The sequence below is a fragment of the Scyliorhinus canicula genome, chromosome 6 (assembly GCF_902713615.1).
Source record: "Scyliorhinus canicula chromosome 6, sScyCan1.1, whole genome shotgun sequence".
NCBI classification, from domain to species: Eukaryota; Metazoa; Chordata; class Chondrichthyes; order Carcharhiniformes; family Scyliorhinidae; genus Scyliorhinus; species Scyliorhinus canicula.
This window is the reverse complement of record NC_052151.1, coordinates 74694662-74766750: the sequence shown is the minus strand read 5'-3', so window position 1 is coordinate 74766750 and position 72089 is coordinate 74694662. Positions and strand designations below refer to the sequence as shown.

At 42.5% G+C, this 72089-nt stretch overlaps 2 protein-coding genes across 3 annotated transcripts in view; one reads left to right on the top strand and one right to left on the bottom strand.

Moving 5' to 3' along the window:
• Nucleotides 1-14378, top strand: part of tstd3 (thiosulfate sulfurtransferase like domain containing 3) — a 15723-nt gene extending 1345 nt beyond the window's left edge. Inside the window, exons 2-4 of the mRNA XM_038799535.1 lie at nucleotides 8862-9038; nucleotides 11341-11500; nucleotides 13614-14378. Of these exons, the coding sequence (XP_038655463.1) occupies nucleotides 8862-9038; nucleotides 11341-11500; nucleotides 13614-13680 (404 nt within the window). The 3' untranslated portion in view covers nucleotides 13681-14378. The remainder of the gene's footprint in view (nucleotides 1-8861; nucleotides 9039-11340; nucleotides 11501-13613) is intronic.
• Nucleotides 14379-17028: 2650 nt separating this feature from the next.
• ccnc (cyclin C) lies at nucleotides 17029-71794 on the bottom strand. 2 transcript variants are annotated; one of them, XM_038799533.1, is made up of 12 exons: nucleotides 71525-71794; nucleotides 61511-61617; nucleotides 60599-60683; nucleotides 57991-58060; nucleotides 46889-46940; nucleotides 40117-40172; nucleotides 29547-29582; nucleotides 27924-28015; nucleotides 24636-24703; nucleotides 22467-22546; nucleotides 18468-18586; nucleotides 17029-18021 (listed from the first exon to the last, which is right to left on the bottom strand). In XM_038799533.1, the coding sequence occupies exons 1-12, from the start codon at nucleotides 71554-71556 to the stop codon at nucleotides 17967-17969; spliced, it is 852 nt and encodes a 283-aa protein (XP_038655461.1). In that variant the 5' UTR covers nucleotides 71557-71794; the 3' UTR covers nucleotides 17029-17966. The 2 variants fall into 2 exon arrangements, with proteins under 2 accessions (XP_038655461.1, XP_038655462.1); XM_038799534.1 differs by having other exon boundaries at nucleotides 71567-71794.
• Nucleotides 71795-72089: the final 295 nt, after the last annotated feature.

Below are 72089 nucleotides of genomic sequence, written 5' to 3'. Positions count from 1 at the left end.
ACTTACCAGTTTTTATACTCGATGCCCTGTCCAATGAAGGCAAGCATTGCGTATGTTTTCTTGACTACCTTGTCCACCTGTGTTGCCACTTTCAAAGATCTATGGACCTGCACACCCAGATCTCTCTGACTTTCTATATTCCTAAGAGTTTTGCCATTTAGAGTATATTTCCCCTCTTTTTATGTTTAAAAAATACGTTGTGATTTATTTCTATAAAAATGTACCTTTAGTATGTAAAACAGATTTATAAAAGATACACATTAGCTAAGTGTCCACTAAAGTGTATAATTCTTTCTGCTTACTGCTTGTTCGTCATCCCTCCTGCTCACCACTTCTCTTTCCTGAACCTCACTATGAACAAGGGCTCGAAAGGGAGGAAGTGAGCGAGGGGAAATAGAGGGTCAGTGAGTGAGCTGCAGAAAAGACAAACGTACAACCCAAGGGCCATGTCTGCTTCATCCGATGCCAATGCTTATGTAGTACATTGTATATATTGTGTTGCCCTATTATGTATTCTCATGTATTTTCTTGAATTCTGTTCAATTCCCTTTTCTTCCCATGTACTGAATGATCTGTTGAGCTGCTTGCAGAAAAATACTTTTCACTGTACCTCGGTACACGTGACAATAAACAAATCCAATCCAATCCAATCCATGTGTTAAATACCGCTGCCTTAAACCAATACCCATTCACCTTCTCAGGTGGGCATAAACAAGCTCATTACACTACTTTGAAGAACAAGAAAGTTATTCATGATATACTAGAATATTAATTTCCCACACCAGCCTAACTAAATTCACATGATCTCCCCTATCACATTATTGTTTGTGGAATCTCATCGTAGAATGGTTACACAACTGAAGAAGGCCACTTGGCCTTTCGTGCCTATGCATGATCTCTGCAACCATACCTGCAAAACACCTTGTCCTACACTCTCCTTTTTGCCGTAACCCTGAAAATTTTCTCTTTTTAGACAATTCTCTTTGAAGGCCTCCATTGAATCAGCATTTACCACACTCTGGCAGTGTGTTCCAGATCCTAACCACTGTGCGTAAAAACCTTTTGCGTAATGTTGCCATTACTTCTTTCGTCAGTCACCTTCAACCGTAAATCTATTTACTCTGATTTCCGACCCTTACACTATTTGGAACAGTTTCAGCCTTTCTATTCCCACTAGACCTCTCATTATCTTGCATATCTCTATGATATTTCCTCTTAATCTTCTTTTGGATTTGATTTTGTTTTGTTTATTGTCACGTGTACTGAGGTACAGTGAAAAGTATTTTCCTGCGAGCAGCTCAACAGATCATTCAGTACATGAAAATTAAAGAAAATACAAAATAGGGCAACACAAGGTACATAATGTAACTACATAAACACCGGCATCGGGTGAAGCATATAGGTTAATCAGGTCAGTCCATAAGAGGAAGCTGATTTTGAGTCTATTCGTGCGTGTTCTCAGACTTTTGTATCTCCTGCCCAATGGAAGAAGTTGAAAGAGTGAGTAAGCTGGGTGGGGGGGGGGGGGGGGGGGTCTTTGATTATGCTGACCGCTTTCCCCAGGCAACGGGAGGTGTAGATGGAGTCAATGGATGGGAGGCAGGTTCGTGTGATGGACTGGGCTGTGTTCACAACTCTCTGAAGTTTCTTGCGGTCTTGGGCCGAGCAGTTGCCATACCATGCTGTGATGCAGCCAGATAGGATGCTTTCTATGGTGCACCTGTAAAAGTTGCAGAATTTCCTTAGTTTCCTGAGGACGTATAGGGGCTGTTGTGCTTTCTTGGTGGTAGCGTCGACGTGGGTGGACCAGGACAGATTTTTGGAGATATGCACCCCTAGGAATTTGAAACTGCTAACCATCTCCACCTCGGCCCCGTTGGTGCTGACAGGGGTGTGCACAGTACTTTGCTTCCTTAAGTCAGTGACCAGCTCCTTAGTTTTGCTGGCATTGAGGGATAGATTGTTGTTGCTGCACCACTCCACTAGGTTCTCTATCTCCCTCCTGTATTCTGACTCGTCATTATTCGAGATCCGGCCCACTATGGACGTATTGTCAGCAAACCTGTAGATGGAGTTTGAACCAAGTTTTGCCACGCAGTCGTGTGTGTACAGGGAGCATAGATGGGGGTAAGTATGCAGCCTTGTGGGACCCTGGTATTGAGGATTATTGTGGAGGAGGTGTTGTTTATTCTTACTGATTGTGGTCTGTGGGTCAGAAAGTCGAGGATCCAGTTGCTAGTTTTCTCAATGTAGAACAGCCCCAGTGTCTCCAATCTATCCACATTACTGAAGTTCTTCATCTACTGAAACATTTTCTTGAATCTTTTCGACATCCTCCTTCACATCCTTTCTGAGGTGTGGTGCCCAGAATTGGACACGATACTCCAGTTGAGGTCAAACAAGTGTTTTGTACAGGTTTAGCTCACCAGGCTAAATCGCTGGCTTTTAAAGCAGACCAAGCAGGCCAGCAGCACGGTTCGATTCCCGTAACAGCCTCCCCGAACAGGCGCCGGAATGTGGCGACTAGGGGCTTTTCACAGTACCTTCATTGAAGCCTACTTGTGACAATAAGCGATTTTCATTTCATTTCATCACAACCTCCTTGCTTTTGTAATCCATGCATCCTAGTTAGAAAGTCCAGGATTTTGCCTTTTGTTTCATCACTTTATCCACCTTTATCAATCCATGGGAAATGTCCCCGTGGTTTGGAAAAATGCTAACACCACGCCTTTATTCAAAAAGGGAGGGAGGCAGAATTTGGGAAATTACAGACCAGTTCGTTTAATCTACTGTTTTGAAATTGTGAGAATCAATTATCAAAGAAGTAATACCAGGACATTTAGGAAGTCAAAATGCTATCCATCAGAGTCAGCATGATGTTATGAAGGGCAAATCATGTTTGACTAATTTTCTAGAGTTCTTCGAAGATGTAACAAGCAAAGTGGATAATGGGGATTCTGTAGCTGTAGTCTATCTGGGCCTCTGGAAGGTGTTTGATATGGTGTCGCACAGAAGGTTAATTTACACGGTTAGAATTTATTAACTTGGATAAAAGACCGGCCAATGGACAGAAGACAGAGAGTCGGGTAAATGGGTCTTTCTCTGGAGGGCAAGATGTAACTAGTGGCATGGCGCAGGGTTCGGTCCTTGGAGTCCAATCTATATAAATGACTTGGATACTAGGACAGAAGGTTCTAAAGCCAAATTTGCAGATGGCACAAAAATAGATGGGACAGTAAGTTGCAATGAGGAAATAAGAATCTTCAAATGGATATAGGTAGGTTAGGAGAGTGGGCCAAAATGTGGCAGATGGAGTTTTGCCTGGATAAGTATGAGATTGTGCATTTTGGTCAGAAAAATGGGAAAGCAACTTATGGGGAGAGACTTTGGGGTGCTCCATTACAGAAGATCCTCGTTCATGAGTCACAGAAAACGAGCATGCAGGTACAACACATAATAAAGACAGTGAATGCAATGGATATTTATAGCTAAAGGAATAGAGTTCAAAAGGAAATGCTTTTGCAACTATACACAGCATTGGTGAGACCACATCTGGAGTATTATGCACAGTTTTGGTCCCCTAATTTGAGGAAAGATGTAGTGTCATTGGAGGCAGTTCAGAGGAGGTCCACTTGGTTGATTCCAGAGATGAGGGGTTTGTGGTATGAAGAGAGATTGAACGGTTTAGTCCGATATTTCTATAGTTTGAAGACTAGCAGGAGATCAAATTTGAGGTTTACAAGATGATAAACGTTTGGATAAAGTAGACGCGGAGCGGATGCTTCATCTTGTGGTGCATTCTAGAACGAGAGTCATAGTTTTAGGATAAGAGGTAGCAAATTTAAAATGAAATTGAGGAGAAACTGCTTCTCCCAAAGGGTTGTAAGTCTGGAATTCACCACCCCAGAGTGCGGTGGATACTGGGACAGTGAGTAAATTTAAGGAGGAGTTAGACAGATTTTTAATTGGTAACGGGTTGGAGGATAATGGAGAATGGACAGAACGGCGGAGTTAAGTCCAGCCATGATCAAGTGGCGGAGCAGACTCGATGGGCCAAATGGCCTAAAATTCTGCTCCTATAACTTATGAACTTGCCAGAATCTGTATGCTTTTTTAACCACTTTACCAACCTGCCATACCACCTTCAATCGTTTGTGCACATATACCCATAGATCCCTGTGCTCCTGCACACAAGTTTAGAATTGTACCCTTTCATTGGAAATTAACCTGGACAAATGCGAGGTGATGCCTTTTGGTAGATCCAATTCAGGTGGGAACTATAAAATAAATTGCAGGCGCATAGAGACACAGTGAGATCTGTGCGTGAAGGTCCATAGATCCTTAAAAGTGGTAGCACAGTTGGAAATGTTGGTAAAGAAAGCATGTGGCATGCTTGCCTTCATAGGACGGAGTATCGAGTATAAAAGCTCGAAAGTTATGTTACAGTTATATAGAGCGTTGGTTAGGTCACATTTGGAATACAGTGGTTCGCACTGCAGTGTCCAATTCTGGTCACCACACTATCAGAAGGACGTAGAGGATTTGGAGAGTGTACAGAAAAGGTTTACCAGGATGTTGCCTCGTATGGATGGTATTAGCTATGAAGATAGATTGAATAAACTGGGACTGTTCTCCCGAGAGAGGTGGAGGCTGAGAGGCGACCTGATAGAAGTTTATAAAATTATTAAGGGTATAGATAGTGTGAACAGTTGGAGGCTTTTTCCCAGGGCGGAATTGACAATTACAAGGAGGCACAGGTTCAGTGGGGATGTGCGGGGAAAGATTTTTACGCAGAGGATGGTAGTGGCCTAGACTGCACTGCCAAGTGAGGTTGTTTAGGCAGATGCATTAGCGACCTTTAAAACTTTTCTGAATAGGCACGTGAATGGACTGGGTATAGAAGGATACAGGCAATTGGTCTAGATAGGACACATGATCAGTGAAGGAGAGCCGGAGGGCCTGTTCCTGTGCTGTATTGTTTTTTTGTTCTTTGTATTTATGTAGCTTCTGCTCATTCTTCTCTGCCCATTCCACTAGCCTGTCTGTGTCCGCTTGAAGTTTATCATTATCATCCTCACCGTCCACAATACTTCTGAGTTTTGGCATCTGCAAATTTATCATAATCTTTATTGTCACAAGTAGGCTTACATTAACACTGCAATGAAGTTACTGTGAAAAGCCCGTAGTCACCACACTCTGGCGCCTGTTCGAGTTGACAGAGTGAGAATTCAGAATGTCCAAATTACCTAACAACATGTCTTTCGGCACTTGTGGAAGGATACCGGAACTCCTGGAGGAAACCCACGCAGACATGGGGAGAATGTGCAGACTCCACACTGACAAATAAAGCTGTGTGGGTCCTAATACTGGCCCCTCAGGAGCCTCGCTATCTATCCATCGTCCTTCAGCCTGAAAAACAACCGTTCCTCACTCCTCTGTTTCCTGTCACACAGCCAATTTCAATACTGTTACTGTCCCTTTTATTACACGGTTTTAACTTTCCTGACAAACATTTGTTGGGATTCAGTCTCTTTACTAACCCCCAAATTATTCTTATCAAGGACTCATTGGCAAAAAGAATAAGCGTAAACTTAGAATGCAAATTAACATTGTTTATTGAACAACAAACATCAATACTAAAATTCCATTAGTTGAGTCATGGCACGGTGCAGAAGTTTGACGTGTCTGTCTGTTATTCTGTGGATCCCGGGACTTCTGGGTTTTCTCTTTTCCTTGATTCCTTTCACTTGGTCCTTCATTCAAGATTTTAACCAGGTCAACTTAGTTCAAACATGCATACAAACCCTTATTAGCTTTAAGACTACAACTCTAATTTCCCAGTCCACTTTCTCCAAGCTGAAAACAGCTTCCTAACAAAGATTATTCACTTTCTCTTAAAGCAATTACCTTTTCCCCTAATACTGGATTCTTAAGGCAGCCCCCAACCTGTGACAATTGCAATAGTCACTTCTGGGTTCTTGTGGTAACCCTCAATCCGTGGCAATTACACCTCAGCTGACAATGTCCTAGGCAAGTGCTAACTTCCAAGTAAGTGTACTACTATTAACTCCCTACTTTCTCTCCCAACAGATAACTTGTGTCTCCTCAATTTTTAGACCATCAAGTAAATATCTTGACCCACCTCATTCCCTAGAACTAGATGCGCAATTGCCCTCTTCTTTATTGTACTGAAAGCATTAGAAAATTCTCCTGAACACACTTAAACTCATCTCTCTTTGACCTGAAGTCCTCCATTATAACCACTCTATAATTGTACCACTCTACGATTTGTTCCTCTATATCTTTCCCAGTAGTTAAAGACCTATAGACTAGCAATGTCTGCACGTCAAAAAGTACTTCAGTGGCTGTTTTAGCACTTTAGGACATAATGGAATTGTAAAAGGTCTAGAGGAAAAGAAACATGTTAGCATTGCTTTATTGTAGCATACACCGATACTGTATAGCTTAAAATATCTGTCATACCATGTAATGGTGCAAGGTGAACCACATGATGATGAGGCTAAAAAAACAAACATGGATCCAAAGGAGGGATTAAATGTTTACATCATAATAGCAGGGAAGTTGGAAAGCATGGAAGCCTTGTCAGATGAGAAGTTTTCTGTAGCCTGGAGATGTAAAGGTAATAGACCCCAGTGGTGGGGACCACCTTCGGCTTTGTACGACTCCCAGGAAGGAAATCCTGATCTCAAGCACCAACCTAATCTTTTCCTATCCCAGTGGTTCTACTATCTACTGCAACCATCCTCCATTATGATCACGAGTTGTTTGAAAAAAAATAGAAGCCATGGTTAAGTTGGAAAGGTATTAACCTCCATGCTTTAAAGTATAGAAATATGAGATGGTATGCCTCAAACTTGCATTGAGCTTCATTAGAACAGAACAGTTGGCCATTATAGGATAGAAAGTAACTTGGAGGCACTCAAGGGGGAGTATTCAAGTAGTGTGTAAGATGTTCAGCAGTATGGTAAAGGAAATGCATAACATTACTTCAAAATAAGCAACATGAATACACTATGGATCATGAATGACCTTTGGGCACTGCAGAACATTCAGTCCACAATTAAAAGTATCAAAATGCTGATTTAAATCTATGCTAGTTTGATTAGATCTGGTTAGATAATGTTTTGTGGTTTCCACTTATAGGGAGCACTTGCACTGACACCCAGTGGTGCTTAGCAATCAAATTTTTAAAAGTGCATCTGGTGACTGCGGTGTAGCCATTAATGGTTTCTGCTAACATGTTGCCAATATTGATTTCTGACACTAGCACTAAAGCCTCAAACCCTGGTCTTAATTTCTAGTTTTTATTCCTAAACTTAACCTCTAACTGTAACCAAACCTTAACTCAAAACATAACCTGAATCCTAATTCGCAGCAACTAAATTACATATCAGTAGTGTGGTTCTGGCACACTTTTGGTGCCACTAACCATTGTAACTTTATCGATGGCCACATTGTCACAATTAAAATAGCATTAAAACCCTTTGGCCTTCCAAGTCTGTTATCTCCAATGGATGTAAAAGATCGGATGATCTTTTGAAGAAGAGCGGGACAGTTATCATCGGTGTTCTGTCATATTTATAAATATTTATATCAATAAAAATCATGAAAACAGATGTCATTGTCATTGTCAACTGCTGTGAACACATTGGCTGCAGTGTTTCCTACTTTACAACCTTGACTAGACTTTTAAAACTACTTCCTTAGCTGTAACGAGCTTTGATTCGTCCTGAGGTCATGAAAGAAGCACCATCTACTTATTTTTATTCGTTCATGGGATGTGGGCGTCGCAGGCTGTGCAAGCATTTATTGCCCATCCCTAATTGCCCTTGAGGGGGTAGTTAAGAGTCAACCACATTGCTGTGGGTCTGGAGTCACGTGTAGGCCAGACCAGGTAAGGATGGCAGATTTCCTTCCCTGAAGGACATTAGTGAACCAGATGGATTTTTACGACAATCGTCAATGATTTTGCAGTCATCATTAGACTTTTAATTCCAGGTATTTTATTGAATTCAAATTTCACCATCTGGAGTGGTGGGATTTGAACCCAGGTCCCCAGAGCATTACTGTGGGTCTCTGGTTTGCTAGTCCAGTGACAATACCAGTACGCTACTGCCTCCCCAATTTTGTAACTAATCCTACATTTTGTGCCCCATTGTTATTTATTAACTCACCAAGCAGAGGAAATAAAATTTCACTGCCATTGTATTTGACATGTCAACAGTCTACCACTACCAGCATTAACTTCAGCACCAGCTCTCTCTGCATTTCATGTCTGGTAATGTAATCAGAATTGCAAATCATCTTTTAAGATGGATTTTGAAAAATAAAATTTGATGTCCTGTATGTATTAAAGTAGTGATGAGAGAGGTAACTGCAACAATTTCCATCACATAGTGAAACACAGGTTTCTTGTAATCCTCACCAGGTTAAATTCTGAGTGCACATGAAAAGTGCAGTGCTGATCAAGAAGGAAACTTCTTTTGAGCTAATGTTACCAAATCAGTAGACCAGTTTATCTGCAGCAGTTTGGGGAGAGGGGTGGTGCGGCGGGGGGAGGGGGGAGCATTGGTGGTGTGGAAGCCCCTTGTCTTACTCATGCAAAGCATTTTGACAACCTTAATCACCCACCCATCCACCCCAAAAATACATTGGGTAACATTTATAAGCTTTAATAAAATTATGTGGTTGTTTTCATACTGCTTGCTGTCATTGAAATTGGGTTGCTAATTATTGCCTGTTTAATTACTTAAATGTATTCATGCTTCCAATTTTATATCTGAATCCCTGTAAAAAATCTTCAAACTTTAAATTTGTGATATTTTTGTTTTTGTATATAGCTCCATTTTACCTGAGTCAGTCCAGCAGCTACCGGAGTGTTTGTACAGCTCCCTCTGAATCCGTCACCTACCAGGAATTAAAGCAGATGCTCAAATCAAATACAGTCGTGATCGATGTTAGAGAATCCTGGGAGATCAAGGAGCATGGACAAATTCCTGGATCTATAAATGTACCACGTGAGTATATATTTATGGGTATAATCCACTCTCCAGTGCATAACTATCGTACTGGTGTGGGGTAATAATGAAACAAATAGGTTTTGAATTATGTTGCCAAAGTGTTTGAATTGGGACCCCAGAACTATTGCTCAAGCTATATTTCTGCTTCTGGGTCATTCAGGCCCTCAAAACCATGTGGAAGAAAATAACAGTTGCCGAGGGTCAAAATAACTTGATAAGCTAAGGTTCTTCAGTCTTGAAAACAGGTATCAATGAGGGAACCTCTTTGGGATTACATAAATCCTTTCTATCTATGTATACTTTAACACAATACATTTTAGAGGTAAGTGGGACCTGGAAAATAGAGCCCACACTCAGTGGTACAGGATGTGGATTGGCATGATAAAGTACTTTTTTCATTCAAGGAAGAGGCTGCAGCATTTAGGAAACAAGAAGATGAATGAATAAATACTAGGTTAGGTGTTCTATATGAATGAAGAAAAAATTCCACATTCACCTAGTAGATTAGCAATGCAAAGATTGAGTTTATATTCTATCATGGGAAGTTGTGGAATATAATTCAGGAAGTCTGTAATTTTTGGGGTTGCTTCTGGGTGGTCACAAAACCCCAAACTAATTCAAAGAGAGTCAGCCACCTCCATTTGTGTACACATGTAATTGCACACTTTGTGACTGATTCCTGATGCTTTCTAAACTGACTTTGTTTGGAATCATTTCAAGGCAAGATGTGGGCAATTATAACCTAGTTGCCATTGCTAAGCATGAAAAGCAGCAAGGTATATTCAGCTAATAACATTGAGATTTGTGAAGTGCCACAATGTTACAGATTGCAATAATATACAATTCTGCTGCTGCTAATAGCCCACAGAACCTCATGGATGGTAATTTTGGGTTTTTTTAATGTACCCCCTGCCTCTCCCAATTGGCACAGTGGTAGTACATCACTACATGGTGGAGTTAACATCACTGTGGAGACAAGATTTTGCATTCACAGAATTACACAGTGCAGTAGAGGCCCCTCGGCCCATCAACATGTGACAAACATCTGACCTAACTACCGAATCCCACTTACCAGCATTTTGTCCATAGCCTTGAATGTTGTGATGTGCCAAGTGCTCATCAGGTATCTTTTAAAGGATGTGAGGCAACATGCCTCTACCACCCTGCCAGACAATGCATTTCAGACCCTCGCCACTGTATTGGGAAAAAAAAGGTTTTCCCTTGCATCCGCCCAAAACCTCCTGTCCCTCACCTTGCACTTGTCGCCTCGTGACTGACCTTTCAACTCGGAGGATGTGCAGACTCCGCACAGACTGTGACCCAAGTCGGAATCGAACCTGGGACCCTGGAGCTGTGAAGCAATTGTGCTATCCACAATGCTACCGTGCTGTCTTTTCTTCCCTCCGCATACCTACAAGTGCTGTTCAATAAGGAGAATTTGGCATGCAAGAGGTAGCAGCAGAGGGGTGGTGGAGTGCTGTGTTGGTTGTGGTAGGTGCTAACTGTTGGAATGTTTAGCTCACTGGGCCAAATTGCTGGCTTTTAAAGCAGGCCAGCAGCACGGTTCGATTCCCGAACCAGCCTCCCCGGACAGGCGCCGGAATGTGGCGACTCGGGGCTTTTCACAGTAACTTCATTGAAGCCTACTCGTGACAATAAGCAATTCCATTTCATTTCATTTTATCTGATGCTATGAAACTTCAGTGGAACCAAGTCAGTGTTCAACTCCTATGCTGTTTCCACGTGTTTGTGTATCATTTTGCCCAATTCCGACAGGACCCAGAGATGGTAATAAGGTATATAAGATGTTTATGTCAGGCTGTTGCTTGACTAGTTTGTAGGGCAGTTTTTTGGCAACAGTCCCCAAATGTTGGTTCGTGCTTTGCAATGTTGACTGGGCTGAGAATGTCCTCTGCTTGCATGTTTTGGTCTCAAAAATATCCTGTATGACCACCTCCCACTAAGCGGTGAGATAGGCCTTAAAGATATTACTATTTTGATTTGCAGGGACACAATCTTAATGGCAGTGTTTTTACTGTATAAGTGCTATTTTGCAACTGGATTTATACATTACAACAGTTCCCATGAAAAACTAAAACTGCCAAAATTGTAAAATATTTGAAATATCATTTAACCTTTGAGAGCCACCTGCAATAGAGAGCGGCAAAAAATTGTGCTCTTTTGGATCTGTGAACATGTCTAAAATACTGTTACATTTTTAAAAAATAAGTATATTGTATTTTATTGGTGGAACTGTTTGAATATGGATTGTGCTGATTTTTTTTCTATTTATCTGAAGTGGGGCAAGTGGAGCAAGCCTTGAAGTTGAAACCCAGCAAATTTATGGAAACATACAATGGGAAGATGCCTTCCACATCCGACAAAATTGTCTTTTCATGTTTGGCAGGAATCAGGAGCAAGGAGGCTTTAGATGCTGCGGTATCATTGGGCTACAGTAGGTAAGTACTGACAACATAAAATATCTTGTTAATTTTGTATCTGATTTGTTTTTCAGTTAGCTAAGGGAACCTGTTGGCCAGGATTCATTGACTCACAGAACTAGAAAAACACACTAACAGACTCAAAAACAGCTTCCTCCCTACTGTTACCAGACTCTTAAATGACCCTCTTATGGACTGACTTGATTAACACTATACCCCAGTATGCTTAACCCAATGCCGGTGCTTATGTAGGTATGTTGTGTACCTTGTGTTGCCCTATTATGTATTTTTTTTATTTTCATGTACTTAATGATCTGCTCACAGAAAAATACTTTTCACTATACCTCAGTACACGTGACAATAAACAAAATCCAAGTCCAAAAGACCCTTTTCCCTACTCTGTCAAATTTGCCAGTACTTTTCTGCATGAAAGCCATGTAGCCATAATCCCACTTGCATTTACACTCGTACCTTGTATTGCTTTCTTTGCAAACAAATTCCTGTTTCAACAGCGGCAAAGAAAACAAAGTATAACCACTCCCAAGTTTTTATATACTTTATAAAGCCTTCACTTTAATTCTTCGTGATTCATAAATGTGTGTCCTCTTGATACCATCTGACTAGTTCATGGAAATGGTGTTAGCTATTTACATTATTGCAGCACTTTAAAATATTAAAGACTTCTGTCATGACACTTTACCCTCAGTCGGTTAATCTCCTTCAGGTGTGCCTCTTGGAGGAACACTTATCCCTAAGGTTTTTCAGATGGGCGAAGACTGGATCTTTTAACTGGGCTGTTGAGTCCTCTGATGTTCCAGGTGACTATGCTGATGGAGGGGTTTCTGTTTCTCTCTTTCTCCTCTTCCCCCACCCTTGCGGGGTCAGCCACACTTGCTGCATGCATGGTAGCATAGCGGTTAGCACAATTGCTTCACAGCTCCAGGGTCCCAGGTTTGATTCCCGGCTCGGGTCACTGTCTATGCGGAGTCTGCATGTTCTCCCCATGTGCGTGTCCCACAGTCCAAATACATGCAGGTTAGGTGGGCCAGCATTTACAACGGCGACTTGTGTCCGCCACTTCGGTCTTCCTTTCCCGTATTTTGCTGCCCTTATTCTCTTTTCTGCTCCTTTGCTGGTTCGGCAGCTCTTCCTTGGGTATTGGATGGTTTCGGGTCGGGGGGGGGGAATACCGAAGCTGAGGTCTGTAAGAGGAGAGTCATCTTTCATGTGATTGCTCACAGTCCCGTCACCAGAATTCCAGACCTTAATCACATGCTGCACAAAGTTAATTCTCATGTCTCCGTTGCTTCTTTTTCCAGTTACTTTAAATTTGTGCCATCTCGTTCTCGATCCTTTCACCAGTGTGAATAGTTTTTCCCAATGATTTTCGTGCCTCTATCAAATCTCCTCAGAATCGCAGAATTGTTATGGCACACAAGGAAGCCATTCAGCCCATTGTGTCTGCACAGCTCTCCCAAGTGAGCAGTCATACCGCTGAATATTGTTTTTATTTAGATAATCCTCTTGAATGCCCCCACCACACTTGCAGGTAGTGCATTCCAGACCCAAACCGCCTGCTGTGTGAAAAAAAATTTCTTGCATTTCATTTGCAAATACTTTGAACCTGTGCTCTCTCATTCTTGATCCTTTTACGAGGAGGTCCATTACCAGTGTCCAGCCTCCTCATAATATTGAACACCGCTCAAATATTCTCTGTGCTTTCTCTCCAAGAACAGGCCAAGCATCTCAGATCCTCATAACTGAACCATAGAAATGTTACAGCACAGCAAGAAATGAGCTGCCCATTCTAACTCCTAAAATTCCCATTCCTAGAGCCATTCTCATGAGTCTTTTCCATACTCTCCAAGAGCCTTCAAAGCTTCCCTGAAGTGTGGCACCCAGAACTAGATGCAGTACTCCAGTTGAGTAAAAACAAAATTTTAATAAATCCAGTTCCAGAAAAATTACTGTACTCCAAAAACAATTCAGTATATGAGGTGCTTTGAGACAATTTGATGTATCTTTACTTTTGTACTAGCCCTAATATTTATCAGTGAAAATATTAATTCATGCTGTTCTGTTACCACTGGATGACAACAGGGCTAATTGGTGGGGTTTGTTTTTCTTTCAGAGCTCTACATTTCCCTGGTGGTTGGGAAGAATGGGTGAGACAAGAATTTTCTGAGAAGCAACACTGAACTGTTGAAAGAGATCCTTCTGGAATATAAGCATGTGAAGAAATTAATTTTAAAACAGAATATGAATCATCCAGACTTGTAATACTTTACATCATGAATGTTAAATCATTAATACATCATGAATGTTAAATCATTAATACTTGAGTTTTTCTTATTCATTTGAGCTCAAAAAATGGAATGTTTTTCTATATATTGGGATTGTGAAATCTTAATGACTTCTCCTTGAGAAATGGTTTGCTCAGTGTGCTTCGGTTGACATGAGTAACTCCAGCAATGTTTAAGGTGGCATATCTGATAAAGCGATCAGTTTTACCATGAGTATTCTTTTGGAATAAAATCCGAGGAGACGAAATTCATCTGTTTACTGTTTTCGTAATAATGCAAAATCTTTATTAAAAGCAGTTTTTAACAACTGTGATTCATAACCTTAAACCAAACTTGTGCATTTTTAAGCATATACGGTATTATAGAATTGCCTTTTTAAAAGTTGTTTAAAGTATTTAGGCACAACAGCTAGAAAAAATATCTTGAAACTGAAATGCAATTTTTGTTCATCTGGAATTAATATTTTTTCCCCTTATCTGACACCGTTGTATTTCATATGTTGAAAATGGTCCTGGCCATGTCACTGCAAATTCTTCTTATAAAGCACCACTTTGCACGCATTTTATTATAATAAATCTGTCCTGTGTTCAAAAGGCCTCTGTTTTGACTTCCGGTGACGGCAATGAACTGCGTGGTCACCCATAAAGTAGCTCCTGCCTTGGGACTTTTTTTTTTTGGACCCTTTCTGCCCATTTTGTAGGTGCTGTGCAGGTGGAAAAATGGTCCAGTGGAAGGATTAGGACAAGTCCTCCAGTGTGGTGTCAAATAACATGCTCTCTGAAGACATATGCAGGAGGGGACAACATAGAGGGACCTGTGGTGTCACCACCTACTCAATGGATGAGAAGTTGATGGAGTTCCGGCTACACTGATATGTGGGGAAGAGAATTTCTCACTCATGACCCTTAAATTTTCACCTCACCTTTTATTCTTAAACCTTCTCCACAAGAGAAAATATCCTCCCGGTATCCAATCTATCCAGTCCCCTCAAGATCTTTTCAATAAGAACACAGCTCATTGTTTTAAGCTCCAATGAATATAGGCCTAATCTGTCCAACCTTTCCTCATAAAGTAATGCTTTCTTCAGAGGAATAGGTCCAATTAACACTCCCTGAACTGCTTCGAAAGCTTGAATAAAGGTGTTACATTAGCTATTTTTCAATCCGATGGGGCCATTCCAGGACCAAGGAATTTTTGAAGATTATAAGCTGTGCCACCACTTCTTTTAAGATCCTAGGTTAGCCTTTTGGTCTCATCATTCTATCACCTTTTCCCTGGTGATAATTGCATAAAAGTTCATTGCTCCCTATCACCTGATATTAATTTTTCTATGTGTGTATTATTTCTAGGGCTGTGTTCTATGGTTACTTTTGAAATCACTAATATCTTGGTTGATTTCATTGGCAATCTTTTACTGGCTCTTATAGTTTAGCTGCCTATTTAGTCAAATGAGGAAATCGGCATTCTTCAGTTTCAACAAATCAGGTGCTCTTTGGCAGTCAGGTTAATGCTCCATCCATCATATAAACTGAACAGGTTCAGTTTTTTTTAAAATATTTCACCCATGGGTGTGTCTGTACTTTGCACCATTCCCTAGTGAAGGAAGATGATTTTTTTTCTAAAACTGGTTGTTACCTCTGTATCGAGACTGTCCAGGACAGAGAGGGGACAAATGCACATTAACTCCATAAATACATCCTCAACTTCAACTGGTAAGATCAGGGTAATTTTATACGGTAAATTTTCAGGTAGAAACATGTTAATTATAATAGTGTCACAAGTAGGCTTACATTAACACTGCAGTGAAGTTACTGTGAAAATCTCCTAGTTGCCCCACTCGGCACCTGTTCGGGTACGCAGAGGGAGAATTCAGAATGTCCAAATTACCTAACATCTTTTTGGGACTTGTGGGAGGAAACCGAAACACGCGCAGACTCCACCGTTGCCCAGGCCAGTAATCGAGCCAAGCACCCTGTCACTGTGAAACAACAGTGATAACCACTGTGCTGCCTCCAGCTCCATGGCAAACTTATGCATGAACCTTGGTATGCAAGTGTGTAAAAAATGAATACAGAACATTAAATCTACAAAGATCCATGTTTTACTATTGATTAAGATTTTTATTTTGAACATCTTTGTAAACATCACCAACTACGGAACAAAAAAGGTATAAAAACTCCAAATTTTAAACTTGGAGAAATAGTTTATGAATGCGCAGTTGGCATTCTTATTTATAGTCTATTCTAGAATAGATGATTAATGATCTATTCGATCACCTTGATCTCAAAAAGTCAAGTCTTTGAATTTTGTAACCAGTAGCTACTAATTCAAAGGCATCCTTAGGTCAGTATTTAAACTACCACTGATATCTAAGCACTAAAATGGTAGCTATTTTAAGTGAAAGAGGCAGCAATGTTCCACCGTAAAAACATTGGTAATATGTTGTTCAAGCCATCCTAGTTTTGGCAAGTATAGCCCTGTACTAGTCCATACTTATGATCTCTTAAGTGCTGGGTTAAAAATTCAGTCTTAAGACATTTCAAGCATAGATGAAAACATTGTAATATGACAGTTGATTTTCAGTCGTAGATGAATGAAGGCAGTTGCAAACATAAATCCTATTTGCCACAAACCCATAAAGAATCTAGATCAGACTTGTCCACATCAACAATTCGTAAAGTGAATTGTAAACCAAACCTCAATAGCAAAAACATCTGAAAATACGATAATTAGTCAGGAGTAAGGTTTGTTGCTCTTCACTTGTGTAATGCTCTCTATTGACGGTCATGATTGCTTAACTATTGTACTTTCAGAAAATGCTATTTTTCCTCACCAGGTCACAAAGATATTAGAAACAATCATGTTTTAGGAGGGCTCAAAGTACCAAATGTAGTAATGCCCCTTTCACACACGTCACTCTCCAATGAGACCCGATTTAAAAATACTTGCATTTTTATAATGCCTTTTCCCTCAGGATGTCCTAAAGAACTTTACACAATTAAGGATTTAAGCCTCATTGATGTTGTAATGTAGGAATAACAGCTGTAATCTTAACAGACAAAAATAATCTAGTATAATTATACTTCCATAAAATCAGCATTAAAAATTGATGCTATGAAAATGCTGACAAATTTACTTTAAAAATGATGCAACCCAAAGGTGAGGGAGGGGAAAGAGACATTCTATGGTGGGACAATGTAGCCAGACAGGATCAGAAAATACACAAATGTTTAAAGCAGCCAGTAAACTCACTGTGGCACTGGTCCAATTAGTTTATTTTTTTTTTAGAAAACATCCGTTACTTTCAAGTTATTGAACAAATACAGTAGCCAAAATAAGTTTAAACTTACTAAATATGACCATAATTAACTATGACCATTTCATATAGACCCTGTATCTAACAAAATAGAAATAACTCCTTTTAAAGTTTCATTTTAAAAATGGCATTTCTTCAGATTTTTATTTTTTAAACAAAGTAAAATGAGAAAACGTGTATTATTGAAAAGCTTTTAAAATATGGAGCATCAATGCTGAGCATTACATCTGGAAACTTCAACGGGAGGTCTAACCTTGACCCGGTTATATGGTTAGAAATAAAATACATCTATCCCAAACTACACAGATTGTATTTCAAAATTATGGGAAATTAATTCCACATAACAGTTCAAGTACCAAACAAAAAATACTTCTGTATAATGAAATTACTTCCTGAAAATTATTTTCAGGAGCTTACAAATATAATTAAGCTACTGCATTATTCCCTTGTCTATCGTCATTTCTCAGTCACTTTTTCTTGGATTATCAGAATTGAACTGGGGAAATTGCATGGATCTTATAATTTGGTGTAGATCTTATAATGCACAAATCTAAAGCACAGCTCGAGTAGAACAAAGTCATGAAACACATGACAAAGTTACAAACATAAAATGATCAATGAAGCTCAAGTGTTTGTTTTTGCAGCAGCATCTCGTAAGTAGTAATTCTTGTTTCCAACAACAGCTTTTCTTTTTTTGAATAATTGTGATAATTCATGTCCAGTCTCACAAACCACTCCCAGTGTCTTCCCTCCACCCCACTAACTGGCCGAAAGTCTTTATGAAGTGAAAGGAATTTCTTTGTGTATCAGACAGACCAAATCCACTTCTTTCTGCATATTTTGGTACATCAAATTGCCAAGTTTCTTAGGACTGGTTGTAGGTCGAGTTTTGACTGCCGTTAGGGCCCTGCTCTCCTTCACTGTTGGTGTTAAAAAAAGATGATTTAGAACACAAAAGATGATTTAGAATCAAACGATTATGAAAACATTTTTTGAAGCTTTCTCTATTTTCTCTCCTTTCGCTCTTCACATCTCCTCCAAATATTCAACAGTCAACTGGCCCACTTCTAGATCTCTACAATTGCCATCTCACCAAAGCTACAGACAACTTTTCCAGATATTCTTCCCGTCTCATGGTGAAATGCAAACCTTCAAATGGAACTGGGAGCTCACTCTCTGGGGAATCAGAACAGCCCATTTTGCATCTCGTTGTACCGCAACAACTCAAAACAGCTCCTTGTCCTACTATTTTGCCCAAATAATACTTTTATATAAAAGAGAATCAAACCTTATATTTAAAATGTCCTTTACAATATACTCATGGGCTAAATGGCCTTCTTTGGTGCTGTATCATTCTATGATATACCTGTTTGGAGGTGGTTTCGGCTTTGGCATCTTGTTGAGGATTGCAGCCATTTCTTTTCGGTCATCAAAATTCTTCCATAGATCATATAGCTTTAAAATGACTCTGATTATCTCAAGGATCTGCCCATACACAAGAGCCAAAATGTTAAAACTAATTTTTAAAAATAATGCGTTTCTCACCAGTTATATCATAGACAACTTAACAAGATCATGTTTACTGAAATCTGTATACAGGTGCTACATGGGGCCTGATCAGAGAAAAGTACTAAGATCCTCTTACCAAAGGCTTTACTTGTGCAAGGATGGAGAGGTAAACAACAACCAACATTGGTTTCTTTTTAAATTATCTGGACTAAAAGGGGCCAACAGAAAATCAAAATGAAATGCACCTACATTTTCAGTTGCTGCCAACTTCCCCTCAGTCTTCATTGTACATGTTTTTCCATGCCCAAATGCTTGATGGCATAGCCACCAGTAGGTAATACTTAAAAGTGGGGATCCACAAAAGGCCAGAATTAGAGGAGCACAGATATCTCAGGAGGGAGATTATACTTGGGGAGGGGCGAGGCCACTGAAGGATTTGAAAACAAGCATTACAATTTTGAAATCAAGGCGTAGCTTGACCAGAAGCAATGTAAGTCAGCTCAAGTGTATGGCGGGTAGAATGAGTAAAACCAGCCAGGAGTGCATCAGAATAGTCAAGTCTAACAGTAACAAAGCTATGAATGAGTTTCAGCAGCAGTTGAACTAAGACAGGGACATAGTTAGAAGGTGATCTTAGTGAACTCATGAATATGAGATTAGAACCTCATCTCAGGATCAAATGTGACACCAAGGTTGCCTTACATACTTCAAACTGGCAGGCGTAAGCTCAAACTGTTACCAGGGAGGGGGATGAAATCTGTAGCTAAGGAATAGGGTTTGCAGCCAGGACCAAGAACAATGGCTTTGATCTTCTCAATATTCCATTGGAGGAAATTTCTGCTCAGTATCCAGCAGCTGCTTTGTCCTGGATGGTATCGAGCTCGAGTGTTGTTGGGGCTGCACTCATCCAGGCAAGTGGAGAGTATTCCATTACACTCCTGACTTGTGCCTCGTTATTGGTGGATGTTGGCGAGAGAGAGAGAGAGAGAGGGGGGGGAGATCAGGAGGTGAGTTATTCACCTTAGGATTCCTAGCCTTTGACCTGCTCTGGTAGCCACAGTATTAATATGGCTAGTACAGTTCAATTTCTGATCAATCGTAACACCTAGGATGTTAATTGTGGGAGGTTCAGCGATAATAATGCCATTGAATGTCATGGGGTGATGGTTAGATCCTCTCCTGTAGGAGATGTCATTGCCTGGATGTCCGATGAGCAGTCTGATAACTTAGCAGTAGTGGACATTCGAGAGGTAATGGTGAGGTGGAGCTGGCCTTCATCAACAAACATGTGAAAACTAACGCTATGCCTTTGGATGATGTTGGGTGCTTTGGTTTCCTCCCACAAGTCCCGAAAGACGTGCTTGTTAGGTATTTTGGACATTCTGAATTCTCCCTCAGTGTACCCGAACAACCCGAACGTGTGCCAACCAGGGGATTTTCGCAGTAACTTCATTGCAGTGTTAATGTGAGCCTACTTGTGACACTAATAAAGATTATTATTATATTTCACCCCACCCTCGTTTCATTTGCCTTCATACAAACCTTTTTTAGTTTTATACTCATTTCCCTTATAGACCAAGGCTATTTAATTACATAATCAGAACTTTTGTCCTTTAGAAGTATATAGTTTCTGTATTTCATCAAATACTTCTTCAAGCAGCTATTTAAATCATAGAATCCCTACAGAGCAGAAGGAGGCCATTCAGCCCATCGCATCTGCACCGACCCTCTGAAAGAGCACCCTACCTGGGTCCAATTCTCTGCCTTAACTCCACCTAACCTTTGGACAACAAGGGGCAATTTAGCATGGCCAATCCACTCAACCTGCACATCTTTGGACGGTGGAAGGAAACCGGAGCACCCGGGAGGAAACCCATGCAGACATTGGGAAAACATGAAAATTCCACACAGTCATCTGAGGTCAGAATCAAACCTGGGTCTCTGGCACTGTGAAGCAGCAGTGATGACTACTGCGTCGTCACTACGTTCATCATAATTTCCAGTCAGTTAATAATTCTGACCAGTCTATCCCTCCAAAGTCAGCCTTACCTAAATTAAAAATCTTAATCTGTGCCTCACCCTTTTCCCTCTCAACCCTGTTATCGAATTCGATCATATTATGGTCACTATGTTTAGTTGAATTTGCACTTCTAATTCTGATTTTGTGTGTTATACTATATGCACTTATGTACAGAAGTAAGAATTTGGCAATGGTCCCTGGCCTGCCTTTACAGTCTGAAATTTATCACTTTACTCAAGTTGTCATTTGATCAGTTATTTCATTATTATTGCCTATATTTCTTTTTGAAGCTTATATTTTAATGTACCATTAACATTATTGATAGCTTAGACTGTTTGTATTCTTTTTTAGTCTTTTGGCAATTTTTATTTTAATTTCTGTACAAGACCTCCCTTTCCACCCATATAGGTACTTGCTGAAAATGCTTTCTATAGTTCCATTTATCCTTTCAGCCAGAACCTGAATCCCAATCAAGTTCAGATGAAGCCTGTCCCAAGGGTACAACTCCTTACTGTCCCAGCTCTGGTGCTAGCATCCCAGGAACCAGTCCTTTAGTTGCATGTTAATTTTCATATTCCATTTGTCCCTATGCCAATTTTTACATGGTTTAGGTAATACTGTATTACCTTTGAATTACCGGTTAGCTGGTTTTGAATTCTTGATAGAATCTCAGCAGTACCTCATCACTTTTCCTCCCTATCTATCTCATTGGTCCTCATCAGCACAACTGGTCCTCCCCACTCCCGTTCCAAAATTCTTTACAGTCACACTGAGTCGTCCATACTCTTGCAACAGTGCAAAGCAAGATATTCTTTGGCTGTGGCTGCAGAGGATGCCATCTATCCCCCTCAATATTGAATGTCCAGATTTCTATTCTGTCGTTCCCATCTTTATCAGTCCACTGCTCCGTGATGGCTAGGTCAGCACTGTGGCTGTCCTTCACACCGTCTCTTTCCTTATTATTAGGAGGTATCTAATACATAGTTTCCATTGGCCAGGACCATTTGCGGGACCTCTTACTTCATCTTCCCAAAGTTCACCGTTACTAATTGACAGTCAATTCTCTCCTTCCTAAACCCATGCTTTACTTTTGAACATAGAACATAGACCATACAGTGCAGAAGGAGGCCATTTGGCCCATCGAGTCTGCACCGACCCACTTAAGCCCTCACTACAACCCTATCTCCTTAACTCAATAATCCCTCCTAACCTCTTTGGACACAAAGGGCAATTTAGCATGGCCAATCCACATAACCTGCAAGTCTTTGAACTGTGGGAGAAAACCAGAGCACCCAGAGGAAACTCACACAGACACGGGAAGAACGTGCAGACTCCGTACAGACAGTGAGCCAGCAGGGCATCAAACCTGGGACCGTGGCGCTGTGAAGCTACCGTGCTGCCCAAGTGTGAGTAAATGATCCAGAAATTCATCCCCTTCCCCTATGTGTCAAGCGTCTGGAATGCTCACTCCGGCTTAACAATTCAAGCAGCTGTGATTCGAGACAGAGACATGTCAGTCTGGGATGGGCTTGATGTCCACAAACTCTTACATATTACAAATAGGTGCTAAATCTCTCACTATAAAACCCTTCTTATTTTGGGAACAATGTGATGAAAAATTAATTCGAAAGTTTAAAACAAAAGTTAATGGATGCCCTTTTGTGCAAAAGAATCAAAGGACTAAACAATTGGTTCAATAGTGCAAGCTTAGCTAGTAATAACTATGTAATATCTGGCTATTTTTCATATTTCAAAACAATTCCTTCCAAAACTATTTTTAAAATTGCAAAATTAGAAGACAATTTAGACACTAAATTTGCTACAGAATTGCATTACCTTCTCCATATCCACTGAGAGTTCAGCAAACCACTGACGTGCATCTTTTTGCTGGACTACACAAGCCACATGCAAACAGGCTGCAAGGGGAAATCAAACCAAATTTACTATTTATTTACACTCTACATTTTACATACTTCCCACCCCATAAACACGGTGTATAAAACCGTGCTTGCAGCATTCCCAGCATGAAACCAAACACTGAAATTTCGAATTTGGACCATGTGATTAACAACTAAGTATCAACATATCCACATGCTAACTTAAAGGTGTGTGCAATTATGATTATCCCACTGATCAATCTTTTTGCATAAGAGTGAGCAAAGATTTCAGCAACAAGACATGTATCTACAATTTGATAAAGAAAATAGGAAACAGAAAATAGTCAAGACAATTGATCATGTATTGCAATGCAAGTAGAATATTAAAACAGACTAGCAGTTTATATGACTTTGTACTATTTTGTTAATTAATTGAGATAGTCTACGAGCACAATTCAGCGGCCGTGTTGTGCCTGACGTGAATGGGACGCGACGGGTGACTCGCACAAGAGTCCCAAATTGGGCTCCACGCCAGTCCGATCACAAGTCACCCGACGAGATTTGGATGTCATCCTCGCGGGGGTGATCAAGAGCCATTAGGCTCATTTAAATACTCGGACACTGCTTTCACCTGGCACCCGAGAGTCAACTGCCGCGCCTACGAGACCTTGCCAGGGTGTATTTAGCACTAGATTCCTCAAACGTAGACCAGATGTAACGTCTGGAAGGTCTTGCAGGCCAGTAGAGATCCCTGGGTGGTTGGGGACAGGGCAGGTACCCCTGCACTCAGTCACCTTTGGACTGCCAGGCTTGCACACTGGGTGCTGGGGCACTCATTGGGCGAGGAGGGATGCAGAGATCGAGGGTGCTGGACAAAGTGGCAGCCAATCTGCAAGAAGCTGTTCAGCAGGAAAGTGTGGAGAAACTCCCCGAGGCCCAAAAAAAAAAAAACAGCAACATGCCAGTTAATAGTGGGGTAAATCTCAGCGCTGCAGCTGCAGAGTAACATTCCGCCAAATTCAGACTAACTTTCTCTCTGCTGAATCACACCTACGCAGTTGACTAAGTAAATCCAGCAGTGAAATGGAGGTTTGAAGGCTCCAATTTATGCAGGTATGTCCAACCCCAGATTTGGGTTTGTGGGGATTTCTGTGGTGTCACAACATATTGTGGTTTAGCTGATCTTTTGAAATTAGCTCAACCTTCGCACCAGAGGGGAAAAACAGAAGCGAATACATTTTTGGAAATTGTTTTCTTCTGTGTTCCCTAAGCTTTGCCTTTCAGAACCTGAACTAAAGGACTGAGGTACGGTGAGCTGCAGTTTGCCTGAAACCAAGAGATTCAAGAAATACATAAGCAAATCCAGAGATCTATTTAATCTGCTCCTGACTCAGTTTAGTCTCGGTGAGAGAACTACAAACAAATATGATAAAATGTAACAAGGGCAGCACGGTTAGCCCTGCTGTCTCACGGGGCCGAGGTCCCAGGTTCGATCCCGGCTCTGGGTCACTGTCCGTGTGGAGTTTGCACATGCTCCCCGTGTTTGCGTGGATTTCGCCCCCACAACCGAAGATGTGCAGGGTAGGTGGATTGGCCACGTTAAATTGCCCCTTAATTGGAAAAAATTAATTGGGTACTCTATATTTATTTAAAAAAGAATAAATAAAATGTAACAGCTAGCTTTCAGATCACACTTTGGCAGCAAGTACTTATTTAATCCCATGACCAAAAAGATATTAATGGTTGAACAATATTTTATCCGTCCCTTCACTACATTACACTATGTAGCTAAATTTATTGTATTCATTTGTTTAATACAAATAACTAAATGTTCACTGACTCGAACATAATTTACTCTTTCAAAATAAATCATGTTCCTTATTTTAACCCCAAGATTCTAATCAAAACTAAGTTTCAAATATATTAACAATTGAGTTGCAAGTTATAAAGTATAAAACACTTTTCCTATCGTGAAGTGCTCGTGGTTTTATTAGTAACAATTTGCAGGAAATTATACATTTCTGAACCAGGATTGAAAACATCAACTCAGAAATCATTGAAAGAATAATAAATTTAGATTTAATGATGATACTCAACACACTGTCAAGTCTAATGACTGCATACTCACCCAAGGCTATCATGAATGGAGGATACATGAGGCATAGGTCTGTTCTGTAGGTGTCATTCACTATCCTCCTGTGCAGATTAAGGCACGGAATTTTAAAAAATGCAGCTACAAATATTTATAACTGATCTGTTTTATAAGCCAAGCAATAATATTTACAATAAACCTTTATTCCCAAACCCAAAAGCTCATTGACAGTAATATATCTACAACTGACCTAAAAACCAACCAATTGCTGGTATGTGTTCCTACAAGTAAGTAGCAGGTATATAAAAAGAATGTTGCATTTATCTTTGGCTCAGTTGCTAGTAGTCTCACCTCCAGGACTGGCCCACATAATCTAGGGTGACACTTCAGTGCAATACTGAGGGAGTGCTGCATTGTTACAGATACCATCTTTCATACGAGGCTCTGTCTGTCTGGTCAGGTGGTCGTAAAAGATCCCATGGCACTTTTCCGAAGAAGAGCAGGGAGTTTTCTCAGTATCCTGCCGAACAGCCAATACCACCAAATCAGATTAATTGATTACTTAGCTCACTGTGCGCAAATTGGCTACCATTATTCGCCACAAAACAGTGACTGCACTTCAAATACAATTCATTCAGTGTGAAACGCTATAGGATATTTTAAGGATATGACAATGGCAAACATTCAAGGAATGCATGGAAGAACAACAGCAACTGTTCATTCCTGTCTGGCACAAAAAGGCAAAGGGGGTAAGAGGGCCAATCCATGGCCTACAAAGGAAATTAGAAATAGTATCCAATACAAGGAAGAAGCGTACAGATTAGCTATGAAAAAAAAAATAGGTCTGAGGATTGGGAGCAGTTTAGAATTCAGCAAAGAAGGACGAAGGGATTGATTAAGAAGGGGAAAGTACAGTACAAAAGGAAGCTTACAGGGAACATAAAGACGGACACTAAGATTTTCTACAGATATGTGAAGAGAAAGAGATTGGTAAAGAGAAATGTAGGCTCCCTACAGACAGAAACAGGGAAATGTATAATAAGCGATAAAGAAATGGCTGAATAATTGAATACATACTTTGGTTCTGTCTTCAGAAATGAGGACACAAATCAGATCCCAGAAATGTTGGAGATTGAAAGGTTTAGTGAGAGGGAACTGAGGGAGATCAACACGAGTAGAGAAATGGTGCTGGGAAAACTGGTGAGATTGAAGCCGAATAAATCCCCAGGGCCTGAGAATCTACATCCCAGAGTGCTTAACGAGGTGGCTCTGGAAATAGTGGATGCATTGGTGATCATCTTCTGGGATTCTATAGACTCTGGAATTGTCCCTGCAAATTGGAGGGTAACTCACATCCTCCGATATTCAAAAAGGGAGATAGAGAGAAAGCAGGGAATTATAGACCAGTAAGCCGAACATCGGTATTGGAGAAAATGCTTGAATCCATTATCAAGGACTTCATAGCGGAACATTTAGAAAGCAGTGGCAGGATCAGTCAGAGTCAGCATGGATTTATGAAGGGAAAATCATGCTTGACAAATCTGTTGGAATTCTTTGAAGAGGTGACCAGTACAGTCGACAAGGGGGAGCCAGTCGATGTGGTATATTTGGACTTTCAGAAGGTGTTTGACAAAGTCCAGCATAAGAGATTATTGTGCAAAATTAAAGCCCACTGGATTAGGGGGGGTGGGGGGGATGTATTGAGGTGGTTAGAAAACTGGTTGGCAGAGAGGAAACAGTAGGGATTAATGGGTCCTTTTCAAATTGGCAGGCAGTAACTAGTGGGGTACCACAGCTATCCGCAATATATATTAATGATTTGTATGAGGGAACAAAATGTAACATTCAAAGTTTGCAGATGATATCAAATTAGGTGCGAGGGTAAATTGTGACAAGGAAGCAGGGATCCTACAGCAAGATCGAGACAGGTTAGGCGAGTTGGTAAATCAATGGCAGATGCAGTATAATTTGAATAAGGTGCGATGTTATTCATTTCGGAAGCAAAAACAGGAAGGCAGATTACTACTTGAATGGTTGTAAATTGGGAGAGGGGAGGGGAGTGTGCAGCAGGACCTGGGTGTCCTTGTGCACCATTCGTTGAAGGTAAGCATGCAGGCGTTAAAGAAGGCTAATGGTATGTTGGCCTTCATTGCAAGAAGTTTCGCGTATAGAAGCAGGGATGTGTTGCTGCAATTGTACAGGGTCTTGGCGAGGCCACACCTGGAGTATTGTGCGCAGTTTTGGTCTCCTTCTCCGAGAAAGGATGTTCTTGCTCTCGAGGGAGTGCTGCGAAGGTTTACCAGACTGATTCCAGGGATGGCAGGACTGTCATATGAGGAGAGATCGACTAGGTTGTGATTGTTCTCACTGGAGTTCAGGAAGAATGAGGGGTGATCTCATAGAGACGTATAAAATTCTAACAGGACTAGATAAGGTAGATGCAGGGAGGATGTTACCAATGATTGGAGTGTCCAGAACCAGGGGTCACAATCTGAGGATTCAGGGTAAACAATTTTGGACAGAGATACAGAGACATTTCTTCACACAAAAAGAGTGGTGAGCCTGTGGAATTCATCACCACAGGAAGTAGTTGATGCTAAAACTTTGAATATATTCAAGAGGGGGGCTGGATATAGCACTTGGGGAGAATGGGGTCAAAGGCTATGGGGAGAAAGCAGGATTAGGCTATTGAGTTGGATGATCAGCTATGATCGTGATGAATGGCGGAGCAGGCTCGAAGGGCCAAAAGGCCTCCTCCTGCTCCTATCTTCTATGTATCTATGATATGGAAGGTACTACACAAATGTAAGTCCTTTCATCTTTACTCGTCACTAAATTCTGTTAAAGGTATGCTCATTCAGTAGGCACATTGTTCACAAGATGTTCATCATTGATTTTTAATATAAAACATGCAGCATACAACTTTAAGTGAAAACGTTACAAGAAATGTGGCTGCTACTACCATTCTTCAGTTTTAACATACAAGTCTTTGAACTGGAGTCTAACACTACTGATGGAGAACAACTCCATTTTCTCATCCACCCATCACAATATTTCTGCTTATATATCATGTATTGGTTGTAATGAGCTTTGAGAAGTCCTGACAATGTAATAAGGCACTTTATAAAATGTAAATTCTCTTTCCAACAGAAGCATTTTGTTGGAAGGAAAAGGGGCTGGACAAAAATTCCTAATATTTATAAATATAAACTATGAAATGAAATCAATATCCTTTAACAAAGTAAACCCATACCAGAAATAGCAACTCATCTAATCAATTACTAGCACAGATGCATAACAAGGGTACTGATCACTAGATCTTACCATGCTAATGGCAACAGCATGTCTTCTTGTCCCATATCTTGCACATACTGCAGCAACGGTCTATATGGATGGTATACTATTAGACAGCAATCCTAATAAAGGACATAAAACAGTATTAATTATTAAGCCCGATGGTGGCGGTAGCCACGTTGAGAATTTGGAGGCAGTTTCAGCAGCACTTTTGGGGGTCCAAGGTGATGCCAATCCGAGGGAACCATGGGTTTGAGCCTGGGAGGATGGATGCGAGGTTTTGGGTTTGGGAGGAATAAGGGCTGGCAGAAGGTAAATTTGCGACCTTGGGAGGGGCTGGAGACGAAGTATGGGGTCTCCCCACATGCAGGTGCATGATTTTGTGTCTGCCTGACCTTCCCGGTGGGCACCAGACCTCCTCGTTGTTGGAGGGGGTTGTTGTCGGGTGGGGGTCAAAGCCAAGTGGGAGGAAGAGTTGGGGATGGAGCTGGAAGAGGGATTGTGGTAGGAGGTGCTGCGGAGGGCGAATGCCTCAACCTAGTGTGCAATGCTGGGGCTGGTTCAGGTTGTACATAAGGCGCAGCTGATGAAGTCAAGGATGAGCCAGTTGTTTGAAGGGATGGAGGATTTAGGGGAGTGGTGCAGGAGTGGTCCAGCCAATCATGTGCATTTGTTTTGGTCCTGCTTGAAGTTGGGGAAGTTTTGGGGTCATTCTTCAGCACCATGTTTGTGACCTGACATGTGGACATGGAGTCCAATCCCGTGGGGGCAATATTCGGGGTGTCAGACATGCTGGAGTTGCAGGGGCAAATGTGAGTCTTTGCCTCATTGATCGCTCATAGGCGGGCCCTATTAGGGTGGAGGTCAGATTCTCCACCCTGTGCCTCGGTGTGCCTGGAAGATTTAATGGAGTTCCTGTGTTTGGAAAAGGTGAAATTTGGCTCGAGGGGGACGGGTGTGGGGTTCCACAAGAGGTGCGGCCTGTTTATATTGCATTTTGGAGAGCTAGTTGTCGCTGAAGGGTAGGAGATGGGGAGGAGGTTGTGGGGATGCTTTGGGGTTATTTCAGTTGGAAATGTTGTTTTGTGGGATTGTTAAAATTTGAATAAAAATATTTTCAAAAAATAATTATAATTTATTAACTAGCTGGTAAAGAAATCTCCAAAACAGTTTCAAAAGAAAGCAAAAACTGTACGGTGCAATGGGTTAGCAAATTCTTTTTTAGTTTGTGGGCTCAAACTCGAATCCAGGCCAAAGTGATGGAAATCTCGTATGTTTACGGTTTGGGATTAGCCATGTTATAGGTGGCCCAAAGTAACAGCACAAAACTATTTGCATGGAAACGCACATGACAATGTTACACTGATATTGGAATTTAGAAATCAGACACAATATTACAGCAGTGTAAGTTTATTTTACATCTACAATTGGTTAGGAGGTTTGACATTGATGAAATGAAATATGAAATGAAATGAAATGAAAATCGCTTATTGTCACAAGTAGGCTTCAAATGAAGTTACTGTGAAAAGCCCCTAGTCGCCACATTCCGGCGCCTGTTCAGGGAGGCTGGTACGGGAAATAGGTAAATAGGGAGGTGGTCTATTTTCCAGATCCAACATCCCATGACAATATAAAAAAAGCCAAAGCACTCACCATTAACTCTAACAAATAAAATTCACATTCCAATATCTGCAAAATATAAAATAAAAGTCTCTAATTAATAAAAAGCACTTTTCAATGATAGAAACATTTATATAATTTAGGGATTCTATAAATAGATGCTTTTTAGAAAGTATATACTTTAATTGAAAACTTTTTCATTTGAACAAAATAGTGAAATATTGATACAAAACAGATGCTCAAGTTACAATGTAAGAAGGGCACAAACAACAAACATCCAATCCTAATCTCCCCAACATTAAACTGAAAACCCCCGAACAACTGATGGAGACCAACTCTTTAAAAAAGGAAATGAATATCTGCCATCTTAGGTAAAACCCTTCTACCGACCCCCAAATGTAGAAACTCCATGAGGTCACCCAACCAGGCAGAGGCACTGACCGGAGTAGGAGACCTCCACCCAAGCAGAATTGAGGCAAAGGAAAGGAAATCTGCCTTCACCCCAGTCTGTAGCACCAGCAAGACCAAAACCCCCAAAATGGGCACCAGTGGACAAGGCTCCAGTTCAACATTAAGAATCTCTGACATGGTGTTAAAGAAGGAGACCCAAAAGCTTCACATCTTGAGACACAACCAGAACATACAGCAACGATTAGCCATTCCCCGAGAATACCAACCACACCTGCTATCCAATCCTTCACCCCCCCGCAAAAACAAATCACACATCATTGCCTTGGTCAGAAGAGCCACGTACACCACCCTCTCTGGATCAAACTAAGCTGAGCATAGGAGGTCATGGAGTTAACCCTGCAAAGAATCTCGCTCCACACCTCCTCATCCAGAACAGGACCTAATTTACCCACCTATTTTACGAACAAGTGTGCAAACTTCTCCAGACCCTTCTCCTCCCATGTCCTAACGTCGAGTCCAAGCTCGCCAGCACAACAAAATGATTACTACAGAAAAGGGCCAATGACATGGTGCTAGATTTAAATTGCTGTAGGTACTGCTTCCGGATTTTCAGGGTGGACACCACCACCGGATTCGAAGAAAATCTCAAAAGGAGGGAACCGAAGCGAGGCAATTACTAAAGCACCCAAACCAGACCCCAACATGAACTCACCTCTATTTGCGCCCAAATGGAATTCGAATCACCAAGCCACCCCAGCACTTTCTCAATAAATCGGCAGCCCAATAATAACACAACAAATTGGGTAAAACTAAACTACCTGACTGTCTATCCCTCTGGAAAAACACCGTACGGATCCTTGGTGTCTTGTCCGCCCAAATAAAAGAGTATATCAACTTGTGTACTCTACCAAAAAACGATTTGGGGAGACAATGAAAAATTTAATAAAAACCTCAGGAGAATATTCTTTTTAGTAGTCTGAACCCTGTCTGCCAAGGTCAGGGGGAGGTTATCCCACTTCTGCAAGTCAGATTTGACCCCATTCACCAGGATAGCATAACAATTTATGGAGCGAGGCCCAATCATGGGCCACCCGGATTCCCAGATAACACAAGCTAGATCTGGCCAGGCAAAAAGGCAACATCCCAGATAGGCTTCCCTTCTCGGGGAGCTTAACCAGAAAAGTATTCGCTCTTGTCCAAATTCAACTTGTACACAAGGGGCCAAAACTCCTAAGTAGCTTCATTATCTCATTCATAGTGGAAACTGGGTCTGTAATATAAAGATCATCTGCGTACAAGGACACCTCATGGAGGTTCCCTCCCTCCCCGAATTATCCCCTTCCACTGAAGGATCTTAACGCTATAGCCAGTGGTTGAATTGCTTAAGCAAATAGAAGCTGGGAGACAATGGACATCCCTGCCTCGTACCCCTATTCAGCAGAAAATACCCCAAGCTCAACTCATTAGTGTGGACACCAGCAGTGGGGGCATTATACAGCAAACAAATCTAAGATATGACCCTTTTCCCCCCAAAACCAAACCACCCAAGGATCTCAAAGAGGTACTCCCCAATCCACCCTATTGAATGCTTTCTCAGCTCCATGGACATCACATCTGGTTTGGGTACAAGGAGGGGGGCTAGATTTACCATTTGACATATATTGACCTGCAATTGCTGACCCTTAACGATGCCTGTCTGGTCTGCCACATTCACCTGGAGAAAGGCTCCAACCGCAGCTTTATCCGTCTGTATTAACCCAAAGAAATTCCATAATTTCCTCAGGGCCAAACAGCGAATCCAACTCCTCCCGCCTTTCTCTCTCCACCAATGGGAAAGATAACCCATTCAAAAACTCTGTCATGGCTGAACCCTCCTCCAGGGGCTCCAATCCATAGAGATCCTTATCAAATGTTTTGAAAGCCACATTGACTTTCGACAGACAGAAACCAAACTGCCACCTAAGTCCCTTATCTGTACAATCTCCCGGGAAGCAGCCTGCCGCCTCCTCTGATGAGCTAAAAGGTGACTGGCCTTTTCCCCATGTTCATAAAATGTCCCCCTAGAGTGTCACAGCTGGCTCACCGCCTTACCTGTTGATAGCAAATCAAACTGCATCTGTAGCTATTTCCTACCCAAAACTCCAGGGTAGGGGCAAGTGAGTACTGATGGAGTCCACCAGCCTCTTCTGCTCCACCCTTGCAGTCCTTTCCAGGTGTGCTTTATAGGAAATTATCTCTCCCCGATGACCACTTTAAAGGCTTTCGACAGCGTGGAAAGTGTGATAGACCCACTTTTGTTAAATTTGACATACTGCCCAATGGCGGAGGATATATGTTCGCAAAATCCTTTGTCAACAACACCATGTGCAACCTCCATGGTGCGCTTTGGAAAGGACCTGACTCTAGGGCCAAAACCACAAAATGTGGAGCATGATTCGTTACCCAACATGCTTCATCCAGGGGAGGAGAGACCGACAGATCAAAAAAGGTCAATCCGTGAGTAAACCTGATGGACATAGAGAAAAAAAAAGAGAGAAAAATCTATGCCTCAGGTGCAACCCCCCCCCCCCCCACCCACCAAATCTGCTCCATAAAAGCCAACACCACCTTTGCCACCCTGATGGGGCCCGCGACTTGGGCCTAGATCAATCCATCCTCAGATTTATAGAGTTTACATTTCCCCCTCCCCGCCATTAGTTGATGCAAGTCCAAACCAGGAATGGAGGTTAGCAATCTGTTAACAAAACCCATATCATCCCAATTTGACATGTATGCAATCACGAGGACCCCAGGGTGCCCGTCAAGAACCCACTAACAATCACATGCCTACCATTAGGAACTGCCAAGATCTCAGCAGCCAAAAATTGAACACTTACGGAGTGAAACACTTGACTCGCCCACCCATTCTGAAACCTAGTCTGATCCCTTGCCCGCAAATGAGTCTCCTGCAGAAAAACCACATCAGCACTCAAAACGTTTCAGGTAAACAAATACCCTTGGCCTTTTCACTGGTCCATTCAGCCCCCTGACATTCCAGGTGACCAACTGAATTGGGGGGCTTTCCCCAACCCGACCATTCGGCCCAGCCAGAGAGTCAGCTATTTCCACCGAGAGGGCTCATCCAGCAACAGCTTAGGAGAGTACATGCACCAGGCCCATCCAAGATGACCACCAATTCCACCAGCAAGATAAAGGAAAGAAAAATCTGCAAACTATCCCTGCCCCCATTCCCCAACCCCCAAATACACATACAAATAACAATAAAGCAAACAAAAACTCCTAAACCCTAGTTCTACTAATCCGCATCCCAAACAAATCAAAAACATTAAGCTCATTATCTAAAACAAAACTTTAAAATTTAGAGTACCCAATTATTTTTTTCCAATTAAGGAACAATTTAGAGTGGCCAATCCACCTAGCCTGCACATCTATGGGTTGTGGGGGTGAAGCCCACACAGACACAGGGAGAATGTGCAAACTCCATTTGGACAGTGACCCAGGGCTGGCATTCAAACCCGGATCCTCCGAGGTATAGGCAACAGTGCTAGCCAATGTGCCACCCACTTCTAAAACCAAAACTAATATAATGAGCTGTAGCTACCCCCATCACTCCGCTCCAGTTAGCTAACCCTTTAGCTAACAGGGGGGCTCCCACCCAGGGGGAAGAAAAATATTTACCAAACCAAAGACAGAGGAGAACAAACTCCTTAGAACATCCAACTCCAACAGGGAACAATTTCTTTCTCATAACCGTTATAGATACAAAAATAGTATTTTCTCTAAGTGGCTCCAAGCCACATCGGGTACACCGCCCCAAATCAAATTCCAGTCTTATACAGGGAGGCTTTAGCCCTGTTAAACGCCGCCTGCTTCCTTGCGTCTTGATAAACCCTGATGCCACGGTCCTCCCATTTATAGTTGCAATATTCCTTCACCCATTTCAGGACCCGTTCCTTCTCCTGGAAGCACATCGGGATAGGGATTTTGCCGGGAGTGTACAGTGGGCTTGATCCAGTTAGAGAAGGGACGCAAATCCACCCTCCCCACCATCTTCCCAAACAACTTTGAAAAGTATTCTATGGTACCTGGACCATGCATTCCTTCTGGGATCCCCACAATTCTAATATTCTGCCTCCTAGAACAGATCATCCACCTTGGCTCTCAGTGCTTTATTTACACCGGCCATCACTGACATCTCAACTTCCAGCGAGGCAATCTGGTCAATGTGCTTTGAGAGCCACCTTCACGCCCTTTATCGCAATGCCTTGCGCTTTTACCATTTCGTTGGTCTTTTCTAACACCGATCGAATAGGAGCCAGGGCTTCTTCCATTGATTTACGGAGGTCCCAGGACACAATCCACCATTGCTTCTCGAATTCCACCATGAAGATGCCGGCAAAGATCTCAGCAGTTAGTGGAGTGGTCACAACCGCAACCTCCCCCATTTTCTCCAAGAGCCCCAAGAAGCCTCAGATTCCGTCAACGAACCCGGTCTTCAACTTTCTTTGCCCAGGTGCTTCTGGGCATTTCCCTTACGTGGGCACCTTATACCAACAATCAATTGATACCAACAATCAACAAGCAAAGGTAACTGGGTGAAAAGGGCTAAAAAATTAAAGTACCCTGGCAGGATCCACCTACTGTGCAACTTTCCCCCACACACCGGAATTTCTAAATATATGCTTTTAAACGCCTTGGTGGCTACTGCCTAATGTGTAGCTGAATTTTTTTAATTTTTTTTCTTTTTAAGGAAGAAAACAGAACGGATAGGTAACAATAAGCATTTTAAAAGTCACTGTGATCAGCAATTATTCCACTCACTCTTGTTATCGGGTGTCTATTTCTGGAGCAGACAGAAGTGGAGCAGAATAGGTAAGAAATTCACACACAAGCACAGCACAGTAGCACTTGTTTAGGAACAAAACTGATAAGAGAACTGGGTGCAGGTATTTTGCCAGCACTCACTAATACAACTGTATACACCCCAGGGGCACCCAAAAGAATGGAAATAAAATAATTCACAAAATAAAGATATTTTATTTTTTATCTTCATTTTAAAAATTAGTTTGGCAATGACAAACTGAACAAATCATATCCTTCACACCAAGTAACAAGACAGAACAACAAAAACCTTTTGATACGTTCCCCACCAACTGCAACCGCAATTTTTAATGCAGCATATTGCATCATATTGGCTAGAGATCAAAATATGAATCTCAAATACTCAGCACAACATTTACTTTTATTTATTTATTTATTTATAAATTTAAAGTACCCAATTATTTTTTCCAATTAAGGGGCAATTTAGCGTGGCCAATCCACCTATCCTGCCCATCTTTTGGGTTGTGGGGGTGAAACCCACGCAGACACGGGGAAACATTTACTTTTATAAAGTGCTATTAACATAGTATAAAGTTTCATGGTGCATCAAGAAATTTGACACAGAACTGCACAATGAGATGTTAGGACACATGGTTAATGATGTCGGTCAAAAGAAATGTCCTAAAGAAGAAAAGGCGTGAGGCAGAGAGGTTTAGGGAGGGAATTCAAGAAAGCACAGCAGACAATGCAGCAGCAATTTAAATTGGCATAGTTTCTAATTGGCCATAATTAATAATTTAAGTAACAGAAAATGATGAAAACACTGAACATTTTTGGAGAGAAAAAGAGTTAACATTTCAGATCAACGATCTAATGAAAGGGGACGGACATGGAATGTTAACTCAGTTTCTCTCTTCACAGATGCTGCCTGACCTTCTGAGTATTTCTAGCATTTTAGCATCCTCAATATTTTGCCTTTGTGACATTTTAACTACACTCCTTTTTGTGTTTTCTTCTGGCTCCTTAAATTGTTCATACAAGAGTAATTGTTATTTTATCCTATCCAAATCCCTAATCCCTCACAGAACAATTCCTTCATTCTAGGAATCAGAGTAGTGAACAGTCTTTGAACTGCTTCCAATGTAAATAAAACATTGACCCCCTTGCACCCCTCGCCTTTTAAGTGGGCCAAAACCATATACAGTACTCCAGGTGTGGTCTTAGTAATGGTGTGACCAGTTGCAACAAGACTTCCCTACTTTTATACCGTCCCCCTTATAAAAAAGATCATGGGGAGGCGATGGTGCAGTGGTATCATCACTGGATTAGTAGTCCAGAGACACAAGAGTAATGCACTGGGGACCCTGATCACCATTGTATGGTGAAATATGAATTAAATAAAAACGTGGAATTAAGTCCAACAACAATCGTGAAATAGTTCTCAATTGCCGTAAAAACCCATCTGGTTCAATACTGTCCTTTAGGGAAGTAAATCTGCCAACCAACAACCTACATGCGACTCCAAATCCATTGCAATCTTGTTGAATTTCAGATGCCATCTGAAATGGAGGGTAGTTAGGGATGGGCAATAAATACTGGCTCAGCCAGCGATGACAGAGTAATAGATGTTTACAGCATGGAAACAAGCCCTTCGGCCCAGCTTGTCCATGCCGCCCCGTTTCTATCACAAAGCTAATCCCACTTGCCCACATTTGGCCCATAGCCCTCTGTACCCACCCTGCCCATGTAACTGACTAACTGCTTTTTAAAAGACACAATCATACCGCCTCTACCACTGTCTCTGGCAGCCCGTTCCAGATGCTCACCACCCTGTGTGTAAAGAAATTTCCCCTCTAGTCTCTTTTGTATCTCTCCCCTTCAACCTATCAATTCCATTTGTTTTCCTCAATACTTGCCTTAATTGCATGATTTCTGTACAAGGATACCCAGATCCCTCTGTACTGCAGCATTTTGCAGTTTCTCTGCATTCAAACAATATTTTGCTTTTCTACTTGTCCCCCCTTGAATTTCCCCACGTTATACTTATCTGCCAAATATTTGCCTACGCACATAACCCTATCTATCTCCTTTTGTAGACCATTTATATCTTTCTCACAATTTGTTTCTCAACTCTCTTGCATATTTGGTGCCTACACATCCAAGTTATTAATATAGATCAGGGCTGCCCAGACTTTAGTGACATCCTAAAATGATCTACCTGCATGGTCTTCCCACCCACCCCCCACAGGGACGTTCAACATGTTGCACAATATAGGCAGTAGACAAAAAAAAGAAAAATGCACTAAGAATACAATGCAAATAATTCATCCCCGAAACGGCATTAGCAAAGCAGGTGGATTTTTACAACAATCTAGTTCTTTAGTGGCCAACGGATCCAGAATTTTAACATAGTTAAATTCGATGAATTTGGATTCTGCAACTGCATGAGATTTAAACTCTTGTCCTCCAGATCATTGAGCTAACCTCTAGATTACAAATCCTGTGACATAACATAATTGTCTGTACCCCAAGTAGCAAAAGTTTAATGTTGTGTAACATTTCGCTGGCACTTATTCTACGGGCCCAGGATGTATTTTATTTTAAACATGAATGTAAATAAAGTGAGGATAGTTTGGTGTTGTAGATCCTTACTCACTAGGAACTGAATTGAGACCCAAGGATAAAAAATCTTACAATAACGCAGTAAAGGCTCCTTGTATCGCACAAGACTTTTGCAGTTAACAGGGATAGGTAGGAGTTACATTTCATCAGCCTGGGCAAAACAACAAATGTATCTAATTTAGTTTCTATTGGATCATCTTATAAAGTTTACTTGTTCCACAGAGAAAGCATGCACCACTGATACTGCACACGAAGTGCACAGAAAGCAAACACCTACATGCGCCGAGTGCAACGAGATTCCATTTACCTTGATCAACATTTTGGGCACCTCTAATATAGATCAGAAATAGTTTAAACTCCAGCATTGACCCCTGTGGCACTCCTACATATGACCCATTGATCCCAACGGTTTCTTATTAGTTGGTTAGTCCTCTATTTATGATAAACCCCAAAAACCATAAGGTCTAATAATGTATAGCAACCTTTCATGCAGCACCTTATCAAATGTCTTTTGAAAATTCGTATTGACTACATCTACTGGTTCCCCTTTATCCATCCTGCTTGTTACATCTTCAAAGAATTTGACTAACTTCATCAAACACAATTTCCCTTTCACAAAACCAGGTTGAAAACGGCTGAATGTATCATGATTTTCTAAATGACCTGCTACTACTTCCTTAATAAAAGGATTCTGGAATTTTCCCAATGACAGAATTTAGACTAACTGGCAAATATTTTCCAGATTCCCGTCTCGAATAGCAGAATTACATTTTCTGTTTTCTAATCTACTCGACCCCATCTTGCCAGAATCTAAGGCAATTTTGAACAATGAAAATCGATGTATTCACTATTTAAACTATTGATGCTACTTCTTTTAAGATCCTAGAATGCAGGCCATTAGGTCCAGGAGACATGTCAGTCTTTATTCCCATTACCTCTTCCTAGTGTTAAATTACTCCCTCCATTTGCCTCTTAATTTTCTACTATTCTTAGAATGCTTTTTGTGTCTTCTACTGAGCAGATACAAAATACTTGTTCAAGGTCTCTGCCATTTCCTTTTCTCCCCATTATTAATTCTCCAGTCTCATCCTTTTAGGGGCTAACATTTACTTTAGCTACTCTTTTCCTTTTTATATACCTGTAGAATTTGTTTGCCGTCTGGTTAAGACAGAGATGCAAAAGTTCTTCTCTCAAGAGAGTAGTTAGTCTTTGAAATTGTCTTCCACAGGAGAGCAATGGAGTCTGATCATTGAATATGTTCAAGGCTGAATTAGACACATTTTTAATTTACAAGGGAATCAAGGGTTATGGGAGCAGGCAAGAAAATGGACTTACGGTCACAGTCAGATCAGACATTCTGTAACCGAATGATGGAGTAGGCTCACGAATTTCTACGCTCAAAGCTAATTCAGATATGTGTCTGAATCTTCCACTTGTCAGCTCACGCAATTAGCAGAGCGGGAAGAGGACACTATGTGCTTCCGGTCAGGATTGTAGCCCAACCGCGATTTCATGCTGCCTGACCAACATGAAACACACGCCGAGAAAGACACTGCGCGATTGGGAGAGGGGGTAGTGGAGACAAGGCGGGTGCAAGAGAAGTAGTGAGGATGTAGGTGGGCACTCCCTGAACCCGGAGTGTTGCTTTGGAGCTGCCTTCTTTTATTTTATGTAACACCGGACATTTTATCCCGCCCTAGGTGGAAGTTTGTAGTGAAATCGCGAAAGCTGCCTGCCGATTCACTGTTGGTGGATGGGCCAAAGTGGACAGGCCACCTTGAAATTGCTGATAATTGGCTCTTCAATAGGCTTAGTTTTTCACTTAATTGTCAGTAGGTGTGCTTCCAACTCCTGCGCACACCCGCCGACCACAATGCTGTGCACGAGGGCAATATTGTCAGGACACTCGCCCAATTTCTCAAGATTCTGGGTCAGGGGCATGCCCGCACATTCAATATAAAATTCTGGCCATGGTATAGGGGATTTTTGCTGTGGACTTAAGTGTTTAAGCAGGAAGAAGAGCACTTAAGGGAAACCAACAGGGATAGTGAAAATATGACAAAAGTGTGAGATCGGGAGGTGGAATGGTGTCAAGAGTAAAGTGAAAAAGGAAGAAGGATTTGGAAGGATTGGAGCGAAAGATGAAGTGGAACTGTGGATCAGGATAGATCTAGTCAGTTCTGCAGAAGATGGCTACGAACATTTATTTTGTATTAATGGAAATTAATTGCTTTAAGAATAAAGCAGGGTTCTTTTAAAACAATCAACTGATTAAAACAAAAATGAACAATATTTTCCTGAAAGGAAAATGAATTTTAAAGTTTGAAGATAAATTTGGAATGAAAAGTTACGGTTGACAATATAACCAAGTGCAGTGTTAGAAGTGGAGAAGGTAGAAGCTAAAGTTTGTGGTGATGAAATGTCTGGAGAACTTGGGCATTTCACATAGGAATTTTCAATTTAACAAATACATCTGAAATATGCAAGGACGCCCAACCTCATACTCTCCATCCTGTTAATGTAATTATTTCCATCGGCTGTCGTATGAAGCATGAACGGCATGTAACAAGCTCCTGCAATATGGTGACATCTTAAAATCCCTCCACAATCAATCACCTCTTCAATGGGCAGTCAAAGCAAAGATATTGCAGATAAAGAAAAGCCAGATCTTTAGCTCCATTTTGGCTAGTATCATGATACAACAAGTTTATAATAGTAATTACGTTCCATTAAAAAAAATGATACTTACATGGTTCATTCTGTAGGGAAATTCCTTAGGAAATGCATAAGAAAACCTGGTTTTCACTACATTGTAAAAGAAAAGTGACCAAATTTTAAAAAAACTCAAGTCAAAAGATTTACATGAATGTTTGCAGCATACATGTTCTCTTGTGCTCACAAATGACGTTTAAAGTAGTAGATAACCAGAAAAAAAAATTTCTTTTGCATGGGATACAGAAGATTAAATTCTTTTCACAAACGATTCCCGTACCATCCTCCCCGAACAGGTGCTGGAATGTGGCGACTAGGGACTTTTCACAGTAACTTCATTGAAGCCTACTTGTGACAATAAGAGATTATATTTTCCTCAATTCTACCAGCTCAATATTACCAACTTAGTTGACAGCACCAGAGCTAGTGTGCAAAAGCTTCAAATATTTCTGTCCTCCTATCAACATAAATAGCCCAAAGAAATAACTGATACACACAGGTAACTTCAATTGTATGAATTATATGCATATTTTTAAATACAATTCCAAAATAATGTAGCCACAACCATTTTACCACTAGCTACCGAGAGTTTCAAAATACAATCAAACATCTATGCATGCTCCGAGTCTGATTGGCTTCAAAACATTGTCAATGGTAGACAAACATCTCCATATGCCAGCTAATTCAAAGTGGATGCATAAACTTACATGGACATTCTGTAACAAAATTAACCAAAGACCTTTTAAATAAATGAGAACCAAATAACTTCAACATAATCTGAAAGGAACTCTCAGACTGTAAAACATACTGTCAGACAGTATTGATGTCAGAAGAACTCTCAAGACAATGGCCCTTAGGATGGTGTTACAGCTAATAAATATGCTGATTAAAGATGTCTCAGAAAATTCAAGTCCCTCTTGAAATTTTAATGGTACCGTATACAAATTGAACATATACATATTTGATCATTACATTTATTAATTTATTCATCGGATGGGGGTAGCGCTGGCTAGGCCAGCATTTATTGCCCTCGAGAAGGTGGTGGCTTAAATTGCAGAACTCCATATAGTGCAGGAATACCCACAGTGCTGTTAGAAAAGGAGTTGCACGATTTTGACCCAGTGACAGTCACGGAATGGTGATGTAATTCCAAGTCAGGATGGTGTGCAAGGAGGGGAACTTCTAGGTGGTGGTGTTTCGATTTGTCTCATTATTTTCAGCCGCAGAAGTCACAGGTTTAGAACTATCTGCCAAAGGAGCATTAACGAGTTCTTGCCGTGCATCTTGCAGATGGAATATTGCTGCCACTGTATAGCATTCGTGGAGGGACTAAATGTTGAAGATGGTGGACAGGATACCAGTCAAGTGGCCTGTTTTTTCCTGGGTGGTGTCAAGCTTCTGGAGTGTTGTGGAAGTTGCATTTATCCATGCAAGTGGAGAGTATTCCATCACACTCCTGACTTATGTCTTGTAGATAGTGGACGGACTTTGGGGGTCAGGAGACAAGGTACTCAGCAGATTTCTCAGCCTCTGACCTGCTCTTGCAGACACACTATATGGTTGGTCCAGTTCAGTTTCTGGTCAATAGTAACCCAAAAACCGATAAGGATGCTGATAGTAGGGGATTCAGTGACGGTAATGCAATTGAATATCAGGCAGAGATGGTTAGATTCTTTCTTATTGGAGATGGCCATTGCCTAGCACTTGTGGCATAAATGTTACTTGCCACTGACCAACTTAAACCTGAATATTGCTGCATATGGACATTGACTGCTTTAATACCCAAGGAGTCACAAATGGTGAACATTGCGCAATTAACAGAGAATATCTCACTTCTGACTTATGGTGGAAGAAATATCATTGGGAAAACAGCTGAAAAGTCATTTGAGTCTAGGACACTACCCCGAGGGATCAGATAATCGTTACGGTGCAGGAGGCCATTTGGCCCATCCTATCTGCATCTGCTCCCCAAATGAGCATTATGAATTAATCATTCCCATGTTCTTTCTCCATAACTATGCACTTTATTCAAATAATCATCCAATACCCTCTTAAATGCCTCAGTTGAACCTGCCTCGACCCGAACCACTCATAGTGAAAAAGCTTTTTCCTCATATCGCATTCGCTTCTTTTGCTCAATAACCTTAATTCAGTCATTTTCAAACTCAGGCGGGTGAGTCGCACGATTATGGGAAGAAGTGCCCAACCGTCTGCGACCGGCTTTTAAAAATGCCAGCCATCACACGCATGTGTGCCCCCTCAGCTGGATATAGCAGTGCACAGGCCTGGAGTCCAGCGGGGCAGACAATCTCTTCTGGACATCAGAGCACCATCCCAGGAGCAGATTTATTGATTTTTGTATTACATCGGTTGCCCCACCAGAAGAGACGGCAAACGGTCACAGGCCCGGTACACTGATGCCACGTGTTCTGGGTGCGAAATCACTGAAAAGCTTCCACAATTTTATAGCTGCCAGCAAGGAAGCAACAGGACTGCAGAATTTAAAATGGATTGTTTCTTAATAAGGAAGAGGGGGCCAGAGATACAAACAGGCCATGACCTCGCAACTAAATCTGCTGGACAGAGCTGCTCAGGACTCAATCAGCAGCTAAAAGCAGTTCTGGTGTGAGCTGCACAGGAGAGTCCACAAAAAGATGAATCAGTGCTGGCGTGAGCTTCAAGACCACTGGTGAACAACCCATTAAGCTAAAATCAGGAACAAAATCAGGAATATAAAGATGATTTATTGAGGTATGGATTTCATGAATTGTGCCAATGCAAGTCAGGATGCAAAGCCCATAGTGTTATATGCAGGGAAGTACTGGCAAATGAAGGATTGAAACCCTCAAAAATTCAAAGTCACTTGAAGACTAACATGACGAGTTAGAAAGACAAACCTCTTGAATTTTTTCAAAGGAAGAACTTGAATTGTCAGTGGAAAGGGCAGCACAGTGGTGCAGTGGGTTAGCACTGCTGCCTCACAGCGCCAAGGTCCCAGGTTCAATCCGGCTCTGGGTCACTCTCCGTGTGGAGTTTGCACATTCTCCCCGTGTTTACGTGGTTTCGCCCCCACAATCCAAAGATGTACAGGATAGGTGGATTGGCCATGCTAAATTGTCCCTTAATTGGAAAAAAATAATTGGGTATTCTAAAATATAAAAATAAATTGTCAGTGGAAGTCCTGTGCAGAAATGTAACATTGAATGACAAAGCAAATGAGATCATGAGGATCTAGAAGGCTCACCTGTCGCATTAAAGGCACAAAATAACAGTGAGTCGCAAAGTTTGGCTGGTGTGGGTCTTGAATGCCGGATGGCATGAGTTGCCAAAGTCAGTTGGTTTGGGTCCTGAAGGTTGGCCAGTTAGTAAAAGTGGATCCCAGGAAAAAAAGTTTGAAAAATGGTGCCTCAAATCTGTGCCCGCTCATTCACAATCCTCCAGCACCCTCATGATTTTGTCCAACAGCCTCATAATTATGAACACTTCCATCAAATCTGCCCAGTCTTTGCCTCTCCAAGGAAAACATTACTAACTTTTCCAATTGATCTTCATAACTAAATTTTCTCATCACTTGAACCATCCTTTTGAACCTCTTCTGCATGCTCTCCAATGCATTCATATCCTTCCTTTGGTGTGGCACCCAGATCTGTACACAATACTCTAGCCGAGGTCCAACTTGTGTGTTGAAATAATTTCAGCATAATCTCCTTGTTCTTGTGCTATATGCTCTATTACTAAAGCCCAGAATACTATACGCTTCATTAAGTGCTCTCCCCACCCGTGTTTTCATCTTCAATGATCTACGCACATATACACCCAAGTACCTCTGCTCCTGAATCCCCTTTAGAATTGTACTCCTCAGTTTATATTGTCTTTCCATGTTCTCCTGCAGCAATGTCCTTGGTCTGAGATGATTGGTCTCCAACAATCACAACCATCTCTCTTTGTGCTAGGCATGACCAGGGGAGAGTTTTCCCCGTTGCCCATTGCCTTTGCTCAGGTTTCTTATGCCATACTTGGTCAAATGCTGTGTTAATGTCAAGGGCAGTCACTCCCACCTCTTGAATTCAGTTCTTTTGTCCATGTTTGGACCAAGGCTGTAATCAGAGCCGAGTAGCCCTGACAGAAACCAGAGTGTCAGTGTGCAAGTTAGTGCCACTTGATCTCACTGTCAATGACACTTTCCATCACTTGGCTGATGATTGAGAGTAGACTATTGGGGCAGTATTTGATTTGTCCTGCTTTTTGTGTACAGGACATATCTGGGCAATTTTCGATTGCCAGGTAGATGTCAGTGTTGTAGCTGCACTGGAACAGCTTGGCTAGGGCTAGTTCTGGAGCATAAGTCTTTAGTACAATTGCCGGAATGTTGTCAGGGCCCATAGTCTTTGCAGTATCCGGTGCCTTCAGGTGTTTCTTGCGATCACCTCGAATGAATTGAATTGGCTTAAGATTGGCATCTGTAATGCTGGGGACCTCAGTAGGAGGCTGCGATGGATCATTCACTTGGCTGAAAATGGCTGCAATGCTTCAGTCTCATCTTATTGCAATGATGGGCAGGTTCTCCTCACCCTGGAGGATGGGAGTATTTGTGGATCCTCCTCCTCCACAGTTAGTTGTTTAATTGTCCACCCACCACCATTTACAAATCAGATGTGGCGGAACTGCAAAGCTTAGATCTGATCCGTTGGTTGTGTGGTTGTCATCCATCGCTTGCTGCTTCCACTGTTTGGCATGCAAGAAGTCCTGGGATGTAGCTTTGCCAGGTTGACACCTCATTTACATGTATGCCTAGTGTTGTTCCTGGCATGCCCTCCTTCATTGAACCAGGATTGATGTCTCAGCTTAAATGGTACTGATAAGAGTCGGGAATATGCCAAGCCATGAGGTTACAGATTGTGGTCGAGTACAATTCTGCTGCTGCTGAGGGCCCACAGAGCATCTTGGATGCCCAGTTTTGAGTTGCTAGATCTGTTTGCTATCTATCCTATTTAGCACATCCTCCATGTGAAGACTTCCTTTCCACAAGGATTATACAGTGGTCACTCCCACCAATACCGTCATGGGCAGATGCAAAAGGAATAGGTAGCTTAGTGAGGATGAAGTCAAGCAGATTTTTCTCTTGTTAGTTCCTTCACTGTCTTCAACCCAGTTTAGCAGCTACGTCCTTTAGGACTTGACTGGTAATGGACATTGAAGTTCCCCACCCAGTGTACATTCTGCACCCTTGCCACCCTCAGTGCTTCCTCAAAGTGGTGTTCAACATCAGCTGGAAGGAGGGGGGGTAAATGGGATGTGGTAACCAGCAGAAGAATTCCTTTCCCATGTTTGACCTGATGCTATGAGATTTCATGGGGTCCAGAGTTGATGTTGAAGACTCCTAGGATGACCACTCTGCTACCACCTCAAGAGGGTCTATACTGCCGGTGGAACTGGACATACCCAGGGATGGGAATTGTCTGCAAGATATGATTCCATGAACATGACTATGTCAGGCTGCTGTTCGGCCAGTTTGTGATAAAGAGGATTTTACATGGTCGACAGGGCTGAATGTGTCATTGTCATTTCTGATGCCTAGCTAGATGCCAGGTGATCTGTCTGGTTTAATTCCTTTTTTAAAAGACAGTTGCGGTTTTATACAACTGAGTGGCTTATTTAACAGTCAACCACATTGCTGTGGGTCTGGAATCACATGTAGGGTAGATCAGGTAAGTACGGCAGATTTCCCAAAGGACATTCATTAATAAACTAGATGGGTTTTCATGGCAATTGAGAATGGTTTTCAATTCCAGATCTTTTTATTCATTTGAATTACCAGTTGATTTGATGGTGGGATTGATCACCAGATCGTTAGCCTAGACCTCTGGACTACGAGTCCAGTGACATTATCACTACGCCACTGTCTTCCCATAAATGATTCTTTCCAAGAAACCTCCAAAGTCCAGTTGTGACTACTGTTCTCAAGGTTTGCAATTTCCTTAATTCATGCAATGAACAGGAATTCAACCAAGAATTCATACAATATAGTGACACAAGAACAACATAGTGACATTTAGCCCCTCGAGCCTTTCTGCCGTCAATGAGATTGTGAATGACATGTCCCATAGTAGTTTAAGATAACAAAAATCTATTAATCTGAATTTTAAAAGTAGCTGATGTAACATAAATTGCTATTGGTAGAAGAGTTTTCCAAACTTCGACAAATCTGGTGTGTACAGGTGTTACCCAATTTCAGCGTAGTTTTTTTGATTATACCTTTGGTTCTAAACTCCTCACCTAGTGGACATAGTGTCTATCTGTCCTGTCTGTTCCCCTTGAATCACCTTCTCAATTCCAGGGAATGCAACCAGAGTTGGTCTAATGGAATTTAACCTTTGGAGTCCAGAGACAAGTATCATTCTGGTAAATCTACCTTTCACTCTCACCAAATCTTACATCGTTCCAAAGGCTTGGTACTCAAAACTGCTCACAGCAGTCCATGTGTGCTTGAACCAGGGCTGAAGCACTGAAGAACTGAAGCAGGCCCCCTTGTCCTCTAGGTACAAAAAGCCATTCGCGTTTTTGATTATATTCTGTATCCGTTCATGACATTTTAATGATCCATGTAAGTGAATCCCCAAGTTTCTTCTCAATTTCAAAACTGCCTGTTCTATCCTTTTTAGAACCAGGGATACCTTCACATCAAAATCCATTTGCAATGGTTTCGACTATGCACTTAAGCCATCGTCTGTTAACTATATAACTATATCAGAATTTTTAGCTTGGAACGGTAAAGATTTGGTTAACAGATAAAAAAGCTTTGTACTCACACACTGAAGTTGAAGCTGAAATCAAACGCGTGTTTGAGACAACACCAAATTCCTATAAGCAAGATAAGAGACAGTGATGATTAATATAACAGAACAATGACGGCAATACATTTAATTGAATGCTTTACTTTAGCTTCCAAACTTCATTTAAAAAGTTGCAAATATATACAGGTTGAAATCAAGCCTAATCAGATTAATTGCGACAGCAGAAACTTACAGAACAGGAATAATCAATGCTTGCTCTGTAAAAAAAGCTCCCTTTATCAGTCCAGTTGTAGTTTAGTGCAATAATTTTCTATTATAAATGTTTTGTTTGTTAATTCTGTAATAACACTGATAGTTCGAGAAACATAGAAAATAGGTGCAAGAGTAGGCCATTCGACCCTTCAAGCCTGCACCACCATTCAATATGATTATGGCTGATCATGCAAATTCAATATCCCACTCCCACTTTCTCTCCACACCCCTTGATCCCTTTAGTCACAAGAGCCACATCCAGCTCCCTCTTGAATATATCCAACGAACTGGACCCAACAGCTTTCTGTGGTAGAGGATGCCACAAGATCACAACCCTGAGAGAAGTTCTTCCTCATCTCATTCCTGAATGACTTACCTCTTATTCTTACGCTGTGATCCCTAATTCTGGATGCCCCCAACATCAGGGACATTCTTCTCGCATCTAGCCAGTCCAGTCCCATCAGATTCTTACATGTTTCTATGAGATCACCCTCATTTTTCTAAACTACAGCGAGTACAAGCCCAGTCAATCCAGTCTTTCTTCATAGGCCATCCCAGGAATTAGTCTGGTGAACCTTCGCTGGACACCCTCAATAGCAAGAATGTTCTTCCTCAAACTAGGAGACCAAAACTGCACACAATACTCAAGGTGTGGCTTCACCAAGGCCCTGTATAGTTGCAGCAAGACATCCCTACTCCTATACTCAACTCCTCTCACTATGAAGACCAGCATGCCATTAGCTTTTCTCACCGCGTGCTGTACCTGCATGCCAACCTTCAGCGACTGTTCCACCATGACACCCAGGTCTCGTTGCACTTCCCCTTTTTCAAAACTGCCACCATTCAGATAATAATCTGCCTTCTGGTTTTTGCCACCAAAAGTGGATAACCTGGCATTTACCCATATTATATTGCATTTGCCAAGTATTTGCCCACTCAGTCAGCCTGTCCAAGTCACCCTGCAGCCTTTTTGCATTCTCCTCACAGCACACACTGCCACTCAGCATAGTCATCTGCAGATTTGGAGATATTGCATGCAATTCCTTCGTCCAAATCATTAATGTATATTGTGAACAGCTGGGGTCCCAGCACTGAACCCTGCAGTACCCCACTAGTCACTGCCTCCCACTCTGAAAAGGACCCATTTATTCCCACTCTCTGCTGCCTGACTACCAACCAGTTCTCTATCCAGGTCAATACATTACCCCCAATACCATAAGCTTTAATTTTGCTCACTAATCTCTTCTGTGGGACCTTGTCAAAAGCCATCTGAAAGTCCAGATACACAAGATCCACTGGTTCACCCTTGTCCACTCTCTGGTCCTCAAAAAATTCCAAAAGATTGTCAAGTCTGATTCCCCTTTAGTGAATCCACTATTTGGGCCGATCATGTCCTCACTTTCCAAATGCTCAGTTATTTTATCCTTAATAATTGACTCCAGCATTTACCCCACCACCGACGTCAGGCTAACTGGTCGACAATTCCCCCTTTTCTCTCTCCCTCCTTTTTTAAAAAGTGGGGTTACATTCGCTATCCTCCAATCCATTGGAACTCTTCCAGATTCTATAGAATGATCACTAATGCGTCCACTTTTTCTAGGGCCACTTCCTTAAGTACTCTGGGATGCAGAGCATCAGGCTTTGAAGACGTATTGGGTTTGAATCGCAAAAATTTCCCCAATACAATTTCCTGTCTAATAAAGATTTCCTTCAGTTCCTCCTTCATGCTAGACCCTCTGTCCCTAGTATTTCAGGAACGTCATTTGTGTCCTCCTTCGTGAAGACGGACCAAAGTAATTGTTCAACCAGTCTGCCATCTCTTTCTTGCCCATTATGAATTTATCTGAATCCAACTGTAAGAGATCTACATTTGTCTTCACCAGTCTTTTTCTCTTTGCATATCAGTTTTGCAGTTAGTTTTTATGCTTTCTGCAAGCTTGTATTCTATTATCACCTTCCAAATTAAACCCTTTGTCCTCTTCTACTGAATTTTGAATTTCTCTCAGTCCTCAGGCTTGCTGCTTTGTATGGCCAATGTATATGCTCCTCTTTGGCTTTAACATTATCCCTGATTTCCCATGTTAGCCATAGTTGAGCCACCTTCCCAGTCTTACTCTTGCGCTAGGCAGGAATGTTCAATTGTTGAAGTTTATCCATATGTTCATTAAATATCTGCCATTGCCTACCCACCATCAACCCCTTAAGTATCCTTTGTCAGTTTATCCTCGCCAATCGATGTCTCATACCATTAAAGTTAGCTTTCTTTAATTTCAGGACCCTAGTCTCAGACGTAACTGTGTCATTCTCCATCTTAATGAAGAATTCTACCATATTATGGTTACTCTTCCCTGAAAGATCTCGTACAACAACATTGCTAATTAATCCTCTTTCATTGCACAATACCCAGTCGAGGATGGCCTGCTCTCTAGTTGGTTCTTTGACACAGGTTGAGAAAAACATCCCTGATACTTTCCACATTCCATGAAATTCTCCTCTATCGCATTGCTACCCGTTTGATTAGTCCATCATTTTCCTGGGCGCGATTTAACCACCACGTTGTGCCTGGCTTGGATCTGGACCCTCCAGTTAAATAGCGGGAAAGGCCAAAATATAGATTTGCACTGGGAAAAATCAGTTTGCTATCTAACCGGCCCGCTCCCGACGAAGAGTTCTTCTGGATCACACCCAAATACGGTGAGCATATCTTTAACTTCAATTTGCAGTAATTTCCCTCAATAGCGAGATACAACTCGAACACAAAGGCCTCCTGGGACTTAACTGGCTCCCCAGTTAGAAATCATGCAAGCGTTGTTTAGTACTTGCCTTAAAAAATGGGAAGATGGCTCAATGGCTGTGGAGAAGAAGTGAGAAGGTGAATAGCCATTTCCATTTTCTGACATGCAGTCCAAAAGCTGCTGCCCCAATGCTTGGGGGTGGGGAACCCCTCAGGGGGCTGGAGTTGGGGGCTAAAGTGTTCCAGGTGGGAATCGCCCATGGTTTTCATCCTTGAAGCCTTCAAGCCATCTTTAAATATTGTGGATATCTGCAACAGGGGAAACTACAGCTGCTGTCTGTCAAAGAACAAAGAAAATTACAGCACAGGAACAGGCCCTTCGGCCCTCCCAGCCTGCGCCGATCCAGATCCTTTATCAAACCCCGTCTCCTATTTTCCAAGGTCTACTTCCCTCTGTTCCCGCCCATTCATATACCTGTCTAGATGCTTCTTAAATGATGCTATCGTGCCCGCCTCTACCACCTCCGCTGGTAAAGCGTTCCAGGCACCCACCACCCTCTGCGTAAAAAACTTTCCACGCACATCTCCCTTAAACTTTCCCCCTCTCACCTTGAAATCGTGACCCCTTGTAACTGACACCCCCACTCTTGGGAAAAGCTTGTTGCTGTCCACCCTGTCCATACCTCTCAATTTTGTAGACCTCAGTCAGATCCCCCCCTCAAACTCCGTCTTTCCAACGAAAGCAATCCTAATCTACTCAACCTTTCTTCATAGCTAGCACCCTCCATACCAGGCAACATCCTGGTGAACCTCCTCTGCACCCTCTCCAAGGCATCCACATCCTTCTGGTAATGTGGCGACCAGAACTGCACGCAGTATTCCAAATGTGGCCGAACCAAAGTCCTATACAACTGTAACATGACCTGCCAACTCTTATACTCAATACCCCAGCCGATGAAGGCAAGCATGCTGTATGCCTTCTTGACCACTCTATCAACCTGCGTTGCCACCTTCAGGGTACAATGGACCTGAACTCCCAGATCTCTCTGCACATCAATTTTCCCCAAGACCCTTCCATTGACCATATAGTCCGCTCTTGAATTTGATCTTCCAAAATGCATCACCTCGCATTTGCCTGGATTGAACTCCATCTGCCATTTCTCTGCCCAACTCTCCAATCTATCTATATTTTGTTGTATTCTCTGACAGTCCTCCTCACTATCTGCAACTCCACCAATCTTAGTATCATCTGCAAACTTGCTAATCAAACCACCTATACCTTCCTCCAGGTCATTTATGTAGATCACAAACAACAGTGGTCCGAGCACGGATCCCTGTGGAACACCACTAGTCACCCTTCTCCATTTTGAGACACTCCCTTCCACCACTACTCTCTGTCTCCTGTTGCCCAGCCAGTTCTTTATCCATCTAGCTAGTACACCCTGAACCCCATACGACTTCACTTTTTTCATCAACCTGCCATGGGAAACCTTATCTAACACCTTACTAAAGTCCATGTATACGACTTCTACAGCCCTTCCCTCATCAATTAACTTCCTCAAAGAATTCTATTAGGTTTGTAAGACATGACCTTCCCTGCACAAAACCATGCTGCCTATCACTGATCAGTCTATTTTCTTCCAGATGTGAATAGATCCTATCCCTCAGTATCTTCTCCAACAGTTTGCCTACCACTGACGTCAAGCTCACAGGTCTATAATTCCCTGGATTATCCTTCTTAAACAAAGGGACAACATTAGCAATTCTCCAGTCCTCCGGGACCTCACCCGTGCTCAAGGATGCTGCAAAGATATCTGTTAAGGCCCCAGCTATTTCAACCCTCGCTTCCCTCAGTAATCTGGGATAGATTCCATCCAGTCCTGGGGACTTGTCCACCTTAATGTCTTTTAGAATACCCAAAACTTCCCCCTTCCGTATGACAACTTGACCGAGAGTATTTAAACATCCATCCCTAGCCTCAACATCAGTCCTGTCCCTCTCCTTTGTGAATACCGATGCAAAGTACTCATTAAGAATCTCACCCATTTCCTCGGAGTCCATGCACAAATTTCCTCTTTTGTCTTTAAGTGGGCCAATCCTTTCTCTAGTTACCCTCTTGCTCCTTACATACGAATAAAATGCTTTGGGATTTTCCTTAACCCTGTTAGCCAAAGATATTTCATGACCCCTTTTAGCCCTCTTTATTGCGCGTTTGAGATTCGTCCTACTTTCCCGATATTCCTCCAAAGCTTCATCGGTTTTGAGTTGCCTCGATCCTATGTATGCTTCCTTTTTCATCTTAGCTAGTCTCACAATTTCACCCGTCATCCATGGTTCCCTAATCTTGCCATTTCTATCTTTCATTTTCACAGGAACATGTCTGTCCTGCACTCTAATCAACCTTTCCTTAAAAGACTTACACATTTCAAATGTGGATTTACCCTTAAACAGCTGCTCCCAATCCACATTCCCGAGCTCCTGCCGAATTTTGTTATACTCTGCCTTTCCCCAATTTAGTACTCTTCCTTTCGGAGCTCTCTTGTCCACGAGTATTCTAAAACTTACGGAATTGTGATCACTATTCCCAAAGTAATCACCGACTGAAACATCAACCACCTGGCCGGGATCATTCCCCAATACCAGGTCCAGTATGGCACCTTCCCGAGTTGGACTATTTACATACTGCTCTAAAATACTCTCCTGGATGCTCCTTACAAACTCTGCTCCATCTACGCCTCCAACACTACACGAATCCCATTCAATGTTGGGGAAGTTAAAATCTCCCATCACAACCACCCTACTGCTCCTACATTTTTCTATAATCTGTCTGCATATTTGTACCTCTACTTCATGCTTGCTTTTGGGAGGCCTGTAGTAAAGTCCCAACAATGTTACTGCACCCTTCCCATTTCTCAGCTCCTCCCATATTGCCTCAGTGCTCAAATCCTCCATCGTGCCCTCCTTAATCACAGCTGCGATATCATCTCTGACGAGTAATGCAACTCCTCCACCCCTTCTACCTCCCTCTCTATCTCTCCTGAAGCATCTATACCCTGGGATATTCAGTTGCCAGTCCTGCCCTTCCCTCAACCAAGTCTCAGTAATACCAATAGCATCATATTCCCAGGTACTGATCCAAGCCCCAAGTTCATCTGCCTTACCTGCTACACTTCTCGCATTAAAACAAATGCACCTCAGACCACCTTTGCGTTCATCATCTCTTCCCTGTCTACTCTTCCCCTTAGTCACATTGAGTTTATTGTCTCGTACCTTACTGGCTTTAGTTGCTGCTTCTTTACTGACCTCTAACTTCCTAATCTGGTTCCCATCCCCCTGCCACATTAGTTTAAAATCTCCCCAACAGTGTTAGCAAAAGCACCCCCTAGGACATTGGTTCCAGTCCTGCCCAGGTGTAGACCATCCGGTTTGTAATGCTCCCACCGCCCCCAGAACCGGTTCCAATGTCCCAAAAATCTGAACCCCCTCCCTCCTGCACCATCTCTCAAGCCACGTATTCATTCTGACTATTCTTGAATTTCTACTGACTGTCCCGTGGCACTGGTAGCAATCCTGAGATTATTACCTTTGAGGTCCTACTTTTTAAAACTTATTTCCTAACTCCCTAAATTCTGATTGTAGGACCTCATCCCTTTTTTTACCTATATCGCTGGTGCCTATATGCACCACGACAACTGGCTATTCACCCTCCCCCTTCAGTATGTCCTGCAGCCGATCGGAGACATCCCTGACCCGAGCACCCAGGAGGCAACATACCATTCGAGAGTCTCGTTTTCGAGCACAGAAACGCCTGTCTACTCCCCTTACAATTGAATCCCCTATGACTATAGCCAAACACTTCCAGGACAAAACCCTGTTCTTGGTTATACGCTGATGGTCACTTTAACTCCCTATGACTGTGAGCAGCCTCAAAGTTCACAACTGAAGGCTACTGCTAATATGGAATAACCCTCGTTAGTTGTGAGAGTACTTCACAGCTGCAGGTCGTGTTTATTGCTTGCTCTTGCTGGTGGCTGCAGAGGCTGCTGTTTCTTTCCTCTTCTGCAGTTGGAAAGAAAAACAATTTTTTTCTAAGATACCTGGGTCTTGGCACACAGGGATCAGGGGGAACGTAGGAGTCTACTGGGCAGCACAGTGGTTAGCATGGTTGCTTCACAGCTCCAGGGTCCCTGGTTCGATTCCCGACTTGGGTCACTGTCTGTGCAGAGTCTGCACGTTCTCCTCGTGTCTGCATGGGTTTCCTCCGGTTTCCTCCCACAAGTCCCGAAAGACATGCAGGTTAGGTGGATTGGATATTCTGAATTCTCCCTCTGTGTACCCGAACAGGCATTGGAATATGGCTACGAGGGGCTTTTCACAGTAACTTCATTGCAGTGTTAATGCAAGCCTACTTGTGACAAGAAAGATTTTTTTTTTTTTTTTTTTAAAAGGCAATCTAGTTTGAAGCAAGATGATGCTGCAGGGCCTGGTGCGTGACAGTGTTCCAAAGGAGCCACGCCGTTGAAGAAATGTTTTCGGAGATTGCTGATGCTTTTGTTGCTGGTGTGATGAGTGCTGCATGGAACTGACAGGTCACCTTGGGTTAAACATTCTGAAAGTCAAGAATGTTCAACTGCACCTCAAGTGCCAGTGGAATATGTGGATGCCAGGATTTGATTCCCGTGAGATTGGGCCATGTGGGAGGGCCTGCACAGCTGTTGCCCCGGACAGAGAATGGCACTGATACATGGAACAAGTCACACATTGATAGACAGATCATTTCTACGACATCTTTCTGATCATAACACATTCTCACGCATTTCCTCCATTTCTGTTGAGGAACCCGAGAGGCTGGAACCATGGGCTGGATTCTCCAACTTTGAGGCTATGTACCCACGCTGGTGTGGGAACGGTAGCGTTTTGTGAAAGAAAAAATGGTGTAAAAAGGCCACCGATCCCTCGTTTGGCTGGGGGCTAGATTCAAGACAGAGTAGAGCACCCGGCTCTAGCTGCCAATAGGGCCCAGGGAATTGCAGGGTCCGTGGCCGCACATGCGCACAGCGGCGGCCTGCAGCGGCAGCGCTGTGCAACATGGCGCTGGCTGCTGGCGGGCCCAGACTGCGACGTAGTGCCCCCCATTTGGCCAGCTCGTGCGCGCCCCGGACCATTCTCCCCCCCCCCAGTGCCCCCAGACCCTGGCAAAGTCCCCCCTGCCCGTGGATTGGCCCTCCCTCGACTGAGTCCGCAGCCGTCACGCCGGGTTCCCGACGGATGAGTGACCCACGCAGTCAGGAACACGGCCGGTCTGGGGCAGAACACCGGGGGGGTGGGGGGGGCGCCCTCAGGCAACGTCCCGAGGCTATCGATACGTCGCGCGCCGTACTCTCCGATGGGGCGCATTGCTGCCCCAGATTTGGTCGTAAACTTTGATTCTGCGGCCGATCGCAAAATGCGATTGCGGCGTTGGCGACTAGAGAATCCAGCTCCATGTGTCTGTTTGTTTTGTGAAGATGAGCTGACTTTGTCTTGGTACAAATATGAAACAGTGACGTTTCCTTGTTGTTTAATGTTGAGTGTGTCATGGGGAATGTTACATAGTTGATTTTCAAATCTTTGTTACTGTTCACTGTATTCTCAAGTGGCTTCTTGTGGGTACATGTGCTATGTCTCAGACTATGATAATTGCATCGCATTTCCATCAAACTTTGAAGCCTGATCACTTTGCCGGTACTCGAGACGCATCAGCATCATAGAGGTAGCAGCCAACAATCGAACACAAAGAGCTGGGCTGCAGCACTGGGGATATCCTCGCGACGAAAGTGTCAGTGTGTGGATCAGGGGAGGACACCCGAGCACGGTCTCCCTAATGTTCCTGGCAAGGGAATGTGAGTCTAGCAGCTCCTGATGTGGCCAGGGGGTTGCACACCCTCAAGACCCAACCATCCATCAGGCCAAGGAGGAACCCAGAGGGGAATCGCGAGCGACGGTGTACAGGCATCATTGGTCTTTCGAGGAGATGATGGACAGCATGTGCCGCAAGAGAATCCGTCTCAACAAAGGGACAGTGCGACATCTGTGCTATGTCCTTATGGACTTGGCAGCCCATGGAGGAGGAGGCGGACACTCGCTCCCAGTGGCTGTGAAGGCCACCACAGCCCTGAACATTTATGCAGCAAGTTCATTCCAGTGCTTGAGCTGGTACTTCACAAGTTACAGCCCACAAATGCATCCGTGAGCTCACGAATGCCCTGTATGCCCAGACAGCAGACTATATGAACTCTGAGCTGGACCAAGCACACCAAGATGCCCAGTCTGCAGGATTCTTTGCCATCACCAGGATGCCCCAGGTCTGGGGGCAATTAATGCCACGCATGTTGCCATGCGGACCGGGCCATCAGAGGGACTTTCATTTACAGGAAGGGTTCCACTCCCTGAACGTTCAACTCGTGTGCAACCACCACCTTCAGATCATGCATGTGTGTGCATGCTTCAAAGTGAGCGTGCATGACAGCTACATCCTGGGACATGGAGAACCCCGGCGTCTTGAGGACCACCCCAGGATAACAGGTTGGCTCTTTGGGGAGAAGGGGTACCCATTGAGGTCCTGGGTAAGACGTCAGTGCAGAGTCTGGAGACGAAGGCCCAATATAACAAGGAAAATGTTGGCACCCGTGCTGTCATTGAGCAGCAGGCTGCTCAAACTGCGGTTCCGTTGCCTAGACCACTCTGATGGTGCACTGTAGTACATCTTCCAGAGCATCTCCCGCTTTTGTGATGGTCTGCTGTGCCTTCCACAACCTTGTGCAAGTGGGGCAACATGCTGGAGGAAGAGGAACTTGTGGCCTTGCCCAAGGAGGAGGAGGACCAAGAGGGGATTATGGACAAACCTGGGGAGGAGCCAGAGGGTGGTCAGTCAGCAGCAAGGATCCAGCATGGCCGCACCACCAGGGAGGCACTCATCCTCACCCGCTTCTCAATAGGACGAGACGTCAGCTCAGCCCGCCCCTACAAAATTCCTTCCCCCCCCACAATTCCACAACCCTCCCATCACCCACTACCCTGCTCTACCCTACCAGGGTCTATGTAACATCACCCCATACCACTTCAACCAATCTGAGATACACCCAAGTAAATTCTTATATTTGGGAACAGTGCATCAGACAAGCACTTGTATAGAGCAATAATTTAGTTACTGGAGATTAGCTGGGTGACTTTTTATTTTAAATACTATTTTCTAACATTAAAAAATGGTACAAAACAGAACCAGGCAATAATGCTTTTTGAAGTTTTAGAGTACCCAATTCAGAGGCAATTTAGCATGGCCAATCCACCTAGCCTGCACATCTTTTGGGCTGTAGGGGCAAAACCCACGCAAACATGGGGAGGATGAGCAAACTCCACACGGACAGTGGCCCCAGAGCCGGGATCGAACTTGGGACCTCGGAACAATGCTTTGTTAAGTATAACCCAAACAATTAATCAACATAGTTCTTCATTCAACACTGAAAATCCTAGATGCAAAACAGTGACAACCACAAATTTGAACCAACAGCTTTACTGTGAAAGATACTTTTATCCTCGAAAACCTCAGCAGGTCTGGACTCGAAACATTAGCTCTTTTCCCTCCCTACGGATGCTGCCAGACCTGCTGAGGTTTTCCTGCATTTTCTTTTTGGTTTCAGATTCCAGCATCCGCGGTAATTTGCTCTGATCCTTTAATCCTTCTAGTCCTGTCTGGAGTATCATGATTCTTAGCATTAAATTTGTCGAATTTTCTCTCAAGGGTTCAGTAATCATTTTGCAAACCCCATTTAGCACATGTTTAGATATTTTTAGGTCACTTGTCCTATACTGGAATAGATTGGTTACCCAAAAACAGAACCAAAAATTATTAATTTAATATCAAGCTTCAAAACTCATTGGAAATCACTTCAGTGTCACCTCAAAGTCTGCAGACTCCACAATCAGTGCCTTATAATTAATTACTCCTGGATTATTCTCTATGAAGTTTCAAAAAACTGTAAATTTCTAATCTGATTGAACAGTACTGCTCGTCAATAAAATTCTCATGAGAACTAGTAATTCAAGTGATGAGGTACTAATGTGTGAATACGTATAATTTGTTTGTAAATACCTCTACTTTCGATGCTAAAAATACACAAGTTGGCGCCATCAGTACTGGATCTATACTCTTCAGCGAGTATCTGAAGGTAAAAAAGGTCACAGAAACAGTTAATTCACTATAATGCAGTACAATATTTATTCCAAGTTATCACGAACAATTCAACTTTTGCATTGATAAACCCAGCTAAAATACAGTGTCCAATTCTAAGGCCACAGCTTTTATGAAGGACACAAAGGAGAGAGTACAGCAGAGATAAAGTAGAATGGTTGCAGAGAGGAGTGATTACAGTTGCATGGAAAATATTGAAGCAGAGAAAGCTAAGAGGTGTTTAAAACCATGAAGGGTTTAAACAGAAATAAAAAGCAACTGTGAAGGGTCGAGTAGAGGGCACAGATTAAAGGCAATTGGTTAAAGGCAAGGATTAATGTTTTTTTTAAATGCAATGTGTGGTTAGGATTTGGATTGCATTGCCTGATAAATTGCAAGAATATAAGGCAAGAGTGGAGTAGTGAAATGAACTGTATTGCTCTTTGAAAGAGTTGGCACATACAATGAGCTGGCTAGTCTTTCTTGCTGAACTACTCTCTGATTCCACAAAATCAAGAAAATCATATAAAAAAGTAATTGTTAGAAATACTCAGAAGTTCAGGGAGCATCTGTGGAGAATGAAAGAGTTAGCATTTCAGGTGTTTTGTCAGAACTGGAGAGGTAGAGATGTAACAGGTTTTAAGCAAGAAAAATAGGGAAAGGGGAAGGAGGTCGAAGAACAAAAGGGAAGGTCTGGGATAAAGTGGAAGGCAGGAGAGATTAAACAACAAAACGGATGATGCAACAAGTCAAAAAGAGATGGTAATTGAACAAGAAACGAAAGATGGGTCTGGAAAAGGAGTGAAAGAAATTAGCCAAAACATTGCCAATGTCTATTGAAAAATAAATGAAAGTACAGATAAGAATCTGAAATTGCTGAACTCAATATTGAATCCAGAGTCTGTAAAAACAGTAATATGTAATCCTGAGTTGAGGAAAAAGGAAGACAAATTGAAGGAACTTGCGAAGAAGGTGGCATTGTCAAAACAGATGCAATGAACATAGAGAAACTAGGAAAATTAAATAGAGTCCTTACAGCAAACAGAATGACACGCAGTGTTATCAAAGTAGTTGTGGGAGTCAGAGGGGCAGGATGTCCCATGAGGTAGTGGGATCAAGATTGCAGGACTGGCTTCCTTTTTTTTCTGCTGCATCATGAAGACATTGCGACGCAAAGTGAGATGGAACTTAATGGACAAGGTGTAGCCACTTTGAATGATAGGCAGGCAGTGAGCTTCTTCAAGTCATTACTGTCAATGCTGCCGTGCTTCAGAGTATCTGGGATGCATTTTCTTTGTCCTCCCCTGGAATGTTGGCCATTTGAGATTTGAGGAAACAGCACCTGGCAGGAAAAATATTTTCCTGCCAATCGGACTCAAATGTCAAAATTGATTTTGTTTAGCATTCCCATGCTAGAACAATGACTGCACACAAAAGTAATTGATGGCTTTGAAGTATTCTGGACTTTATTAATAGGGGCACAGAATAGAAGTGGAAGGAGGTTAACCTGAACTTATACAAGACACTTGTTAGACCTGAGCTGAAGTATTGTGTACAGTTCTGGGACACACATTTTAGGAAAGATCTGAACACATTGTTTAAAGGAATGGTTCCAGGGAGGAGAAACTTCAGTTATGAGGATAGGCTGGACAGGTTGACACTGTAGTCCTTGGAGAGAAGGTGAGTGAGAGGAATTTAATAGAGATGTTCAAAATCATGAGTGGGCTGGATAGAGTAGATAGGGAGAAAATGTACCCCATCATAAAAGGATCAAGAACAAGAGGACACAGATTTAAGGTGATTTGCAAAAGAAGCAAATGTGATGTAAAAAAACGTTTTCAGACAATGAGTGGTTCAGGTCTGGAATTCTCTGCCTGGAGGTGTGGCACAGGCAGTTTCATTTGAGGCATTCGATGATTACTTGAACAAAAACAATGTGCAGGAACATGGGGAAAAGGCAGGGGAATGGCAATAAACCATAATGCTTGTTTGTAGTGCCGATGCAGACACCGTAACAATTCTATGAAGCGTTTGGAAATGCTCTGAAGTTCTAAAGGATGCTATATAAATGCACCTACTTTGTTTGTACATGTGACACATTTGCCTCATAATTCAGAGACACGGTCCTTTCTATTAAATCACAAATTTGTATTAATGGAAAAAGTGACGCTTTCACAAAATAAAACTTGTATAGGCCCCAATTGCAAATTAGTGTTTTCATCACTGCACACAAGTTTGAACAGAAATAAATAATGTTTAAGACAATAATACACAGTGCCACCATGTGAAAACAAATACATCTTACATAAAAACCAAGTAGCTACCAAAATATGCCAGACAAGCACTATTTAACACAATTTGCAGTGCTCTTACTGATCTGCACCTTTGTTGCAGCAGGTAAAGGATACATATTATGGAGTGGAATGAGCACCAATATATATGCAAGTCTTAGTACCAAATATGAATGGTCTCTCTTGTTCCAGTTTATAGTGATAGAAGAGCTTAATATAAAATTTAAGAAGTACCTTACCGAGCATAGAATCTCTTGAAGTAGACTGTTGCAGTTGCAATAACTTGCTGCCTCAGTTTGAGGTGTTCGCCAAGAGCTTGGATTACTATTTGTGAAGCAAGAAGAAATGTTTATTTACAATGTTTGCTCACCATCTAATGATATACATAGATGCATTAAATTGAGTAGGCCACAACCTTGTGCCCTAACCAAACTCTTGACTTTAATTTGTCGCAGTAGGCACAAAATGTAAAATGTAAAGATTGTTTTTGAAGTCGATAACTGAAATATTGCATTTTCTTTTCAGTATTTCCAACATTCATTTCAGATTTCCAGAATCCACAGTATTTTGATTTTGCAGTGCTGTAGTACTCTCCACTTGGCTATATCTAGTTTCCCAGATGGTGTAATTTAATGTTGTCCTATTTAACACAGATTTAAGCTTTTGGGCACGAGATGCAGAGAGAACATGAGGAAGATTCCCCCCCCCCCCCCCCCCCCCCCCTCCCCCCCCTCTCGCAGTGAGTGCTAATGACCTGGAAGTCTCTACTCATGAAGGTAATGGAAGCAGAACTATCAATAATTTGAAAAGGAAATTGAGTGGGTTCTTTAAAAAAAATCTATTTACCCCCCTCCCCACCTTCATCACTGTTACAGTGTATTTCACACTCTATATCAGGTTAATAAAGTGGCGTGTTTTAAAGTTCTCTCCATGGAAAAGGAAATAACTGGTGTGAATGATTATAGTGGCTATAATTTGCAGATTTGCATTTTCCTGAAAATATCAGGCCTGCTGCATGTTAACAAACTGGGAAAATCTTTCACTGTATCCCCAAAATAAAGCAATGTTCCTTGGAAAGAAAATAATGCATTTTGCTTTTCTCACAATCTCCCTCTCTAGCAACTGACAGAAACACCGATGAACAGCATTACCATTCGCAAAAAATATTTGCAACTTCCAATATTCTTCTTCTGTCAGGAACTTCAAGTCTTTCTGCCTCTCCTTCATTACATCTTGCTTATCAAGGATCCACTGCAAGCTGAGACAGAACAAACACAAGCTTGGTACAGTATTTAAAACAGTGATGGATGGCAGTGTGATGCACAGCAGACAAATTACAAGTTTCAGTATGCTAGAAGTTAACTTTATAAGGAACTAAAATTATGATCACATGGACCCTGGAACAGATGGCTGCCTTATAATGAATAACATGCACCTGAGGATTTTACAACATATACAGGTGGAGATTTTACCCCCATTTTTGCATTTCTTTTCAGGCAGTAGGCAGTTTCAAAATGAAACTGATAAGCAATCTCCCATGAACTGATGGGAGTAATTAGAGTCATGGCTACAATATAGCAAAGGCTGGGACCTGAATATTCAAGATTAATAATAATAATAATAATAATAATAATAATAATAACAACAACAACCTTTTATTGTCACAAGTTACTGTGAAAAGTCCCTAGTCGCCACATTCTGCCGCCTGTTTGGGTACACATAGAAAGAATTCAGAATTCTCAGCCGATACGGGAATTGAACCCACGCTGCTGGCTTTGTTCTGCATCACAAACCAGCTGTCTAGCCCACTGAGCTAAACATAACATTTCAGAAGCAGAAAAAGCTAGGAAAAGGTGGTGGGATAGCTCTGTTAATTATAGACGTTTGTACTATTGAGGGAGAGAGAGTTGACCTTGGTTCTAAACTTTAAAATATAGCATAGGGTTGAGATGAGATAAAGCAAAGGCAAGAAGTCACTTTGTAGTCTATAGAGCACACCATCCATGGCTAACTAAGAAAGTGACTAACTAAGAAAGTTAAAGGTTTCAAAAAGTATCAAATTGAAAGAAAAAGCATACAATTCTGCAAAGATTAATGGAAAATCAGACCAATGGATAGAATATTTTTTAAAGTAAAGAATGACAAAAAATAATGCAGAAGAAATATTGAAAGGGAAAGCTAGCGAGAAATATAAAAACGGATTGTAGCAGTTTCTACAGGTATTTAAAAAGACGCTAGTCCTCGAGAGAACAAGTCTGAGGAATTAATAATGGAAAATAATGCTGAACGGATATCTTATGCCCGTCTTCACTGTGGAAGACACAAATAATATCCTTTAAATAATTGTAAATCAAGAGGTAAAGGGAGGGAGGAACTTAAATAGTTACGAACACCGGGGAAAGGGTATTGATAAAATTGCAAGTAATAAAGGCTGAGAAGTCCTCGGATCCTAACGGACTTCATCCTGGGGTCTTAAAAGAAGTGACTGCTCAGATAGTAGATAAACTGGGTTTAATTTTCCAAAACTTCCTAAATTCAGGAAAGGCCCCATCAGATTGGAAAATAGCTCCTCTATTTAAGAAAGGAGGGAGACCGAAAGCAGGAAACTACAGGCCTGTTAGCTTAATATCTGTCATAGGAGAATGCTAGAATCTAGAATTAAGGAGGTTACACTGGGTAATGTAATCAGGCAGAGTCAACATGGATTCTTTTTATAAAAGTGAAATTGTGTTGGACGAATTTATTGAGTTCTTTGAGGAAACAACTTGGATAAAGATGAACCTGACATATGCTGTCCTTAGATTTCCAGAAAGCATTTGACAAGGTGCCACTTCAAAAGGTTATCACGCAACAAAAAAAAAAATCACAGCAGGTGCTGTAGGGGTTGAGAGGGGAAACATATTAATACAATAGAGGATCGGTTAGCTAACAGAAAATTATGATTGTTAAATTTACTGATGACATATAGGTAGGTAGGTCAGACTGCAAGTTGTGAAGAGCATGCAAAGAGTCTGCAAAGGGCTACGGACACGTTAAGTGAGTGGAGGGGAGGGGGGTGAATGGCAAATGGACTATCATGTGGGAAAATGTAAACTCACCTACTTCGGCAGGAAGAGCAGAAAAGCAGCATATTATTTAAATGGAGCAAGATTGCAGAACGCAGAGGAATCTGGGTGTCCTGGTACATTAATTAGTGATTAGGAAGGCAAACGGAACAGTGTCATTTATTGCAATGTGAATGAAATACAAAAGTAGAGATTTTTTGCTACAGCTTTACAAGATGTTGGTGAGACTATACTGAGAGTCTCGTGTACAGTTTTAGTCCCCTTATTTAAGGAAGGACATAACTGCAGTAGAAGCAGTTCAGAGAAGATCCACTCGAATGAGACGAAGGTGTTATAGAACAAAGAACAAAAAAAAATACAGCACAGGAACAGGCCCTTCAGCCCTCCAAGCCTGTGCCCACCATGATGCCCTAACTCAAAAAAAACCTTCTGCACTACCCGATCTGTACCCTTCTATTCTCGCCCTATTCATGTATCTATCCAGATGCCTCTTAAATGTTGCTAATGGGCCTGCTTTCACCACATCCTCTGGCAGCACGTTCCAAGCACCCATCAGTCTCTGCATGGAAAAAAAAACTTACCCCGCACATCTCCCATAAACTTTCGCCTTCTCACCTTGCCCCTTGCAATTCATACTTCCACCCTTGGAAAAAGCCTCTTAACTATCCACCCTGTCGATGCCTCAATTTTGTAGACCTCTATTTGGTCTCCCCTCAGCCTCTGTCTTTCCAGTGGCAACAATCCTAGTTATTCAATCTCTCCTCATAGCCAACCCCCTTGAGATCAAGCAACATCCTGGTGAACCTTATTTGCACTCACGGGTGGCATGGTGGCACAGTGGATAGCACTGCTGCCTCATACTGTCAAGGACCCAGGTTCGATCCCAGCCCCAAGTCACTGTCCATGTGGAATTTGCACATTCTCCCAGTGTGTCTCACCCCAAAACCCAAAGATGTGCAGGGTAAGTGAATTGGCCACGCTAAATTGCCATTCATTGGGGGATAAGAAAAGAATTGGATACTCCAAATTTACTTTAAAAATAAATTAACCTTTTTTGCACTCTCTCCAAAGCTTCCACGTCCTTCTGATAATGTGGTGACCAGTACTGCACTCAATACTCCATATGCGGCCTTAGCAAGGTTTTATATAGCTGCAACGTGATTTCCCCAACTTTTGTATTCAGCGCCCCTGCTGATGAAGGTAAGAATGCCAAAGGCCTTCTTGATCACCTTGGCCATCTGTGTTACCACTTTTAGGGAACTGTAGGCCTGCACACCTCTGTATGTTAATGTTCCTAAGGGCTCTGCCATTTACAGTATAATTCATACCTAGATTTGATCTTCCAAAATGCATTGCCTCACATTTGTCCGGATTAAACTCCATCTGCCATTGCTGTGCCTAAGTCTCCAATCTATCTATATCCTGTTGTATCCTCTGACAATCCTCCGCACTTCTTATGGGGGGGGGAAAAGGTCGGACGGCTTGGGCCTGTATCCATTGGTGCTTACAAGAATGAGAGTTAATCTTATTGAAACACGCAAGATCTGGAGGGTCTTGACAGGATTGATGTTTCCCCCTTTTGGGAGAGAATACACTCGGAGACGCAGTTTAAAAGTAAGAGTTCCCATTCAAGATCGAGATGTGAGAAATTATTTTCTCCGAAGGTCATGAACCTGTAGAATTCACCTCCTCAGGGAGTATTGGGCAGGGACACTGAATATTTTTAAGGCAGATATAGATAGATGCTTGACTAACAAGGAAATCAAAGGGTATAGTGAGTAGACAGGAAAGTGTAGTCAAGGTCACAATCAGATCTTGAGCCGTGATCTTATCAAATGATGCAGCAGGCTTGAGGGGCCAAGTGACCTACTCCGGCTCCTAATGCGTATGTTTTATGTCACTGCATTAAGATGAATCATGTACTCTGAATACAACCAAACTGAACATAGAACATAAGAACGATACAGCGCAGTACAGGCCCTTCGGCCCACGATGTTGCACCGACATGGGAAGTCAAAAACTAAAGGCCATCTAACCTACACTATGCCCTTATCATCCATATGCTTATCCAATAAACTTTTAAATGCCCTCAATGTTGGTGAGTGCACTACTGTTGCAGGTAGGGCATTCCACGGCCTCACCACTCTTTGCGTAAAAAACCTACCTCTGACGTCTGTCCTATATCTATTACCCCTCAATTTAAGGCTATGTCCCCTCGTGCTAGCCACCTCCATCCGCGGGAGAAGGCTCTCACTGTCCACCCTATCTAACCCTCTGATCATTTTGTATGCCTCTATTAAGTCACCTCTTAACCTTCTTCTCTCTAACGAGAACAACCTCAAGTCCATCAGCCTTTCCTCATAAGATTTTCCCTCCATACCAGGCAACATCCTGGTAAATCTCCTCTGCACCCGTTCCAAAGCTTCCACGTCCTTCCTATAATGAGGCGACCAGAACTGTACGCAATACTCCAAATGCGGCCGTACCAGAGTTTTGTACAGCTGCAACATGACCTCATGGCTCCGGAACTCAATCCCTCTACCAATAAAGGCCAACACACCATAGGCCTTCTTCACAACCCTATCAACCTGGGTGGCAACTTTCAGGGATCTATGTACATGGACACCGAGATCCCTCTGCTCATCCACACTACCAAGAATCTTACTATTAGCCAAATAGTCCGCATTCCTGTTATTCTTTCCAAAGTGAATCACCTCACACTTCTCTACATTAAACTCCATTTGCCACCTCTCAGCCCAGCTCTGCAGCTTATCTATGTCCCTCTGTAACCTGCAACATCCTTCCACACGGTCTACAACTCCACCGACTTTAGTGTCGTCTGCAAATTTACTCACCCAACCTTCTGTGCCCTCCTCTAGGTCATTTATAAAAATGACAAACAGCAACGGCCCCAGAACAGATCCTTATGGTACGCCACTCGTAACTGAACTCCATTCTGAACATTTGCCAACAACCACCACCCTCTGTCTTCTTTCAACTAGCCAATTTTTGATCCACATCTCTAAATCACCCTCGATCCCCAGCCTCCGTATTTTCTGCAATAGACGACCGTGGGGAACGTTATCAAACGCTTTACTGAAATCCATATACACCACATCAACTGCTCTACCCTCGTCTACCTGTTCAGTCACCTTCTCAAAGAACTCGATAAGGTTTGTGAGGCATGACCTACCCTTCACAAAACCATGCTGACTATCCCTAATCATATTATTCCTATCTAGATGATTATAAATCGTATCTCTTATAATCCTCTCCAAGACTTTACCCACAACAGACGTGAGGCTCACCGGCCTATAGTTACCGGGGTTATCTCTACTCCCCTTCTTGAACAAAGGGACCACATTTGCTATCCTCCAGTCCTCTGGCACTATTCCTGTAGCCAATGATGACATAAAAATCAAAGCCAAAGGCTCAGCAATCTCTTCCCTGGCTTCCCAGAGAATCCTAGGATAAATCCCATCAGGCCCCAGGGACTTATCTATTTTCATCTTGTCCAGAATTGCCAACTCTTCTTCCCTACGCACCTCAATGCCATCTATTCTAATAGCCTGGGTCTCAGCATTCTCCTCCACAACATTATCTTTTTCCTGAGTGAATACTGACGAAAAGTATTCATTTAGTATCTCGCTTATCTCCTCAGCCTCCACACACAACTTCCCACCACTGTCCTTGACTGGCCCTACTCTTAGCCTAGTCATTCTTTTATTCCTGACATACCGATAGAAAGCTTTTGGGTTTTCCTTGATCCTACCTGCCAAAGACTTCTCATGTCCCCTCCTTGCTCGTCTTAGCTCTCTCTTTAGATCCTTCCTCGCTTCCTTGTAACTATCAAGCGCCCCAACTGAAACTTCACGCCTCATCTTCACATAGGCCTCCTTCTTCCTCTTAACAAGAGATTCCACTTCTTTGGTAAACCACGGTTCCCTCGCTCGACCCCTTCCTCCCTGCCTGACTGGTACATAGTTATCAAGAACACGCAATAGCTGTTCCTTGAACAAGCTCCACATATCCAGTGTGCCCAACCCTTGCAGCCTACTTCTCCAACCTACACATCCTAAGTCATGTCTAATGGCATCATAATTGCCCTTCCCCCAGCTACAACTCTTGCGCTGCGGGGTATACTTATCCCTTTCCATCACTAACGTAAAGGTCACTGAATTGTGGTCACTTTCTCCAAAGTGCTCACCTACCTCCAGATCGAACACCTGGCCTGGTTCATTACCCAAAACCAAATCCAATGTGGCCTCGCCTCTTGTTGGCCTGTCAACATATTGTGTCAGGAAACCCTCCTGCACACATTGTACAAAGAACAACCCATCTAATGTACTCGAACTATATCTTTTCCAGTCAATATTTGGAAAGTTAAAGTCTCCCCTAACAACTACCCTGTTACTTCTCGCTCTTTTCCAGAATCGTCTTCGCCATCCTTTCCTCTACATCCCTAGAACTATTAGGTGGCCTATAGAAAACTCCCAAAAGGGTGACCTCTCCTTTCCGGTTTCTAACCTCAGCCCATACTACCTCGGAAGAAGAGTCCCCATCTAGCATCCTTTCCGCCACCGTAATACTGTCCTTGACTAGCAGCGCCACACCTCCCCCTCTTTTGCCCCCTTCTCTGAGCTTACTAAAACACCTAAACCCCGGAACCTGCAACAACCATTCCTGTCCCTGCTCTATCCATGTCTCTGAAATGGCCACAACATCAAAGTCCCAGGTACCAACCCATGCTGCCAGTTCCCCTACCTATTTCGTATACTCCTGGCATTGAAGTAGTCACACTTCAAACCACCTACCTGAACACTGGCACCCTCCTGCAAAGTCAAATCTGTGCTCCTGACCTCTATACTCTCAATCTCCCGTACCCCAAAACTACAATCCAGGTTCCCATGCCCCTGCTGAATTAGTTTAAACCCCCCCAAAGAGCACTAACAAATCTCCCCCCCCAGGTTCAGATGTAGACCATCCTGTCTATAGAGGTCCCACCTTCCCCAGAGAGCCCCAGTTATCCAGAAATCTGAATCCTTCCCGCCTGCACCATCCCTGTAGCCACGTGTTTAATCGCTCTCTCTCCCTATTCCTCATCTCACTATCACGTGGCACGGGCAAAAACCCAGAGATAACAACTCTGTTTGTTCTCGCTCTGAGCTTCCATCCTAGCTCCCTAAAGGCCTGCCTGACATCCTTGTCCCCTTTCCTACCTATGTCATTAGTGCCAATGTGGACTACGACTTGGGGCTGCTCCCCCTCCCCCTTAAGGACCCGGAAAACACGATCCGACACATCACGTACCCTTGCACCTGGGAGGCAACATACCAAACGCGAGTCTCTCTCGCTCCCACAAAATCTCCTATCTGTGCCCCTGACTATTGAGTCCCCAATTACTAACGTTCTACTCCTTTCCCCCCTTCCCTTCTGAGCAACAGGGACAGATTCCGTGCCAGAGGCCCGTACCCCATGGCTGACCCCTGGTAAGTCGTCCCACCCACAAGTATCCAAAACGGTATACTTGTTACCAAGGGGAACGACCACAGGGGATCCCTGTACTGACTGCTTGCCCCCAGCCCCTCTCACTGTCACCCATCTATCTTTATTCTTTGGCGTAACTACCTCTACCTCCCTGAAGCTTCTATCTATGACCCCCTCTGCCTCCCGAATGATCCAAAAGTTCATCCAGCTCAAGCTCCAGGTCCCTAACACGGTTTTTGAGGAGCTGGAGTTGGGTGCACTTCCCACAGATGAAATCAGCAGGGACACTGACGGCGTCCCTCACCTCAAACATTCTGCAGGAGGAGCATTGTACTACCTTCCCTGACATCACCTCTAGATTTAAAAAAAAACAAGAAAAAGAAAGGAAGAGCTTACCTGATATTCCCTCAAACCCTGCTCCCGCTGAAAGGTAAACAAAGTTAAAGGCACTCACTCACCTTCACTCAACTGCTCAAGCGTTTCGTTCATAATTATACAGAAAAATCATTCAATTATCAGTCAATGGAAGTTTTGTCAATTTTAATCAGCTTCGTGCAGTTCATCGTTTCTCACAAGGTATGCCTTACTTTCATCTGCCACTTCACCCAGCAGACTGGTCAACAACTGACTTCAATCAGCCAGCAGTCAGAAACTCACTGTAATATTGGGATGGAAGTCAAGCCAGCTGTGACACAAGCCTTTTTTCATTTAAATAATTATCTTACTTTTGATATAGATATGACCCAACTGACTGCTGCTGTGGAGTTCACACGGGCCATAAAATATATCTCACCCCAGAAAATTACACATTCACGCATGCTTAACAAATTGCACATTCACGCATGCTTAACACGAACTACATCCCAGAATAATAGTGAGAAGAGGCCCTTTGGGCCATTGAGCCTGCACCAATGCATGAAAAACATCTGCCCTGCCTGCCTAATCCCATTTGCCAGCACATGGCCCATAGCCTTCAATGTCATGACGTGCCAAGTGCTCATCCAGATACTTTTTAAAGGATGAGGCAACCTGCCTCTACCACCCTCCCAGGCAGTGCATTCCAGGTGGTCACCACCCCCTGGGTAAAAATATTTTTCTTCAAATCCCCTCTCAACCTTCTGCCCCTCACTTTGAACTTCTGTTCCCTTGTGACTGACCCTTCAACTAAAGGGCACAGCTGGTCTCTATCCATTACCCTCATAATCTTGTACACCGTGATCAGATCACCACTCAATCGTCTCTGCTACAATGGAAACAACCCTTCTTCATAACTTAAATGTTCCATCCCTCCAACATCCTGGTGATTTGCCTCTGCACCCCCTTCAGTGCAATCACATCCTTCCTATAATGTGGCGACCAGAATTGCACCCAGTATTCCAGCTGTGGCTTCATCAAAGTTCGATACAACTCCAACATAACCTCCCTGTTTTTGTAATCTCTGCCTCGATTGATAAAGTAATAAGTCTTCAACACCATGTTAAAGTCCAAAAGGTTTGTTTCAAATCACTAGCTTTCGGGGCGCAGACAGGGCAGCACGGTAGCATAGTGGTTAGCACAATTGCTTTACAGCTCCAGGGTCCCAGGTTCGATTCCCAGCTTGGGTCACTGTCTGTGCGGAGTCTGCACGTTCTCCCCATGTGCGTGGGTTTCCTCCAGGTGCTCCGGTTTCCTCCCACAGTCCAAAGATGTGCAGGTTAGGTGGATTGACCATGCTAAATTGCACTCAGTGTTGGGTGGGGTTACTGGGTTATGGGGATAGGGTGAAGGTGTGGGCTTGGGTAGGGTGCTCTTTCAAAGAACTGGTGCAGACTCAATGGGCCAAATGGCCTCCTTCTGCACTGTAAATTCTATGATTCTAGATCATTCCTCGAAAGCTAGTGATTCAAAACAAGCCTGTTGGACTTTAACCCGCTTCTTACTGTGCCCACCCCAGTCCAACGCCAGCATCTCCACATCATTGATTGATAAAGGTAAATGTTCTAAATAGATACCTTAAAATCCATATTCACAGCCTTAAAAAAGGTCAAAAATGTGGACATAGCATTCCAAAAATCAAAAATACAGAAGGAATGTTCACAACTGCAAAAAAGTACCATTTGCCAAGTGATCTTTTGGTCAAATTGTATTATTAAGACTTCACATTACAATTCCAACCTGCCCTCATCAGCTGGTTACGATAACATGTTATTTACATTTTTTTTTAAATATACCAGCTTTCCTGAAGACGTTTATAAAGACATCCACCGCAAATTGGTCTTTCTTTTATCTAGACTACACCTCTCCTCCACCCCCACCCCAACACACCTTGCTCAAGTTATTTCATCCCGTACCCCATCACCGCCACCAAAAAAACAAACAAACAACCCGATAGATTGTATTAATATTAAAACGGTTTGTTTTACAGATCCTGGAACTGGAAGAAAGGCCACAATTTAATGCAGCTTCCACCACAACAACAATAACAAAACACGGATCAGGACGAACTGCACGGCGCGTACAGCCTGCAGCATAAAATAGAAGGTTAACAACTTTGAACATGATTCACTAGAATCAGCCCCTTGCACATTTTGCTGCTTTTTGTTTAGGCCTCACGCATTGAGATCAATCACTCACTAGTGCGAGCTCTGCCAGAAGTTCCCCGCCATCTCCTCTCACCCAGAGCCGGCCGGCCGGCCACCCGGCCGCTCCTCTCCTCTCCTCTCCTCTCTGCTGTCTCTTCCTCCTTCTGGTTTTGTTGGGTCTTTTTTCGAATGTGTCCAATCTGAATCTTAAATTTCCAACCCTGCTCCCTCTGTAACACCTAAATGTTTCCGCCAAGCAACCCGAGGTCACGATTAAAGTGCCCGGCTAAAAGCCTTCCGGAGCAAGTCAGAGCAGCTGCACAGAAAGAGGCTGCAGGAACTCCGCTTTCTGAACTCTCAGCTCCTCACCATTTCAAGTAAATTGAAGTGGGTCATATGATTAAAAACACGCAATAGCTTTATTGGGGGGGGGGGTGCATTAAAATCATGAATGATTGGGTGTGGACAGTAGATTATTTTCAAATAAACTACATAAATATATCTGTGCTCTTTCACCCCCCCTCCCCCTTTGAATGATTTGCATCAGTAGAATTTATTTTCCAGTTTGTTCTGAAAATATTTGCAATATTTAAAGAGACTCGGAATTCTTGTTACAG

Excerpts from the sequence above, each read along its gene's own strand:
- ccnc (XM_038799533.1), bottom strand. The coding sequence starts at position 71,556 with ATGGCGGGGAACTTCTGGCAGAGCTCGCACTA. Across the intron at positions 46,941-57,990 it reads TTTTAGCATCGAAAGTAGAG|GAATTTGGTGTTGTCTCAAA; the intron begins GTATTTACAAAC and ends TCTTGCTTATAG. Across the intron at positions 22,547-24,635 it reads TCCATTCATGATAGCCTTGG|CCTGTTTGCATGTGGCTTGT; the intron begins GTGAGTATGCAG and ends TTCCCCTTGCAG.